The sequence below is a fragment of the Oncorhynchus masou genome, chromosome 27 (genome assembly GCF_036934945.1).
Source record: "Oncorhynchus masou masou isolate Uvic2021 chromosome 27, UVic_Omas_1.1, whole genome shotgun sequence".
NCBI lineage: Eukaryota > Metazoa > Chordata > Actinopteri > Salmoniformes > Salmonidae > Oncorhynchus > Oncorhynchus masou.
The window spans coordinates 20288387-20360475 of record NC_088238.1 but is presented as its reverse complement, the minus strand read 5'-3'; the positions used below and the strand labels follow the sequence as shown (position 1 = coordinate 20360475).

Below are 72089 nucleotides of genomic sequence, written 5' to 3'. Positions count from 1 at the left end.
TTCTCAACAGGAAAAGTTCCAAAAAAGCTGGAATGCGTCTTCAATGGAGACGTTTGGCACTAGACCCATTTCATGCAATATTGTCTATTTCACAGGAGGTGTTTCCAGTCCACTATGGCCCTCTGTATGACACAGCGCTGCAGACACTGGTGTGGGAGTTCCTCTCCAGACTGGAGGAGCTGCTGCCTGTACCAGACCTCACGCAGGTACTGAGGAAAACATCTCAGTTCTAAAAGATTGACGGAACATGGCGTAATGTGGCTCTACAGATGAATTGAATGGTGTTTTTGGTCATTTCAAAACTTGTCTAAAACCTCAAGTGGCTGGTACAACACTTTTGAACTTTTTAATGTACTGTATTCCCCCTGCCCTGCTCCTCTTAGACAACAGCATGGCTCGGTGCTGCCCCCTCTGTCCTAGAGGAATGTGGACAGACTGTCTTTGACCCTGAACAACTGAAGACAGTGTTGCAGCACCATCAGCATCATGGAAACCTGAACAATAGTAAGGCCTAGATTCAATCAGATCAACCGTTAACCTGCGATGGCAGACACCCGCATAGCGGATGTTTTGGCGGTATCGGAGGTGTAACTGTGTTAGAGCCGTCAAATCGGTGAGAAGCTGCTCTTCCGATCATGGTCATGAAGCCACACCTGCCAAGCATTCGAAGTTCTGAGCGAGAAAGTGCAGCCTAAATAGAAATAATTATGCTCAAAATGAGAAATCATTCAACTAAATAATGAGGATTTCTGTCATCCTAATCGAGGTATAGATTACATCTCACATTCCAGTGTTCAAACTTGTAAACAAGGTTGCATGGGATTTTTGTTAATGCGACTACGTGAACCCAATGGCAATGTCCGTTTTAGGTGTAATGCCGGGAGCCACTTGTGGATTTGACAGCTCTAACGCAGTTCTACCTCCGACACTGCCAAAAGGAAGCACTGTGTGGATGTTGGCTAAAGTGGATCGGATTAAATCGAGCCCTATGTCTTCATCCAGATGATGGATATGAAGTACAGAGTCATATAGAATACCACTTGTCTTTTTAACTTAGCAATATACAGTAGGTGAATTTAATTATGTTCTCTCCTACCCAGGTCATGACTCTAATTACACCACAGATACCATCCTGTCCACACTGTCCCTCCCTCCAATAATCAGAGTTGTTATTAACTACGAACCAGACAACTCTGACAATGTGAGGCCATTCTCAGATGACGATGAAGACCACAATGAAATCCTGGATGAAGACACTGATAGATGTTTGGAGGATCTAGGACTGTCAACATCACAGGAACAGGAGGGTCTGTCACCTGCAGAGACCTCAGTGTTGGTTACTCCAGTACCCTGTGATGGTAAGGAAAATAAAAAAGTTCAAACACTCATCCATTGTTAGACTAATATAGCATCTAAATTATAATTTATATACTGAACAAAAATGTTAACGCAACATGCAACAATTTCAACGATTTTACTGAGTTCCAGTTCATAGGAAATCAGTCAATTGAAATAAATTCATCAGGCACTAATCTATGGATTTCACATGACTGGGCAGGGGCGCAGCCATGAGTGGCCACCCACTTGGGAGCCAGTCCCAGCCAATCAGAATGAGTTTTTCCCCACAAATGGGATTCATTACAGACAGAAATAAACTCTTCAGTTTCATAACTTCAGTTTCATCAGCTGTCTGGGTGGCTGGTCTCAGACGATCCCACAGGTGAAGAAGCCGGATGTCAAAACATGAGACATCTTTGGCATTATGTTATGTGACAAAAATGCACATTTTAGAGTGGCATTTTATTTTCCACGGCACAAGGTGCACCTGTGTAATGATTGTAATGTTTAAGCAGCTTCTTGATATGCCACCCCTTTCAGGTCGATGGATGATCTTGGCAAAGGATGCTTTCTCACTAAAAGGGATGTAAACAAATGTGTGCACAACATTTGAGAGAAATAAGCTTTTTGTGTATATGGAACATTTCTGGGATCTTTTAATTCAGCTCATGAAACATGAGACCAACCCTTTACTATATATATATATATATATACATACATACATACATACATACATACATACATACATACATACATACATACATACATACATACATACATACATACATACATACATACATACATATATATATGGTGGTTATATATACAGTTAGGTAAAAAAGTATTTGCTCCCCTGCTGATTTTGTACATTTGCCCACTGACAAAGAAAAGATCAGTCTATAATTTTAATGGGAGGTTTATTTGAACAGTGAGAGACAGAATAACAACAAAGAAATCCAGAAAAACGCATGTCAAAAAATGTTATAAATTGATTTGCATTTTAATGAGGGAAATAAGTATTTGACCCCCTCTCAATCAGAAAGATTTCTGGTTCCCAGGTGTCTTTTATACAGGTAACGAGCTGAGATTAGTTTCTCAGTCCACAGAAGCAATCAATCAATCCGATTCCAAACTCTCCCCCATGGCCAAGACCAAAGAGCTCTCCAAGGATGTCAGGGACAAGATTGTAGACCTACACAAAGCTGGAATGGGCTACAAGACCATCGCCAAGCAGCTTGGTGAGAAGGTGACAACAGTTGGTGTGATTATTCGCAAATGGAAGAAACACAAAAGAACTGTCAATATCCCTCGGCCTTGGGCTCCATGCAAGATCTCACCTCGTGGATTTGCAATGATCATGAGAACGGTGAGGAATCAGCCCTTAACTACACGGGAGGATCTTGTCAATGATCTCAAGGCAGCTGAGACCATAGTCACCAAGAAAACAATTGGTAACACACTACGCCGTGAAGGACTGAAATCCTGCAGCGCCTGCAAGGTCCCCCTGCTCAGGAAAGCACATATACATGCCCATCTGAAGTTTGCCAATGAACATCTGAATGATTCAGAGGACAACTGAGTGAAAGTGTTGTGGTCAGATGAGACCAAAATGTAACTCTTTGGCATCAACTCAACTCGCCGTGTTTGGAGGAGGAGGAACACCATCCCCACCGTCAAACATGGAGGTGGAAACATTATGCTTTGGGGGTGTTTTTCTGCTAAGGGGACAGGACAACTTCACCGCATCAACGGGATGATGGACGGGGCCATGTACCATTAAATCTTGGGTGAGAACCTCCTTCCCTCAGCCAGGGCATTGAAAATGGGTCGTGGATGGGTATTCCAGCATGACAATGACCCAAAACACACGGCCAAGGCAACAAAGGAGTGGCTCAAGAAGAAGCACATGAAGGTCCTGGAGTGGCCGAGCCAGTCTCCAGACCTTAATCCCATAGAACATCTGTGGATGGAGCTGAAGGTTTGAGTTGCCAAACGTCAGCCTCAACCTTAATGACTTGGAGAAGATCTGCAAAGAGGGACAAAATCCCTCCTGAGATGTGAGCAAACCTGGTGGCCAACTACAAGAAACGTCTGACCTCTTTGATTGCCAACAAGGGTTTTGCCACCAAGTACTAAGTCATGTTTTGCAGAGTGGTCAAATACTTGTTTCCCTCATTAAAATGCAAATCAATTTTTATTTGACATGTTTTTTGACGTGTTTTTCTGGATTTTTTTGTTGTTATTCTGTCTCACTGTTTAGATAAACCTACCATTAAAATTATAGACTGATCATTTCTTTGTCGGTGGGTAAACGTACAAAATCAGCAGGGGATCAAACACTTTTTTCCCTCGCTGCATGTTGGTTATATAATCTGTTCTCCTGTATTTTCTCACAGAATTGAACTTGGATCATTCTCTCAACGTAATGGTGAATGCTGACGAGCCGTCCCAGGTTCTTACCTGCACTCTGCCGCCATTCTCTTACAGTGAAATGGCCAACCTCTGCAAGGACAATACCAACCAAGTAGAAAAGGACAGAAAGCAGGTTGACAAGAAAGAAGAGGTGGTCAGAAAAGGGGACAAAAAGAGGGTGATCAAACAGGTTGACAAGAAAAAAGAGGGATCCCTTGCACCCCAAAACAGGACTCATGTATGTGAGTGTGGGAAGGTTTTCAAAAAACCATCACTGCTGACGCTACATATGGGAGTTCACACGATGCCACATCATTGTGACCAGTGTCCCAAACGATATGCTACTTCTGGGGCACTGAAAAAACACCAGCTACTTCACACAGAAGAAAGACCATTCGCATGTGAACACTGTGACCGGAGGCACAGGAGTGCTTATGATCTCAAAGTGCACGTACGCATTCACTCTGGGGAGCGCCGTCACATGTGTACTATTTGTAAGAAGAGGTTTGCCCATCCAAGTACATTAGTAAGACACACGCGAATGCATGCTGGGGAGAAGAATTATTTATGTAGCATATGTGGTAAGGCATTCCTTAGCTCAGGAGAAGTGCGACTGCATACACGAACGCACACAGGAGAAAACCTCCACACCTGTATACATTGTGGAAAGGGTTTCAAAGCATCTTGCCATCTTACGGTTCATCTGCGATCTCACACAGGCGAGCGTCCTTACACCTGCACCCAATGCCCCAAATCTTTCACTACCTCAGACTCTCTTAGAACGCACATATATATTCACACTGGGGAGAAACCTCACCAATGCTCAGAGTGTGGGAAAACATTTACTCAAAGGTGTAATATGGTAAATCATATGAGAAGAATTCACCGGTTAAGATTCTCCAAAAGCAGTCCAACAGAAAGAAACCCAGTCTCGTAAAAATGCTTTGAGTTTGAAATAAACTATGTAATAGGTAATTCCAATCTAAATATTGATTGGAATTATTGAGACAAGAAATTCCATGTATAATTCTGTTTTAAATACATGGTTTTACAGGTCCTCTTTTGTATTTCAGATTATCATATCAAAATATGTTTTTCAATAAACTTGAAATCAAGGTTCTTCACATCTACACATGATATTTACACTGCAAATAATGATTTTAGAAGTGGGATGATGATGATGACATTTACCCAATTTAAACTGTTTGACCAACCAGATTCCTTAATAACACCTGTAAGATATACATATACAATGTGTCCCGACTACCTCCAGAGGTCTTCAGGAAGATTTGATCACACTGTTCACTCTGCGTCAATTGAATTGGCAACATGAGTTTAATTCCAAAATGCTATATCCACCAATTTTTCACATTGGTGTTTTTTCACCTGAAATTATTGCATGTGGGTACCTTCATGTGCCAAATACTAATGTTCTCATTTTTTTAATTCATTGATTTTAGGTGTATATTAAAAATATTATTTTCAAGCAAAACTTTATATATCCATTGTTTAGTTGAAATGGAATGTTTGAATACGGTATTTTACTGTGATATGTGGTGGTTGTCTCACCTAGCCATCTTAATAAGGGCGCTTTAACCTGTACGGGATTGGTGTCCCTCAACCCAGACAGTTGTTGCTAAAAATTCGATAATGTGACTAGAATTATGTTGTAAACAACAGCCAACTTTCCTGGACATAAACTTGTTTTATAGGGGCAGTGTCCAATTTACAGTAGCTATTACAGCAAAAAAAATACCATGCAATTGTTTGAGGATAGTGCACAACAACAAGACACTGGTTTGATATATTCACCTATGAAGGTAAATCATGTACTTACATTCAGTAATCTTGCTCTGATTTGTCATCCTGAGTGTCCCAGAGATAAAATGTAGCATAATTTTTCTTTGATAAAATCACATTTTTTATTCAAATGTAGGAACTGGGTTTTACAGTTTGACCCCACTGCTGTCTCTGGCTCCACACCCACCCCACCCTGTCATCTAGATGTGAAGGTTAGTGTATTTTCTGTAGGGAAGCTAATGATCCATAATTTATGACATTCCTGGGAGTGTGTAAACTAAAAACAATTATTACCATAGCATTTTTGGATGTTCTCTAAAGTTATGTATTTGAAAATGTATACATTGACCAATTCTTTGCCAGGTGAACTTCTTTGCCAGGTGTAAACAAGCTAGCTAGCTCACTAACATGTAGAATGTGCGTCTTGTGTACTAATTGTAAATCGCTCTGGATAAGAGCATATGCATAAATGACTAAAATGCCAAATGTAAATGTTTTTAATACACATCTCATTATGGTATTGATTCATTTTTTAAATATTGATGTCACAAATGTATCATTTGTACAGTTAAAATGTAGTTAGGCTTTGTTACATTCGACTACATAGCAGTAATCTAGGCCTACTGCTTATTTTTCTGAGATTACCGCGATTTAGTGTTTTGCAAAAATATATACTATTTGTCTCTGAAATGACACCAAGCGATAGATTTCAAACAAATATATGTCATTCAACAACCCCATGCTATGATTAGATAGCCTAGTGAAAAAACACCAATGTATTTCATAAGTTCTTTAAACAATAAAAGTTAATTTACCAACATTTCTGAAAATAGATATTGGCCTATAGAGTTTTGAAAATAAAAATGGGAATGTCAAATGTGGACACAATCTGAATGTTGCCAAAATCAGGACAGGGTTTACAGTATGTTAGCGCAAGATATAAATGGCACTTAGGAGTGGGGGAGCTTCGTGCTTTTTCAATTTCAGTCAAGGAGATATTGGTTTAGTATTTGTTTAAATCTAGTCCAGGGGATGGTCATGTAATTGACTAAATGTAGTCCAGTGTTTTAGAATTAGTTGCTTATTAGGCTATATATCGATGTGCGCGATGGAGCCCCTCATCTATGATTCTCCACTGGGCGCGCAATATCATGTGCGCCTATATGCTATTTGTGTGGTCTCAATTAAATTATTCTTAGCCTATAGTCAAAGAAGTGCAAGTTCAGAGAAGAACAGAGCAAAGTTATATTTCAAACAGTGGCTACGGGTCATTCAGGGCAGTAGTATTTTACTGGGTGACTTTCACTTTTACTTTAGTCATTTTCTATTAAGTTATCTTTTACTCAATTATGACAAATACTTTTTCCACAACCAACTCAATGATTATTATTTTTTATTTTTTTACATTGTTTGCAAACTGATATGTGACACATAGTAATGCCAAAATAACATGCAAAACAGGCACACAAAAAAAACAGGTGGGGCTCAACTTGAGTAAAATTATTTGGTGTTAAATATACTTAAGTATCAAAAGTAAGTGGAATTGGTCAAATGTACTTAAGTATAAAAAGTAAAAGTATAAATCATTTCAAATTTCTTATATTAATAACCTCTACAGGATCGGTGTTTCCCCCCTGCGGGAAGGTTGAGCTAACTTGCGCTAATGTGATTAGCAACTTGCGCTAATGTGATTAGCATGATGTTGTAAGTACAAAATTTCCCAGGACATAGACATGTCTTATATGGGCAGAAAACTTACATTCTTGTTAATCTAACTGCACTGGCCAATTTACAGTAGCTCTTACAGTGAAAAAAATATAATGCCATTGTTTGCGCCGTGATTGGCTCATTGTTCTGTCACTCATGGGGCCACCACAAAATCTATGGGTAAAATCTCGCCCCTTGGGTGCTGCTATAGACTTACATTATAATTGCCTATCCAAGAAGGCTCAAGGTCATTGGCCACAGACAAAATTACGTCAAATCATGTTATATCTACCGTAGCACTGATTGGACTGATCATGTCAACATCATACTTTTAAAATCTTAGCTAGCAAGTTAGACAAGCTGTCATCTACATGCATCAAGTCGGAAAACTACTGGCAAATTCTTTATAATCCTTGTCATATTAAAATAAATTATAGATAAAACGTGGCCGTGCTTATCAGACATTGGACATAAAAATTACACAAATCTCAAATTCAACAATGAGTGTTAAGGCACCACTGCAGCCTCGGGTTCGATTCCAGGCTGTGTCACAGCCGGGTGTGACCGGAAGACCCATGAGGCGGCGTACAATTGGCCCAGCGTCGTCCGGGTTGGGAGAAGGTTTGGCCAGCCGGGATGTCCTTGTGTCATCGTGCTCTAGCGACTCCTTGTGGCGGGCCGGGCGCCTGCAAGCTGACACCGGTCGTCAGTTCAACAGTGTTTCCTCCGACACAATGGTGCGGCTAGCTTGGGGTTAAATTAGTGCAGCTTGGCTCTCGACCGTCGCTGAGTCCGATGGGGAGTTGCAATGATGGGACTAGATCATAACTACCAATTGGATATTAAGAAAAATGGGGTAACACCATGGGCCAAAAGAGTTTGAATACATTGGCCATGCTGATAATCCAGCATGACTTCTGCCGCATTCCAAAAAACTGGAAATGGTGAACATGGAAATCTCAGACTTCAGTGAGTTCAAGACAATTGGGAACTCTGATAAAAACTAGTTCAGGATAGGAAAATACGGAAAATTCCAAGTCGGGATTTTGTGCCTCTTTCTAGAGCCCACAAGAAGGACTGCCACGCCACCTTCCTGTTCAAGTGAGCATAGCACAACAAGGTGAGTCCAAAAATGTCTTGTATGCTGCTGCATAATGTAATATGCCAGGGAGATATGTGTACTGTATCCAAGAAAGTAATAAGTATATGTTGTCCATCCATTAATGTCTTAATTGAAATTATGGAATTATGGATTGCCTCTTATCCGCACGTTGTTCCCTTATGCCATAATTTGTACATCTCAATTGTCAATAGAAGCCACATTTGTAAGCAAGTCAGTCATATCAGCTACGTTTTTAAAAAGGCAGTAAACGAGACTGAATGAACTGTTTCGTTGCCAGACAAGGCTCCGCTGACACCCAGGTGTAGCAGTGGTAAGAATTCACTATGGTGCGGTTGGGACAGCTTTATGTAGGCCCTAACAGTTTGTCACCGTGATAGTGCAATGAATGTATTGTTTAGTGTAGTGGTTTTGCTGGCATGCATATCTTTTATTTTTTTGCCCCACCAACATTTACATGCTCAAATCGCCACTGATTTCAAAGATAGCTGCTGGGATGGTGTAAGTAAAACTGGGTTGCATTATACATTGCAATGGATATTCCAAACCTGAAGCCCAGTCGGCTCTGCTGTCACTGATCAAAAACCTTTTTATTTGCTGCCTAACCCAATGTTTGTGTTGTGTATAGGCCTACAGTGGCTGTTCAGGAGGAGAGTCTTGTATATTGAACAATACTGTACGATGCCACTTGAGGATCGGCAGATTTGGTGAGTCATTGTGTATCTCAGTAACCCAATACAAGATAAGAAGACAAGGATTTGAACCCTAGACATCAAATTGAATTTATGTGCTGAATACAACTGGTGTAGACTTTACCATGAAATGCTTACTAACCAACCATGCAGAGTTTAAAAATAAAATAGTATTAAGGAATAAACAAAAATACACAAGTAGAGTACCAGTACCAGATCAATGTGTAGAAGTACGAGGTATTTAAGGTAGATATGTACATGATGCATGGTAAAGTGACTAGCATTGAAGGTCCCCAAGAATGTCTGCAGCATTGAAGGTCCCCAAGAACACAGTGGCCCCCATCATTCTTAAATGGAAGAAGTTTGGAACCACCAAGACTCTTCCTAGAGCTGGCCGCCCAGCCAAACTGAGCAATCGGGGGAGAAGGGCCTTGGTCAAGGAGGTGGTCACTCTGACAGAGCTCTAGAGTTCTTCTGTGGAAATGGGAGAACCTTCCAGAAGAACAACCATCTCTGCAGCACTCCACCAATCAGGCCTTTATGGTAGAGTGGCCAGACGGAAGCCACTCCTCAGTAAAAGGCACATGTGACAGCCTGCTTGGAGTTTGCCAAAAGGAACCTAAAGACTCTCAGACCATGAGAAACAGAATTCTCTGATCTGATGAAGCCAAGATTGAACTCTTTGGCCTGAATGGCAAGTGTCACGTCTGGAGGAGAACTTGCCCCATCCCTACGATGAAACATCATCCTGTGAGGATGTTTTTCAGCGGCAGGGACTGGGAGACTAGTCAGGATCGTAGGGAAAGATGAACGGAGCAAAGTACAGAGTGATCCCTGACGAAAACCTGCTCTAGAGCACTCAGAACCTCAGAATGGGGCAAAGGTTCACCTTCCAACAGGACAATGACCTTAAGCACACAGCCAAGACAATGCAGGAGTGGCTTCGGGACAGGTCTCTCAATGTCCTTGAGTGGCCCTGCCAGAGACTGGACTTGAATCTGATCGAACATCTCTGGAGAAACCTGAAAATAGCTGTGCAGCGACGCTCCCTATCCAACCTGACAGAGCTTGAGAGGATCTGCAGAGAAGAATGGGAGAAACTCCCCCAATACAGGTGTGCCAAGCTAGTAGCGGCATACCCAAGAAGACTCGAAGCTGTAATCGCTGCCAAAGGTGTTTCAACAAAGTATTGAGTAAAGGGTCTGAATACTAATGTAAATGTGATATTTAATTTATTTTATTTTTTATAAATTAGCAAATATTTCTACAAACCTGTTTTTGCTTTTTCATTATGGGATATTGTAGATTGTAGATTGATTGTAGATTGATGAGAGGGGAAAACAATTCAAACAATTATAGAATTAGGCTGTAACTTAACAAAATGTGGAAAAAGTCAAGGGGTCTGAATACTTTCTGAAGGCACTGTATATACAAACCCTATAGACACTCACCACTACATTGACACTCCCACACACATTCACATACACTACATAAGCACACACACAAACACACACACAGACCGACACAACACAAACACACATACATACACATTACACACACATGCACATTCACACACACTTTAAAACTCATCAATTGCTGCTGCTCTGTTATTTATTGTACCCGTGTTATCTATCCTGATGCCTCGTCACTTTACCCTGCCTTCATGTACATATCTACCTCAAATACCTTATTATTATCTATCCTGATGCCTCGTCACTTTACCCTGCCTTCATGTACATATCTACCTCAAATACCTTATTATCTATCCTGATGCCTAGTCACTTTACCCTGCCTTCATGTACATATCTACCTCAAATACCTTATTATTATCTATCCTGATGCCTAGTCACTTTACCCTGCCTTCATGTACATATCTACCTCAAATACCTTATTATTATCTATCCTGATGCCTAGTCACTTTACCCTGCCTTCATGTACATATCTACCTCAAATACCTTATTATTATCTATCCTGATGCCTAGTCACTTTACCCTGCCTTCATGTACATATCTACCTCAAATATCTTATTATTATCTATCCTGATGCCTAGTCACTTTACCCTGCCTTCATGTACATATCTACCTCAAATGCCTCGTACTTCTACACATTGATCTGGTACTGGTACTCCACTCATTTTTATTCCTCATGTTACTATTTTATTTTTATTTTTAAACTCTGTTGGTTAATAAGCATTTCATGGTAAAGTCTACACCAGTTGTATTCAGCACATAAATACAATTTGATGTCCAGGGTTCAAATCCTTGTCTTCTTATCTTGTATTGGGTTATTGAGATACACAATAACTCAACAAATCTGCCAATCCTCAAGTGGCATAGTACAGTAGGGTTGTTCAAGATACAAAATCATGTGTGGACAGACAAGATTGTAACTTAATCTAATCCTGTCAGTTCCTAATTTCTTTACATTAGGTAATATCATTTTACATTTTACATTACATTTAAGTCATTTGGCAGACGCTCTTATCCAGAGCGACTTACAAATTGGTGAATTCACCTTATGACATCCAGTGGAGCAGCCACTTTACAATAGTGCATCTAAATCATTTAAGGGGGGGTGAGAAGGATTACTTTATCCTATCCTAGGTATTCCTTAAAGAGGTGGGGTTTCAGGTGTCTCTGGAAGGTGGTGATTGACTCCGCTGTCCTGGCGTCGTGAGGGAGTTTGTTCCACCATTGGGGGCCAGAGCAGCGAACAGTTTTGACTGGGCTGAGCGGGAACTGTACTTCCTCAGTGGTAGGGAGGCGAGCAGGCCAGAGGTGGATGAACGCAGTGTCCTTGTTTGGGTGGAGGGCCTGATCAGAGCCTGGAGGTACTGCGGTGCCGTTCCCCTCACAGCTCCGTAGGCAAGCACCATGGTCTTGTAGCGGATGCGAGCTTCAACTGGAAGCCAGTGGAGAGAGCGGAGGAGCGGGGTGACGTGAGAGAACTTGGGAAGGTTGAACACCAGACGGGCTGCGGCGTTCTGGATGAGTTGTAGGGGTTTAATGGCACAGGCAGGGAGCCCAGCCAACAGCGAGTTGCAGTAATCCAGACGGGAGATGACAAGTGCCTGGATTAGGACCTGCACCGCTTCCTGTGTGAGGCAGGGTCGTACTCTGCGGATGTTGTAGAGCATGAACCTACAGGAACGGCCCACCGCCTTGATGTTAGTTGAGAACGACAGGGTGTTGTCCAGGATCACGCCAAGTTTCTTAGCGCTCTGGGAGGAGGACACAATGGAGTTGTCAACCGTGATGGCGAGATCATGGAACGGGCAGTCCTTCCCCGGGAGGAAGAGCAGCTCCGTCTTGCCGAGGTTCAGCTTGAGGTGGTGATCCGTCATCCACACTGATATGTCTGCCAGACATGCAGAGATGCGATTCGCCACCTGGTCATCAGAAGGGGGAAAGGAGAAGATTAATTGTGTGTCGTCAGCATAGCAATGATAGGAGAGACCATGTGAGGTTATGACAGAGCCAAGTGACTTGGTGTATAGTGAGAATAGGAGAGGGCCTAGAACAGAGCCCTGGGGGACACCAGTGGTGAGAGCGCGTGGTGAGGAGACAGATTCTCGCCACGCCACCTGGTAGGAGCGACCTGTCAGGTAGGACGCAATCCAAGTGTGGGCCGCGCCGGAGATGCCCAACTCGGAGAGGGTAGAGAGGAGGATCTGATGGTTCACAGTATCGAAGGCAGCCGATAGGTCTAGAAGGATGAGAGCAGAGGAGAGAGAGTTAGCTTTAGCAGTGCGGAGCGCCTCGGTGATACAGAGAAGAGCAGTCTCAGTTGAATGACTAGTCTTGAAACCTGACTGATTTGGATCAAGAAGGTCATTCTGAGAGAGATAGCGGGAGAGCTGGCCAAGGACGGCACGTTCAAGAGTTTTGGAGAGAAAAGAAAGAAGGGATACTGGTCTGTAGTTGTTGACATCGGAGGGATCGAGTGTAGGTTTTTTCAGAAGGGGTGAAATTCTCGCTCTCTTGAAGACGGAAGGGACGTAGCCAGCGGTCAGGGATGAGTTGATGAGCGAGGTGAGGTAAGGGAGAAGGTCTCCGGAAATGGTCTGGAGAAGAGAGGAGGGGATAGGGTCAAGCGGGCAGGTTGTTGGGCGGCCGGCCGTCACAAGAAGCGAGATTTCATCTGGAGAGAGAGGGTAGAAAGAGGTCAGAGCACAGGGTAGGGCAGTGTGAGCAGAACCAGCGGTGTCGTTTGACTTAGCAAACGAGGATCGGATGTCGTCGACCTTCTTTTCAAAATGGTTGACGAAGTCATCTGCAGAGAGGGAGGAGGGGGGGAGGGGGAGGAGGATTCAGGAGGGAGGAGAAGGTGGCAAAGAGCTTCCTAGGGTTAGAGGCAGATGCTTGGAATTTAGAGTGGTAGAAAGTGGCTTTAGCAGCAGAGACAGAGGAGGAAAATGTAGAGAGGAGGGAGTGAAAGGATGCCAGGTCCGCAGGGAGGCGAGTTTTCCTCCATTTCCGCTCGGCTGCCCGGAGCCCTGTTCTGTGAGCTCGCAATGAGTCGTCGAGCCACGGAGCGGGAGGGGAGGACCGAGCCGGCCTGGAGGATAGGGGACATAGAGAGTCAAAGGATGCAGAAAGGGAAGAGAGGAGGGTTGAGGAGGCAGAATCAGGAGATAGGTTGGAGAAGGTTTGAGCAGAGGGAAGAGATGATAGGATGGAAGAGGAGAGAGTAGCGGGGGAGAGAGAGCGAAGGTTGGGACGGCGCGATACCATCCGAGTAGGGGCAGTGTGGGAAGTGTTGGATGAGAGCGAGAGGGAAAAGGATACAAGGTAGTGGTCGGAGACTTGGAGGGGAGTTGCAATGAGGTTAGTGGAAGAACAGCATCTAGTAAAGATGAGGTCGAGCGTATTGCCTGCCTTGTGAGTAGGGGGGGAAGGTGAGAGGGTGAGGTCAAAAGAGGAGAGGAGTGGAAAGAATGAGGCAGAGAGGAATGAGTCAGAGGTAGACGTGGGGAGGTTAAAGTCGCCCAGGACTGTGAGAGGTGAGCCGTCTTCAGGAAAGGAGCTTATCAAGGCATCAAGCTCATTGATGAACTCTCCGAGGGAACCTGGAGGGCGATAAATGATAAGGATGTTAAGCTTGAAAGGGCTGGTAACTGTGACAGCATGGAATTCAAAGGAGGCGATAGACAGATGGGTAAGGGGAGAAAGAGAGAATGACCACTTGGGAGAGATGAGGATCCCGGTGCCACCACCCCGCTGACCAGAAGCTCTCGGGGTGTGCGAGAACACGTGGGCGGACGAAGAGAGAGCAGTAGGAGTAGCAGTGTTATCTGTGGTGATCCATGTTTCCGTCAGTGCCAAGAAGTCGAGGGACTGGAGGGAGGCATAGGCTGAGATGAACTCTGCCTTGTTGGCCGCAGATCGGCAGTTCCAGAGGCTACCGGAGACCTGGAACTCCACGTGGGTCGTGCGCGCTGGGACCACCAGATTAGGGTGGCCGCGGCCACGCGGTGTGGAGCGTTTGTATGGTCTGTGCAGAGAGGAGAGAACAGGGATAGATAGACACATAGTTGACAGGCTACAGTAGAGGCTACGCTAATGCAAAGGAGATTGGAATGACAAGTGGACTACACGTCTCGAATGTTCAGAAAGTTAAGCTTACGTAGCAAGAATCTTATTGACTAAAATGATTGAAATGATACAGTACTGCTGGAGTAGGCTAGCTGGCAGTGGCTGCGTTGTTGACTTTGTAGGCTAGCTGGCAGTGGCTGCGTTGTTGACACTACACTAATCAAGTCGTTCCGTTGAGTGTAATAGTTTCTACAGTGCTGCTATTCGGGGGCTAGCTGGCTAGCTAGCAGTGTTGATTACGTTACGTTACGTTAAAAGAACGACAATAGCTGGCTAGCTAACCTAGAAAATCGCTCTAGACTACACAATTGTCTTTGAAACAAAGACGGCTATGTAGCTAGCTAGCTACGATCAAACAAATCAAACCGTTGTACTGTAATGAAGTGAAATGAAAATGTGATACTACCTGTGGAGCGAAGCGGAATGTTGACCGGGTAGTTGAAGTTCTATTCGGTAGACGTTGGCTAGCTGTTGGCTAGCTAGCTAGCAGTATCTCCTACGTTAAGGACGACAAATAGCTGGCTAGCTAACCTCGGTAAATTAAGATAATCACTCTAAGTCTACACACTCTAAACTACACAATTATCTTGGATACGAAGACAGCAAAGACAACTATGTAGCTAGCTAACACTACACTAATCAAGTCGTTCAGTTGAGTGTAATAGTTTCTACAGTGCTGGTAGACGGTGGACGTTAGCTAGCTGCTGGGCAGATAGCAGTGTAGACTATGTTAGGACGACGAAATACGATAATTACGCAATTATCTTTGATACAAAGACGGCTATGTAGCTAGCTAAGAAGAAATTGCTAAGATTAGACAAATCAAACCGTTGTACTATAATGAAATGTAATGAAAAGTTATACTACCTGCGGACCGAAGTGTAGATGCGACCGCTCGCTCCAACCCGGAAGTTATATCATTTATTGAATGAGTCAGCTATGTCTTAATATTATTGCTGCAGGTCAACAAAATGACTTCTTGCAGTCCAAAAGTTCAAATATTGTCTTTTCATATTTTGAGATGAAATGCGCCACAATAGTAACAAACACAAGAAAGGGCAAACTTTCAACACTGGTCTAAATGTACTAATTAAGCATTTCATATAACATCAGCTTATTACAATGTTGCCATAGACGTGGCAAAGTCATTTCTCTCAGATGTTTGTGGGGAAAAGGAAGTAAATCATGTCATTCTCATCCACGACAGCTCCGACATAGAGAGCAGTAGCAATGGTGCATTTTTGTAGGCACTAACTCCGTCATGGTTCGTTGGACGAAGCTTGTGGGGAAATTAGTGGAATTTTTGCAGGGTTTTTGGATCAACTGCAAAAATGTGTTCTGCCGTAATCACAGGCTTGGGAGATCTTATACATTTTGTTCTATGAGATCATCTTCATCAGCTAAAGTCACTTTTTGTGCATTTTTAAGTATTTATGTAATTTAAAAAAGCACAGAGCACATAAAGGCTTCATAATTCCTTAAGGTCATGTTAAATGACTGATGTTATCTAATAGAACAAAACGTTCAAGATCTCCGAAGCCTGTGTTAACCTCTGACCTTATTTTTAGTGTTTATCCCAAAACCCTATTCTTTCCCCATCCATTTTCCCCATGGGAATGGCTGAACGTATGAGACTTAACAAATTTTTAGCTTTTGGTTGGCGAGCTTTGTTATCATCCCTATTAATTAATGTTGATGGTTAAGAGGCAGCTCCCAAGAAAACTGCAGATGACTTTGACCTCCACCTGACAAGGCAAGTACGCTGGACAAGCCTTTTCCACAATGATGAGAGCTCAAATTTTCGTTATTAGATGGCAGGACAGTAACTGCAATTTTGTTGACATTTGAAACAAAAAATATGAACCATTTAATAATATTTCATTCATTTTAATTACGGAAGTGGAGCTGTCTCTCAGTCAGGGTTTTGACTAGGTGGTATACAGGAATTTTTTTGTAGCAGGTTAGGAGAACTTACACAGCAGGTCAGGAGAATTAGGCTATTTTGGTGGGAAATATTATAAACCCTCAATTAAACTAAATTATATATTGCAATGACTAAATACAAAGAGAATAATATTTTGTGGTATGCATCTTTCTTTTTAAAAATTAGGACCTTTATACTGAAGGATTGTTTTTAAACATCACCCGGAAGTACAGTACTTCGTCGAGGTCAATGATTTGTTTGTTGTTCGTCAAAGCACAGATAGATGAGTAGAACATCTTTGGTAAAAGTAATGGGATCTGCAAATGTTGGCTATAGAAAATGGTTTTAGTTTGCTAGCTAACTAGTATAGTATTAGCCAACTTGCATAAAGATATCAACCTTTTTAGCTACGTTGTAAACCCTCAGTGTATATTCTAGGCTTGGTCACTCCTAACATTAGCATCAAACTCTTTAGGTAACTAACAGTAGCTTGTTTCAGTGGCTTCTTTTTCTTTGCAAACTAGCTATGGATATCATTATTGATCCAGCATCAGAACAAGGTTAGTTTGTGTTAAATGTAGAAAAGTGATTTCCATTCAAATATGTCCTATAGCCTACACATAGCTTGTAATAATAGTAACTAGCTGAGTTATGGAATGTATTTGTTTATCTGTTAATTGCTCTTCTCTTCGGCGACAGATCTCCCTCTGTTCTCCTTGCGTCTCCTGGTTCCACCTCTACGACTGATGTCAGCTTTCATGTGGCAAGTGGCTCAAGAGCGTAATGTGATGCAGTATGGGAAGCTGGAGGAGTTTGTGACTTTGGTGACAGAGATGGTTCCAGAGCTGCTGAGCTCCAGGCAGAGGACCCAACTCATCCTGGGACTGAGAGCAAGGGTGAGAGGTGTAAATATTGAGGGTTGGGATGGGAAGAATCTTATGATGGAACAAACTATGGGCAGCTACTAGCTGCAATTACTGTACGTCTGCCCTGCTCTGATTAATCAGGCTGTAATACACAATTCATTGGTACATACAGACAACAACTAATGCCTGAAAAATCGTATGAATGTTCATTACAAGCCAGAATGTTGAATAAAATTACATTTAAACTTACTCTACCGGTTGTCTGGCGGATTGTCCTTCAGCATTTGCGACATTTCCACAGGAAAGTATTGTTTACCCAACCTTTTAGAGATATGGTTCGGCACCTAGGTAAAATTAGTTTTATATTGGATATTTGTTTTTCTCTTCAATAGCTATAGAACCAATATTCTGAATCGGGGTAGGATGGAGAACAATCCACACCTTTTTTGTGTGTGAATATTTTTCAATATTTCTTTCCCCTACAATTCTACATGAAAAAAATCTCTATCCTCCTGATTCAGAAAATACAATTTTCATTGTCATAACAAGCTTGGAGAGAGAAAAAAAAATCCAATATGTAATTATACCTTCACCTTAGTAGGCCCGAGACAATACTTTCCTGTGGATATTTTATCGAGTTTCAAGCATCTAAAGGACAAACCACACAGACAACTGGTAGAGTAAGTTTACATTTAACTTTATTCAACATTCTGGCTTGTAAGGAACACTTACACAATTTTGCAGGCATTCATTGCATGCTGTATGTACCAATAAATTATGTATTACAGCCTGATTAATCAGACTACCCTGGCCCTAGTCCTGCTTTTCACATGTCCACCTCTGTTCCAGATGGTTTTAGAGTTGTGTTGCAGTGCGGGCAGAGCTGACCTCCTGACCATCCAGGCCCACCTGGACATAATCCACACGTTGACAGAAAAATCCTTACACAAAGAGGTAGTTTAAATTAGCAACACTTTATGAATGAGACACTGGGAAGATGCACTCCTGTACATTTGTCTGATGTTTTGTTTGCGCCTAATGACAGAGTCATGGTGATGAATTGGAGGCTTCAGATTCTAACTTTGTGGAGCTGGTCCAAACCCTGCTGGAAGACCCTTCTGAGAGGGAGCATTTCTTCCAGGTGAGGAACTTTCTCTCTAGAGTTCTTTATGATCTGTTTGCTTGAATATATTTCTGAAATAGGCTTCTAGTTGAACATCTACTTAGATCAACTGCTCCTCTATTGTTCCCACAAGTAAGGGAGGAGGCTGATGAATCTCATCAGACCAACTCCTTGAATGGCCTACTGCTTGTAGTTTGCACCCTTACATGTGTGTACATTACTGTACTTATACTTGGGATATTGTTTCTTAACAGGAAAAGTTCCAAAATAGCTAGAGTGCATCTTAAATGGAGACATTTGGCACTAGACACATTTCATGCGATATTGTCTATTTCACAGGAGGTGTTTCCAGTCCACTATGGCCCTCTGTATGACACAGCGCTGCAGACACTGGTGGGGGAGTTCCTCTCCAGACTGGAGGAGCTGCTGCCTGTACCAGACCTCACGCAGGTACTGAGGAAAACATCTCAGTTCTAAAAGATAGACGGAACATCACGTCATGTGGCTCCACAGATGAATTGAATGGTGTTTTTGGTCATGTCCAAACTTGTACCAGCCACTTGAGGTTTTGTATTTCAACTCTTTATTATCCTGTATTGCCCTGCTCCCCTTGCCCTGCCCCTCTTAGACAGCAGCATGGCTCAGTGCTGCCCCCTCTGCCCTGGAGGGATGTGGACAGACTGTCTTTGACCCTGAACAACTGAAGATAGTGCTGCAGCACCATCAGCGTCATGGAAACCTGAACAAGAGTAAGTCTCCAACCAGATAATGGCTATGAAGTAAATAGTCCAATTGGACACCTCTTGTATTTTTTACTTGCCAATGTAGGTGAGTTTAACTGATGTTCTCTCCTACTCAGGTCATGTCTCTAAATACACTGCAGATACCATCCTGTCCACACTGTCCATCTCTCCAAAAATGAGAGTTGTTATTAACTACGAGCCAGACAACTCTGACAATGTGAGGCCATATTCAGATGACAATGAATGCATAGATAAGGGGGTAGAGGTCAGTGAATATGAAGACCACAATGAAATCCTGGATGAAGACACTGATAGATGCTTGGAGGATCTAGGGCTGTCAACATCAGAAGAACAGGAGGGTCTGTCACCCGCAGAGACCTCAGTGTTGGTTACTCCAGTACCCTGTGACGGTAAGGAAAATAAAAAAGTTCAAACACTCATCCATTGTTTATAACTAATAAAGTATATGAATTATAATGTGCAAGTAACTGCCAAAATAATAAAAACATTTGAGTAAATGAGGCATACGAAGTCTATTCTATGTGCTTCCACACAGGTGTGGTTCTTGACCAAATTAAACAATTAAAGTCACATGCTTAGGGTCATGTATAGAAATGCTGGACAGGCTATTTTTTTGCCTACCATGGCTATGCCTCCATAGGATGGCGATGCCCCCATCCACAATGCACGAGTGGTAACTGAATGGTTTGAGCATGAAAACGATGTTAACTGTGTCATGGCCATCAGTCACAGATCTCAACCCAATTGAACAATTATGGGATATTATGGCGAGGTGCCTTCGAGAGCATTTTCCACCACCATCAACAAAGCACAAAATGATGGAATTTGTCGAATGGTGTCGCATCCCTCCAATAGAGTTCCAGACACTTGTAGAATCTATGCCAAGGTGCCCAACGCCCTTTGAAAACATTTTATATTGTTGTTTCCTTTAGTTTGGCATTTACCTGTGTAAAAATATGAATATATATATATGGTGGTTATGTAATCTTATTTCCTGTATTTTCTCTTTACAGAATTGGACTTGAATCGTTCTCTCAACGTAACGGTGAATGCTGACGAGCCATCCCAGGTTCTTACCTGCACTCTGCCTCCATTCTCTCACAGTGAAATGGCCAACCTCTGCAAGGACAATACCGACCAAGTAGAAAAGGACAGAAAGCAGGTTGACAAGAAAGAAGAGGTGGTCAGAAAAGGGGACAAAAAGAATGTGATCAAACAGGTTGACAAGAAAACAAAGGTGTTCAGAAAGGGAGACAAAAAGAGGGTGATCAAACCGGTTGACAAGAAAAAAGAGGGATCCCCTGCACCCCAAAACAGGACTCATACATGTGAATGTGGGAAGGTTTTCAAAAAACCATCACTGTTGACGCTACATATGGGAGTTCACACGATGCCATATCATTGTGACCAGTGTCCCAAACGATATGCTACTCCTGGGGCACTGAAAAAACACCAGCTACTTCACACAGAAGAAAGACCATTCGCATGTGAACACTGTGACCGGAGGTACAGGAGTGCTTATGATCTCAAAGTGCACGTACGCATTCACTCTGGGGAGCGCCGTCACATGTGTACTGTCTGTGGTAAGAGGTTTACCCAGCAGTGTGCATTAGTGAGACACACACGAATGCATGCTGGGGAGAAGAATTATTTATGTAGCATATGTGGTAAGGCATTCCTTACCTCAGGAGAACTGCGGTTGCATACACGAACGCACACAGGAGAAAATCCCCACACCTGTAAACATTGTGGAAAGGGTTTCAAAGTATCTTGCCATCTTATGGTTCATCTGCGATCTCACACAGGCGAGCGTCCTTACACCTGCACCCAATGCCCCAAATCTTTCACTACCTCAGACTCTCTTAGAACGCACATATATACACACACTGGGGAGAAACCTCACCGGTGCTCAGAGTGTGGGAAAACATTTACTCAAAGGGGTAATATGGTAAATCATATGAGAAGAGTTCATAGACCAGTTAAGATTCTCCAAAAGTACTCCCAACACAGACAAAGTCTCGTAAAAAAAAAAAATTGAGAACAAAATAAACTATGTAGGAGTTAATTCCAATGTAAATACTAGCGGTATACACGTGATTTTACAGGTCCTCTTTTGTATATCAGATTATTATACCAAAATGTTTTTCAATAAACTTCTTCCGATTTTTCATGTCTACACATGATATTCGAGACTACAAAATAACAATAATGATTTTAGAAGCGGGATTATGATTTACATTGACCCAATTTAAAATGGTTTAAACCTCCAGATTCCTTTACACTAAAAAAATATGCAGAAACAATGCATCCCCAACTACCTCCCGTGTTGTTCAGGGAGATCTGAAAACGTTCGGTTCAAGATGTCTTTTTAATTGTGTACAATTAATTGTGTAAAAAATGTGGGCACAATCAGAATGTTGAAGATCAGAATTTATGTTAGAGCAAGGTATAAACAGACTTGATTCAATCTGTATTGCAGAATGATCGCAGAAGATTTGCGTTATAGCGCGATTAAAATTGAAAGGCACTGTTCCTGCGTTTGCGGAGACTGTGTTCATGGTAAACACTGCATATGTCGACTCAATCGGAAATAACCTTTAAATTTGAACACAGATCTTCTGTGATATGGATTGAATCCAGCCATAGTCTATACTTTTCTCTCCCAGATCCGCAAAACCAGTGGTCCAGGGTTCAAATCCATCTTTTCTTATGTGTTGGATTATTGAGATACATACACACTATGACTCAACAAATCTGCCAATCCTCAAAATCATTTGTGGACAGACAAGATTGTAGCTTCTAATCCTTTGTTCCTAATTTCTTTACATTTGGTAATAACATTCATTGAATGAGTCAGCTGTGACACAATATTAGTGCTGCAGGACAACAAAACAAGTTCAAATATTGTCTTTTCATTTGAGTTGAAATCTGCTACAACACAAGGACAAACTTTCAACACTGGTCTAAATGTATTAAGCATTTCATATAATATCAGTTTATTACAATTGATGTCATGGATGTGGCAAAGTCATTTCTCTCAGATGTTTGTGGGGAAAAAGAAGTAGAACATGTAATTCTCATACATGACAGCTCCGTCCGACATGTTGGCAGAACTTCCTTCCAATCATTTACTCTTTGGGCTGGTTTCCCGGACATATCGTCAGCCTAGTCCGAGACTATAAACTGTGTTCACGGGCGATTCTCTATTGAACGTCCATCTCAATCCAAAACTAGGTTTAAGGCAGGATTTAATCCGTATCGTTGAAGAGCTGCGCCACAGAGTTTCTAAACCCAGAGACTTCCGGGAAAGCTTGCGAAACAGACCAAGCAAACCAGGCTGTGGTTTGAGAAGTCAATGAGAGAAGTGAACAATTATGAATTAGTTCTCAATTTAAAGGCACAACCTAGCTTCGAGGCAATATTTTAAGAAATTGAACATGTTATTACTCCAACCTCGTGAAAGTGACAAACTGACACGTTTTTATTTTTGCGCCTTTGATTTGAGACCCGCACATGCGCAGTACGGTGAGAAATGACCGTTAGACCCGATGAAGTGTTTCCAACGTTGCCATGACATCGCCTACAAGTGTGGGCAGGTATTTATTTTGGAGAAGCAGTTTATGCTTACGTTACTGTCTTTGGCTGCACAATAGAAATGTAAAGGTAATGTTCCCGCGTTCGTGGAGACCGCATTCATGGTAAACGCTGCATATGTCGGCTCAATAAAAAATGATATAAACATTTCAATCGCTCTAGAGCGCTACAGATTGAATCCAGCCAACAATCTGTGTCTAGAAAACCGTTGATTTCAGACATGTTTACGAAGACAGGCCCTTAAAAGACTTCTGAGAACACCATACTCAGTTGGTGCAACATTTAAGAACAGTCCTAAAAGATGCGTAGATTAGTTTTCAGTGCAGTCATTCCATGTCATTTCAGCGAGCAATGACACCCACCATCTCAGATTGTTCAGAAATAGTTTGTTAGAAACAGGTAAGATTGGTATTCCTAAAACATTATTTTATTGAAATAGAATTTAATAAAAAATAATGTTTCAGGAATGCTAATCGAATCTGTTACTCACTACAGAAAAAATGTCAGAAAAACCTGAGATGGTGGGTGTCGAAATCCTCGTGCTTTTTGAGGTGAAACGACCCTGCATCTTTGGGACTTTATTCGTAGGTTGTGTCTAATAACCACCATTAGATGGGGCACTTTTTAGGGTTTAAAAACCCTATTTTTTTTACAGTTTGCATTTCGGTGTCCTCTGACATATTTGAGTGAATGCACTGGTCTGGGACCAAGACATGCCACTGTAGAAGACAGAGCCATGCAGTCAGTAACATACACTGTGATAAACATTATACTTCCATACTTATAACTCCACTATCATCGTAAGCCTCTGGTCATTTCAACAATACAAAAACATCAATGAAACCAAGCCATCAGTGCATGCACCAAGCTGTCCACAGAGTAGCAGGATAAAACCAAAGTTAATTCATATTATGTACAACTATTGTCTTTGTCAGCATTATGCATTATTTTAAATATTGTAAAAATATTCCAATACTATGTAGTGATTATTTACAATTCAGTAAGGCATGCTAATAGTCTACGCTGTGTACGTTGTTAAGCGCCATTGTTCTTGTGTTAGGTGGTTACAGTTTGGTTATATTTTGACGACACAGCTCAACCCTTCATGATCCAAACTAGGACATCAATAATACTGAATGGAACGAGCTTTAGGTCCGTCTAATGACCTTGACGTGCGTCCACCGGCTTTGCTGTTGGTGGGGTTCCCTGGTATCAACTAGTCCACAACCAAATAACAACCTTTTATCTCGCACAGTCCTCTCCACCGGCTTTGCTGTTGGTGGGGTTCCCTGGTATCAACTAGTCCACAACCAAATAACAACCTTTTATCTCACACAGTCCTCTCCACCGGCTTTGCTGTTGGTGGGGTTCCCTGGTATCAACTAGTCCACAACCAAATAACAACCTTTTATCTCACACAGTCCTCTCTCCACGAGGCTGAAGAGCCACAGAGTGGAGTTCGATCTATTGACAGATACATTCACAGTCCAATAACTCTCTCCGTGACAAATGCATCACTTTTAAAGTGGAGGCAGATACAGTGGCCCCTGTAAAGGTATTTACAGAGCATGTTATGTTTTAACAAATTAAGTACATTCAGGTTGACCGCCACCAATCACATTGTCTAACTTGCTTTGGTTCATGTGAGACATCTTTTTAACTTCAGAAAAATTATTAGCCATGTAAGACAATAGACAAACCAACAATTATTCAAGAGGTTACATATGATAAAAGAAAACCACAACACAAACAAGACATTATCTCTAAAAACTAAGTGGTAAGTACAAATTCTACTACAGGCCCTTCCAAACTAAAAGTGCAACGGTAAACTTACAGCATACTAAAAGATACCAATGATGAAAGTGAGTAACCACATAAATTGCATAATGTAATATTTTTGCAAGTATAATCAATATCAAATGACCAATATTAAGATCCTAGCGAAATCTTTTATGAGATGTATTCTGCCACTCAGTGGCAGACCAGATTATACAGCTATTGACATCAGTCACAAAAATAAAAAAATCACAAAACTGATCAACAATTAGTCACTAGACTGCTGTGTTGACCATAAATGGTGCATCAGATCTCTGGAGCATAGCTGCCATGACTATAAGTATCTGTTATAACAGCCTTTACTGTTCTTAAAGTCTTTAAGGCAGTCAGATATGGCTCTGCTACACACCACAGCTCTCACACAAGGTGGCCTATCTGTATAAAATATGGTTTTCTGACCCATTCTGTTTCTGTAACAAATGGCCATTAGACTTTTGAGACCTCTGTCTTTGTAAATCATGGTTGTCTGAAGATATTTTAATTTCCTCTATATCGCATGATCTCCAAGGGACTTTCTTTATCTCAACCCCTACAAACAGCTGGATTTCCTCATGGTTGGCCAGGGCCAGGGGCAGCAGTGGACTCTTTAGTTAAGTCATCACATGACTGTGATTGTGCACTTTACTAGTCCATTAGCTTGCTATATGAAGGTAACAGAGTGCTAGGTGGTGTTAATACTATATTTCTCGCATCTACTCAGTCCTTGTAGGTCTTCGAGAGGAAATAGAGAAGTGCACAGAGGTGAGGCTAAAACGTTCTGTTTGAAATTGGGCCTTCTGTACCTCAAAATATGCATGACTGTTTAAAAAGCATAGCAAGAACATGGTCGAGCTCTCCAGCTTTCTACCAGTGGCAGAACAGCCAAAACAAGGCAAACATTCTAAATCCTATAGTCTTGACAAAACTGTTGGGGGTCTCTGTGTGTTCTCATAGAAGATGGAGGAAACGCAGCAGAGAGAAGGGGAAGGATGGCATTGTGGGAGGACAGGGTGGAGATCAGAGGAGGCTAGGGGATGAGCTGCCAGCGCAAGTGCTCATTGTAATGGTTGTTTCCATGTGTTTGGTACCATTCCATTTATTCCATTCCAGCCATTACGTTGAGCCATTCCTCCTATAGCTCCTTCCACCAGCCTCCTCTGGTGGAGCTCCAATAGAAATAAGAGATGGCTCCTCCAGGGGAGAAGCCGACTCAACTCCAGCATAGGGTCACTGATGGTAGGCAGCAGAAGGTAAAGGTCAGGGGTCAGACGTAGATGCCCTCATGGTTGAAGCCTGAAGACACTGGACTCTGCAGAGCTCGGAGGTTGCTGGGGAGGAGGCGGGAGGAGCCCAGACGTTTCAGCAAGCCTGATTGGAGGTCTGGAGAGAGAGGGGAGGAGGAAGTCATCAAGAAGTCTATGTTGTGTTATTTTAATTTTAAATTATATTTCTTTACTTTCAGGTTGAGCATTTAGTGTGTAGATTAGACTGTGGCGTGACAAAATGTAACATTACTATCCAAATAAAGAGCTTTACAAAAACCTCAGATGGTTTACTAACTTCCAGTAGGGGGTAGTGTTGGATAATACAATGTTTGAAATGTCTGAGCCCAGATTGGGCAGAAAATCTGACGAGGAAACTTTGTAATGCTTGTGTGTACCTGTGTTATTCTCCTGGTCAATGGGCTGGGCTGGTAGAATGCTGACCTTGGTGCCAGTCTGATGGATGAACTGCTGAAGGTTCACCTGTCTCAGCTCCCTGGTCAACTGCTCCAACTCCTGCTCCTTCTCCTGCAACAAACAACCACTCAACTAGTCATTTACTTCCCCTGCAGTTTCTACTGTCAGTTCCACTTCCCTGTATACTCGGTTTGTCAACTGATGGGGCCCACCTGGCCACTCGTGCCTAACAAGCAACTTTATAGATTCATACGATGTTTAAAATATATTTGTATCTTGTGGAATTGTATTCCTTTACATTTAAGTCTATTTGAAGGTGGAATTGTTGCATTGAGAAGAACCTTTAAAATCAGACAGTTTACGGTTACATACATATTGCAGGTGGTTAAACCCAATAAAGGAGCAGTCATTCTAGGGCCCAGCTTAGGAAGAGTTGTTTCTAGGGAAAGAGTAATGTAAGTCTGGTGGAGTAGATCTGAAGTTCTTTTCAGGCCCCAAAATCACCAGTAGTATATAACTCACCACCCGAATCTTTAAAATAACTGTTTTACCTCACGCCCACACTATTGCTGCACTATTGCTGCATTTAGACAGGCAACCCAATCAGGCAGATTATTTCCACTAATTGGTCTTTTGACCAATCACAAAAGATATGTTCACATCAGCTCTTTTTCAGAGCTGATCTTATTGGTCAAAAGACCAATTAGTGAAAATAAGATCAGTATTTGGCTGCCTGTCTAAATGTAGCCTGTGTGGTGTACTCCACCCTGTAAGTAAACGTTACATCATGAGGACTAATAAGAGGCCTCCAAAATGTTCCTACTAAAAACACAGGGCCCTTTTCAATCAAACACAGTAACTTCAAAAACATTCTTCCCAAGCAGTGAGAAACCATGCTTAAATTAATAAACAGTTATGTTGTATTGTAAACATGGTTTTGTCAAGGACATGAATCCAAACTAATATAAATTCAGCGCCAGACGAATGTAAAATATATATATGTAGTACCAGTCAAAGGTTTGGACACACCTACTCATTCCAATGTTTTTCGTTATTTTTACTGTTTTCTACATTGTAGAATAATAGTGAAGACATCAAAACTATGAAATAACACATATGGAATCATGTAGTAACCAAAAAAAAAGTGTTAAACAAATCACATTTTATATTTGAGATTCTTCATTGTAGCCACCCTTTGCCTTGATGATAGCTTTGCACACTCTTGGCATTCTCTCAACCAGCTTCATGTGGTAGTCACCTGGAATGCATTTCAATTAACAGGTGTCCCTTTTTAAAAGTTTGTTTGTGGAATTTTTTGAATTAATAATGTGTCAGTTGTGTTGTGACAGGGTAGGGGTGGTACACAGAAAATAGCCCTATTTGGTAAAAGACCAAGTCCATATTACAGCAAGAATAGCTCAAATAAGCAAAGAGAAATGACAGTCCATCATTACTTTAAGACATGAAGTTCAGTCAATCCGGAAAAGTTCAAGAACTTTGAAAGTTTCTTCAAGTGCAGTCGCAAAAACTGCCACCTTTATTTAACCAGGTAGGCCAGTTGAGAACAAGTTCTCATTTACAACTGCGACCTGGCCAAGATCGAGGAAAGCAGTGCGACACAAACAACAACACAGTTACACATGAGATAAACAAACGCACCGTCAATAATACAATAGAAAAGTCTATATACAGTGTGTGCAAATGTAGTAAGATTAGGGAGGTAAGGCAATAAATAGGCCATAGTGGCGAAATAATTACAATTTAGCAATTGAACACTGGAGTGATAGATGTGCAGAAGATGAATGTGCAAGTAGAGATACTGGGGTGCAAAGGGGAAAAATAATAAATAGCAATATGGGGATGAGGTAGTTGGGTGGGCTATTTATAGATGGGCTACGTATAGGTGCAATGATCGGTAAGCTGCTCTGACAGCTGATGCTTAAAATTAGTGAGAGAGATATGAGTCTCCAGCTTCAGTGATTTTTTTCAATTAGTTCCAGTCATTGGCAGCAGAGAAGTGGAAGGAAATGCGGCCAAAGGGGGAGTTGGCTTTGGGGGTGATCAGTGAAATATACCTGCTGGAGCACGTGCTTCGGGTGGGTGCTGCCATGGTGACCAGTGAGCTGAGATAAGGCGGGGCTTTACCTAGCAAAGACTTATAGATGACCTGGAGTCAGAGAGTTTGGCAACAAATATGAAGCGAGGGCCAGCCAATGAGAGCATACAGGTCACAGTGGTGGGTAGTATATGGGACTTTAGTGACAAAAAGGATGGCACTGTAATAGACTACATACAATTTGCTGAGTAGAGTGTTGGAGGCTATTTTGTAAATGACATCACCGATGTCAATGATCTGTCATTTTTACGAGGGTATGTTTGGAAGCATGAGTGAAGGATGCGTTGTTGCGAAATAGGAAGCCGATTCTAGATTTAATTTTGGATTGGAGATGCTTAATGTAAGGCTGGAAGGGGAGTTTACAGTCTAACCAGACACCTAGGTATTTGTAGTTGTCAACATATTCTAACACGGAACCCAAAATGGCTGCGCACGTGCGCCATCGTGCATAAATGAATTTTGTCCACCCACACCAAACGTGATCATGACACACAGGTTAAAATATCAAAACAAACTCTGAACCAATTACATTAATTTGGGGACAGGTCGAAAAGTATTAAACATTTATGGCAATTTAGCTAGCTAGCTTGCACTTGCTAGCTAATTTGTCCTATTTAGCTAGCTTGCTGTTGCTTGCTAATTTGTCCTGGGATATAAACATTGAGTTGTTATTTTACCTGAAATGCACAAGGTCCTCTACTCCGACAATTAATCCACACATAAAACGTTCAACCAAATCGTTTCTAGCCATCTCTCCTCCTTCCAGGCTTTTTCTTCTCTGGACTTTACATTGCAATTGGCAACTTTCATAAATTAGGTGCATTACCACCACTGACCTCGTTCGTCTTTCAGTCACCCACGTAGGTATAACCAATGAGGAGATGGCATGTGGGTATCTGCTTCTATAAACCAATGAGGAGATGGGAGAGGCCGGACTTGCAGCGTGATTTGCGTCACAAATAGAACTGACTTGTATTTTATCCCTTGGCAACACAGATGCTCGTTGGCGCGTGCGAGCAGTGTGGGTGCAATAATTGAATAATATAGATATCTAAATTTATGTTGTAATGCTCGAACAGAGTAGTGATGCTAGACGGGTGGGGTCCAGAGTAGTGATGCTAGACGGGCGGGCGGTCGCAGGCAGCGATCGGTTGAAGAGCATGCATTTAGTTTTGCTTGCATCTAAGAGCAGTTGGAGGCCATGGAAGGAGTGTTGTATGGCATTGAAGCTCGTCTGGAGGTTTGTTAACACAGTCTCCAAAGAAGAATCAGAGAATTACCAGCAACAAGAGTGACATCATTGATTTATACAGAGAAAAGAGTCAGCCCAATAATTTTTATTTAAACCAGGTAGGCAAGTTGAGAACAAGCCATGATAAAGTAAAGCAGTTCGACACATACAACAACACAGAGTTACACATGGAGTAAAACAAACATACAGTCAATAATACAGTAGAAAAATAAGTCTATATACAATGTGAGCAAGTGAGGTGAGATAAGGGAGGTAAAGGCAATAAAAAGGCCATGGTGGTGAAGTAAATACAATATTGCAAGTAAAACACTGGAATGGTTGATTTGCAGTGGAAGAATGTGCAAAGTAGAGATAAATTATAGATGGGATATGTACAGGTGCAGTAATCTGTGAGCTTCTCTGACAGCTGGTGCTTAAAGCTAGTGAGGGAGATAAGTGTTTCCAGTTTCAGAGATTTTTGTAGTACGTTGCGGTCATTGGCAGCAGAGAACTGGAAGGAGAGACGGCCAAAGGAAGAATTGGTTTTGGGGGTGACCAGAGAGATATACCTGCTGGAGCGCGTGCTACATGTGGGTGCTGCTATGGTGACCAGTGGGCTGAGATAAGGAGGGACTTTACCTAGCAGGGTCTTGTAGATGACCTGGAGCCAGTGGGTTTGGCGACAAGTATGAAGCGAGGACCAGCCAACGAGAGAGTACAGGTCGCAGTGGTGGGTAGTATATGGGGCTTTGGTGACAAAACGGATGGCACTGTGATAGACTGCATAACAATTTATTGAGTAGGGTATTGGAGGCTATTTTATAAATGACATCGCCGAAGTCGAGGATTGGTAGGATGGTCAGTTTTGCAAGGGTATGTTTGGCAGCATGAGTGAAGGATGCTTTGTTGTGAAATAGGAAGCCAATTCTAGAGGAGAGTTTACAGTCTAACCAGGTACCTAGGTATTTGTAGTTGTCCACATATTCTAAGTCAGAGCCGTCCAGAGTAGTGATGTTGGACAGGTGGGCAGGTAAGGCAGCGATCAGTTGAAGAGCATGCATTTAGTTTAACTTGTATTTAAGAGCAATTGGAGGCCACAGAAGGAGAGTTGTAATGGCATTGAAGCTTGCCTAGAGGGTTGTTAACACAGTGTCCAAAGAAGGGCCAGAAGTATTCAGAATGGTGTCGTCTGCGTAGAGGTGGATCAGAGACTCACCAGCAGCAAGAGCGACATCATTGATGTATACAGAGAAGAGAGTCGGTCCAATAATTGAACCCTGTGGCACCCCATTAGAAACTGCCAGAGGCCCGGACAACAGACCCTCTGATTTGACACACTGAACTAGAGGCAATCATTTGAGAAACCAAGGCTATCGAGTCTGCCGATGAGGATGTGGTGATTGACAGAGTCGAAAGCCTTGGCCAGGTCAATGAATACGGCTGAACAGTATTGTTTCTTATCGATGGAGGCTAAGATATCGTTTAGGACCTTGAGCGTGGCTGAGGTGCACCCATGACCAGCTCTGAAACCAGATTGCATAGCAGAGAAGGTATGGTGGGATTCGAAATGGTCGGTAATCTGTTTGTTGACTTGGCTTTCGAAGACCTTAGAAAGGCAGGGTAGGATAGATATAGGTCTGTAGCAGTTTGGGTCAAGAGTGTCCCCCTGCCTTTGAAGAGGGGGATGACCGCAGCTGATTTCCAATCTTTGGGAATCGCAGACGACATGAAAGAGAGGTTGAACAGGCTAGTAACAGGGGTGGCAACAATTTTGTCAGATAATTTTTAGAAAGAAAGGGTCCAGATTGTCTAGCCCGGCTGATTTGTAGGGGTCCAGATTTTGCAGTTCTTTCAGAACATCAGCTGAATGGATTTGGGAGAAGGAGAAATGGGGAAGGCTTGGGTGAGTTGCTGTGGGGGTGCAGTGCTGTTGACCGGGGTAGGGGTAGCCAGTTGGAAAGCATGGCCAGCCGTAGAAAAATGCTTTATCGGTGGATTTATCGGTGGTGACAGTGTTTCCTATCTTCAGTGCAGTGGACAGCTGGGAGGAGGTGTTCTTATTCTCCATGGACTTTACAGTGTTCCAGAACTTTTTTGAGTTTGTGTTGCAGGAAGCAAAATTCTGCTTGAAAAAGCAAGCCTTGGCTTTTCTAACTGCCTGTGTATATTGGTTTCTAGCTTCCCTGAAAAGTTGCATATCACGGGGGCTGTTCGATGCTAATGCAGAACGCCATAGAATGTTTTTGTGTTGGTTAAGGGCAGTCAGGTCTGGAGAGAACCAAGGGCTATATCTGTTCCTGGTTCTAAATTTCTTGAATGGGGCATGCTTATTTAAGATGGTGAGGAAGGCATTTAAAAAAAAATAACCAGACATCCTCTACTGACGGGGTGAGATCAATATCCTTCCAGGACACCCTGGCCAGGTCGATTTGAAAGGCCTGCTCGCTGAAGTGTTTCAGGGAGCATTTGACAGTGATGAGTGCAGGTCGTTTGACCACTGACCCATTACGGATGCAGGCAATGAGGCAGTGATCTCCGAGATCTTGGTTGAAAACAGCAGAGGTGTATTTAGAGGGCAGGTTGGTCAGGATGATATCTATGAGGGTGACCGTGTTTACGGATTTAGGGTTGTACCTGGTAGGTTCCTTGATAATTTGTGTGAGATTGGGGCCATCTAGTTTAGATTGTAGGACATCCAGGGTGTTAAGCATAACCCAGTTTAGGTCACCTAACAGTACAAACTCTGAAGATAAATGAGGGACAATTAATTCACATATGGTTTAGTTGGGGATGGAAATTTCTATATTTTTGGTGGCCTTCCTAAACCAGGATTCAGACATGGCTAGGACATCCGGGTTATGCTAAAGCAGTGAATAAAACAAACTTAGAGAGGAAGCTTCGGACGTTATCATGCATGAAACCAAGGCTTTAATGGTTACAGAAGTCAAATGATAGTGCCTGGGGAATAGGAGTGGAACTAGGGGCTACAGGGCCTGAGTTAACCTCTACATCACCAGAGGAACAGAGGAGGAGTAGTATAAGGCTAAAGGCTATATGGCTAAAGGCTATAGGAACTGGTCATCTAGTGCGTTGGGGACAGAGAATAAAAGGAGCAGATTTCTGGGCGTGGTAGAATAGATTCAAGGCATAATGTACAGATAAGGATATGGTAGGATGTGAGTACAGTGGAGGTAAACCTAGGTGTTGAATGACGATGAGAGAGGTTTTGTCTCTGGTGGGACAAGTTAAACCAGGTGAGGTCTCCGCATGTGTCGGGTGGGACGAAAGAGCTATCTAAGGCATTTTGAGTGGGACTGAAGGCTCTACAGTGAAATAAAACAGTGAAAAATGATAAGTTCATTAAAGTTACAGTGCCTTGCGAAAGTATTCGGCCCCCTTGAACTCTGCGACCTTTTGCCACATTTCAGGCTTCAAACATAAAGATATAAAACTGTATTTTTTGTGAAGAATCAACAACACGTGGGACACAATCATGAAGTGGAACAACATTTATTGGATATTTCAAACTTTTTTAACAAATCAAAAACTGAAAAATTGGGCGTGCAAAATTATTCAGCCCCTTTACTTCCATTGCAGCAAACTCTCTCCAGAAGTTCAGTGAGGATCTCTGAATGATCCAATGTTGACCTAAATGACTAATGATGATAAATACAATCCACCTGTGTGTAATCAAGTCTCCGTATAAATGCACCTGCACTGTGATAGTCTCAGAGGTCCGTTAAAAGCGCAGAGAGAATCATGAAGAACAAGGAACACACCAGGCAGGTCCGAGATACTGTTGTGAAGAAGTTTAAAGACGGATTTGGATACAAAAAAAATTCCCAAGCTTTAAACATCCCAAGGAGCACTGTGCAAGCGATAATATTGAAATGGAAGGAGTATCAGACCACTGCAAATCTACCAAGACCTGGCCGTCCCTCTAAACTTTCAGCTCATACAAGGAGAAGACTGATCAGAGATGCAGCCAAGAGGCCCATGATCACTCTGGATGAACTGCAGAGATCTACAGCTGAGGTGGGAGACTCTGTCCATAGGACAACAATCAGTCGTATATTGCACAAATCTGGCCTTTATGGAAGAGTGGCAAGAAGAAAGCCATTTCTTAAAGATATCCATAAAAAGTGTCGTTTAAAGTTTGCCACAAGCCACCTGGGAGACACACCAAACATGTGGAAGAAGGTGCTCTGGTCAGATGAAACCAAAATTGAACTTTTTGGCAACAATGCAAAACGTTATGTTTGGCGTAAAAGCAACACAGCTCATCACCCTGAACACACCATACCCACTGTCAAACATGGTGGTGGCAGCATCATGGTTTGGGCCTGCTTTTCTTCAGCAGGGACAGGGAAGATGGTTAAAATTGATGGGAAGATGGATGGAGCCAAATACAGAACCATTCTGGAAGAAAACCTGATGGAGTCTGCAAAAGACCTGAGACTGGGACGGAGATTTGTCTTCCAACAAGGCAATGATCCAAAACATAAAGCAAAATCTACAATGGAATGGGTCAAAAATAAACATATCCAGGTGTTAGAATGGCCAAGTCAAAGTCCAGACCTGAATCCAATCGAGAATCTGTGGAAAGAACTGAAAACTGCTGTTCACAAATGCTCTCCATCCAACCTCACTGAGCTGTTTTGCAAGGAGGGATGGGGAAAAAAATTCAGTCTCTCGATGTGCAAAACTGATAGAGACATACCCCAAGCGACTTACAGCTGTAATCGCAGCAAAAGGTGGCGCTACAAAGTATTAACTTAAGGGGGCTGAATAATTTTGCACGCCCAATTTTTCAGTTTTTGATTTGTTAAAAAAGTTCGAAATATCCAATAAATGTCGTTCCACTTCATGATTGTGTCCCACTTGTTGTTGATTCTTCACAAAAAAATACAGTTTTATATCTTTATGTTTGAAGCCTGAAATGTGGCAAAAGGTCGCAAAGTTCAAGGGGGCCGAATACTTTCGCAAGGCACTGTATGTGCACCTCAGATTGCAGCCCAAATAAATGCTTCACAGAGTTTAACTAACAGACATCTCAACATAAACTGTTCAGATGAGACTGCATGAATCAGGCCTTCATGGTCAAATTTCTTTAAAGAAACCACTTCTAAAGGACACCAATAAGAGCAAGAGACTTGCTTGGGCCAAGAAACATTAGCAATGGACATTAGACCGATGGACATCTGTCCTTTGGTCTGATGAGTCCAAATTTGAGATTTTTGGTGGATTGATTGATCTCCGCATGTGTGGTTCCCACTGTGAAGCATGGAGGAGGTGTGATGATGTGGGGGTACTTTGCTGGTGACACGGTCTGTGATTTTATTTAGAATTCAAGGCACACTTAACCAGCATGGCTACCACAGCATTCTGCAGTGATACGCCATCCCATCTGGTATGCACTTAGTGAGACTATCATTAGTTCTTCAACAGAACAATGACCCAACACACCTCCAGGCTGTGTAAGGGCTATTTGACCAAGAAGGAGAGTGATGATGGTGCTGCATCAGATTACCTGGCCTCCACAATCACCCAACCTCAACCCAATTGAAATGGTTTGGGATGAGTTGGACCGCAGAGTGAAGGAAAAGCAGCCAACAAGTGCTCAGCATATGTGGGAACTCCTTCAAGACTGTTGGAAAAGCATTCCAGGTGAAGCTGGTTGAGAGGATGCCAAGAGTGTGCAAAGCTGTCATCAACATTTTTGGTTACTACATGATTCCATGTGTTATTTCATAGTTTTGATGTCTTCATCATTATTCTACAATGTAAAAATAAAGAAAAACCGTTGCATGAGTAGCTGTGTCCAAACGTTTGACTGGCACAATATATGTTCCAGATAATATGCAGCCCTGTAAAATGGGCTTACGTGTCTTACTTCATTATAATGTTTTCTGCAAAAGGTATCATCACAGTATAATCACCATCATCCATTTTACATAAGGTGTTTGTGTGTCTTCCAATCAATGATAAATGTTGTATTCAACCCTATTTTACAAAAGGTGTTTGTTTATGTACATCATGTGTTGTTTTCAAAACCATTAGGAATCTATGGAAAATTTTAGTGTGGCACTTCTCTCTCTACTGCTTCTGAACATGTTTCATCCCTTAGGTCTTCATCAGTCAAAGCACATAGGAGCATAGATTGCAGTGTTCAGAGTCTCCTGCACCTCCCTAAAACGCTGAATTTGTGTATGTACAATCACTGTTTTCCTATACATTTTTCCTTCTACCAAAGCTGACCTGTAGTTTCTTGCTGGACTGTCCCAGTGAGCGGTCCACTGCCCTGCAGCTGCTCTCCAGCTGCACTCTGTGTTGAACCTGCTGCTCCAGCTCCGCCCTGACCTTCCCCAGCTGGGCCCAGGCCTCCTCCTCGTCCACCTGCCTGCACTGCTCAGTCTCCTGCTCCAGGCCAGCCTCCATGCCCTGGATACGGGTCAGGTACTCCCCCAGTCGGGCTTTACACTCCCGCACCCGTCCAATCAGCTCCTGGAGCTGCTCCCTCAGCTGCCGCTCGCTCTCCTGCTCGATCTGCAGCTCGTTCTGCCAGAACTCCTCCTCGGACATCTCCACCTCATTCCTCCGCAGCTGCTGCTCCAGACGCACCAGCTCCTCCTCCAGCACGCCAATGCCCTCCTGACCCTCGATGCACATGCCAACATCACCGCTCTCACAGCCGTGTAGCTCTGCCTCGGGGCCCTGCAGCCGGTTCTCCAGTAACTGGAGCTTGTCCTTCTGCAGCTGGACCAGGCGCACCAGCTCCCGGGCTGGACTGAGGGGCACAGACACCACCCCCCTGCCCTGGTTCAGTGCTCTCTGCTGCTGCTTGGCATCAGCATCTCTGCCCTTCCCAAAAATATCCCTCAAGCCCTTGGCCGTGAAGGTGAGGGACTTACGCTTGGGCTCCCGACGCTGGAGCGAGCGGTCATTGGCCGATGGGCGCAGCTTGGCCAGAGGAGGCAGGCTCTGGCGGTAGAGGCCGCGCTCGGGCACACGGGATACGCCGTCGGAGTTGGGACATTCGCTGAGGGAGGGGCCGGTGCGCTGGAGAACCAGCTGCACGTCGCTGGCATACTGGCCCCACATGTTGAGGGACACCACAGGGTTTTCATGCGGGGCCAAGTGACGTTCCGTCTCCCGCCATCTCTCGATCAACGTGTACCTGCCAGTACGCCCTGCAAAAAGAGTGAGATAATGATTTGATCAGATTCATTAATTGGAGCTTTACTAAGTAATTGGGCTTAGATGACCAATGTACAGTAGTCACACGGCAACTTTGTTTGCTATTTCTTGCCACATACCAGCCGGTGACCAGTTACATACAGACCAGTAGCTAGACTACACTCTGCAGTAGCAGCAGATTAGAGATCATCTACCATTGACTTTGTCATTGTTATCCCCTCCTGCATTCAGAAACACAGCCACAACCCTAATCTGAACTCTTTACCTCTGCTAAGAACAGGGAAACTCCATGGAAGAACCATTCACAATTACCCCACTTGCTTTCAGACACAGTTTATTGGGTGGGCACTGTGCAGAGTTTTCAGAGTAATGGGTTGTTTTTTCTAGGAAGAACCCAACCGGGATTTCTCTATTCAAATATAGGAGCAGTTGTTCAGTTCCCATTCATGCTAGGGTTGGAGTAAGGTTCAATAAAATTCCTCCAGACCCAAATCAGTGTGTGTGTGTGTGTTCTGCGGCAGTTAAGAGCACAAGCCACAGTCTTTCCCCTCTCAACAGCAGAACCCCTATGAAGGGAGCACAGTTGTCACTACAGCTGAATCTGGCTGAAGACCTTTCACATCAAAGTACCCTGGGCCAGACAAAAGATTGAAAACATACAAGAGAGGCCCTGGACCATAACTCCTGTACTGTTGATGAAAAGACACAGCATTTAGCTGTTAGTCCTACAATCATGTATCTGTGCATGGATCACAATGGAATAGCATGTACAAATCCAATGGATTCATTTAACCCTTACATGCTACCTCTAGGACCTCCAAGTATTTCTCTATAATAAAAATGGCCTATGTAAACCATGACATCTCCACAGAATGTTGGTTCTAAGCAGTGCAAAGTGCAAGTGCAAAACTGTGCCAGTATGAAATGAAAACAGTATGAAATGATAGCAGTATGAAATGACAGCAGTATGAAATGAAAACAGTGTGAGCAGGGTATTGTCGGGCTGAGCCATACTCACACAGTTCAGTACAGGTCTGTACAGTACTCTGTATCTCCATTATGCAAAAAATTGAAAAGTGGCTCCATGCTCCATACCATAAAAGTGGATCCATGCTTGTTCTACAGCTATTTGGGGTAATAGCTTCATATACATAAATGCGGTATTATTATGGGAATACAATCCAGTCATCATGTAGTTCTCTCTTCTCCTCTGCGAGCATCTCAATGACATCTATGAATCATCCCAACACAGCTCATCTTGATTCTCACAATCTCTGTTCACTCCCAGTCAACGCTCATCTTGATTCTCACAATCTCTGTTTACTCCCAGGATAACGCTCATCTTGATTCTCTGTTCACTCCCAGTCAACTCTAATCTTGGTGCACTCCATCGTCTTTAGCATCTCTCAGAAACGGACTGTCAAATATGCTGCATGCACTGTGGATGTGTGTCCTGCAAAAGGATCCATTCTCACACATGGTAAGGCTTAAAGGTGTACAGTAGTTCACTTTAGTTTAATCTTATTTTCAATTTATCCCTTGAACTATCACTTTAATTTAAAAAAAATGGGGGGCGGGGGGGTTGGACAATATTGCAAGATGGATTGACTCACCAATGGCCTGGGCCAGGGCGATGACCACCTCCTGGCACGTGGTGAGCTCTGTGACACCACATACGATCCGCTGCACTCCATCCACCCACACTTTCAGCTCCATGGCTCTCATCGAAGAGGCATCGTCATTCCTCCTCCACACAAGGGGGCGCTACACATAATCTCTCCAGCATTCTATAGAACAGAGAGACTCAAATGCTGGGTTTACTAGCTCTGTGAGTTTACTGTGTTCCAAAATGCACACACACAAACACTGAAATACAGAGACTCACAAACAATGCTAAATTATCCATCTTGCTCAGTAGGCCTAGCTTAAAAATGTACACATCAGAGGTTCTGGGAAATTGCAACTTTCTTGGTGACTACAAGTGAGATGAGATAGCAAAGAAGATGCCAGTTCATTGATGTGAATTTAACCTGTTGATGCTCTGGGGGCGCTATTTCATTTTTGGATGAAAAACGTTCCCATTTTAAACAAGATATTTTGTCACAAAAAGATGCTCGACTATGCATATAATTGATAGCTTTCGAAAGAAAACACTCTGACGTGTCCAGAACTACCAAGATATTTTCTGTGCGTGCCCTAGAACGTGAGCTTCAGGCAAAACCAAGATGAGACGGCATCCAGGAAATGAGCAGGATTTTTGAGGCTCTGTTTTCCATTGTCTCCTTATATGGCTGTGAATGCGAGAGGAATGAGCCTGCCCTTTCTGTCGTTTCCCCAAGGTGTCTGCAGCATTGTGACGTATTTGTAGGCAGATCATTGGAAGATTGACCATAAGAGACCACATTTACCAGGTGTCCGCCCGGTATCCTGCGCCGAAATTGGTGCGCAAAAGGCAGCTGCCAGTATTTTTCCATGGGATACAGAGAGGAAAGCAAGCTTCCACGAACTGCATATCAATGAAGAGATATGTGAAAAAACACCTTGAGGATTGATTCCAAACAACGTTTGCCATGTTTCGGTCGATATTATGTAGTTAATTCGGAAAAAGTTTTACGTTGTAGGTGACTGAATTTTCGGTTCGTTTCGGTAGCCAGACGCAATGTAGAAAACGGAACGATTTCTCCTACACACAGACGCTTTCAGGAAAAACTGCGCATTTGGTATGTAACTGAGAGTCTCCTCATTGAAAACATCAGAAGCTCTTCAAAGGTAAATGATTTTATTTATTTGGTTATCTGGTTTTTGTGAAAATGTTGCGTGCTAAATGCTACTCAAAATGCTATGCTAGCTTTGCATACTCTTACACAAATTAGTCAATTTCTATGGTTCAAAAGCATATTTTGAAAATCTGAGATGACAGTGTTGTTAAGAAAAGGCTAAGCTTGAGAGCAGACGCATTATTTTCATTTTATTTGCGATTTTCAGAAATCGTTAACGTTGCGTTATGCTAATGAGCCTGAGGCTTTAGTCACGATCCCGGATCCGGGATGGGGAGTTCCAAGAGGTTTTAACCACTCAATATCTCCCCGTATCTCTATCAAAACGGGGGGCAGGACTAAGTTTGAGAAACCTTGCTCTCGTGTCTTACTGCTTTGTCATATTCCTCTCCCATTACTGCTACAGTCAATATTGGCAGCCGTAGAGTCCCATAGAATCAGAGCATTGCATTTCCAAACTGATGCGGGTTACATGGATAGAAAAAGGCTTATAAATCAAAAATTAGGAATCTGTTGCTGCACTACATGCACTTTAAAGCTACTTTAGGAGTCCCTCTGTAGCTACTACCAAGGTGGAAGGAGAAACTTCAGCAGAAGTTCAGTTACTGTTTCTGGTTTCGAGGTACACATTTAATCATTGGAATAATGGGTTTAATGCAGTGTCTGACAGTCTGTCTCGAAGGCCCTATCTGACGATGGTGGTTCTATTTGGTAATGCCTACGGGAAAGCTTTCTCTGGTCGCTTGCATGAGGAACCCTTTAAACTGCTGACACAATCACCTGAGCTGAAAGGCAATCATTACAGACCTGGCAAGGCATCAGGCAGATGCAACAGTGCAGCTCTGAACCACCAGCCTCCCGGGCTAGGGAAACACAGATGCCCGGAGTTTAAGCATCATTTTTTATCCTTCTCTCGGAACGGCCATCCATTTTCCCGTTTCGTCCCATTATCTACTTTCTGATCCTTAACTCCCTAATGACACGTGAGGCGGCAACAGCTCCCTTGCCTCTTTAAGCATCTTCATCACACCTGCTGCCAGCTTCACAACAATTCCCTGTCACGTTCCCTCTGGTTCGACACCATCCTGCCGCGGGTATCCCTCCGAGACGCCTCTGGTTACTAAGGCCTTCCCTGACTGAGCTATCTGTTCAGGGGCACCACGCTACGTATACAGGCCTTTGGAATCCCGAAGGCAGTGTTGTGTTGCACTGGGAACTGGCAGAGTGATTTGTAACTGTTGACAGTTACTGCAGAATCTCCAGGCCAGAGCCTCCTGTTAACTGGCTGTAAATAGGGCCATTCCCATGCTGCACACAGCTCAGGGGTAAGAGAGAAAGGTGCAGGCTGCCAGGTGTTAAGTGTTCACATGGAAATTGTATTTTGGGTGGCAGAGGAGGAGGCAAGGATATGGGATTATATGATACAATGTAGAAGTATGGTGTTTTTCCAATCTAATAAATTCCATTCCTCAAGCATTTGATAAGATCATAAAAATACCCTTTGTGGAATACAGAGAAATATGGATTGGGTTATGTAATCTTTAACCACAGGACCTCTGAAGGCAGGGGCTGGGTGTCAGACTGAGGAGCTCCCTGTGCGATTCTCTCTCCATCCTCTATTCAACATCTGTCACGGGTTAAGTATAACTGAAACCACCCTTCTTCGAAGGAGAGCCTCGAGGGAAAAAGAAGCTTGACTACTAAGGATGAAGGATGTCATTACTTCACAAGGGCGAAATTGTGGTGTACATATTGGGCGGGGGAAGTAGACGGGGGGTCCGGGGCATCCTCCCAAAAACGCAAAACAAAGAGCAAATGTATCCAACAAATGTGTAGAGTCACAAGCTTGATGCAGTCATTGTGTGCTATGAATATGGGAACAAATACTTAACTTGCTACGACTTTAATACACATAAGTGAATTTGTCGCAATAGTTTTGCTCCCCTAAAATGGGACTATGTACAAAAAGTGCTGTAATTTCTAAACGGTTCACCCGATATGGATTAAAATACTCTCAAATGGAAGCTGACAGTCTGCACATATGGAATTCCATAAGTGTTATTTCATAGTTTTGATGTCTTCACTATTATTCTACAATGTAAAAAATAGTACAAATAAACCCTTAAATGAGTATGTGTCCAAACTTTTGACTGATGCTGTATATATATCTATATTTTTATGCTCTGATTCTATGGGATTGGCTGGCTGCCAATATTGACTGTAGCAGTAATGGGAGAGGAATATGACAAAGAAATTAGATACAGAGTTTCTCAAACTCGGTCCTGTGGCCCTCTCTGGTTGCAAATGTTGGTCTCCTTTGGCAATTTTGCCTATGTTATCTCATCCTGTAAGGCTCACACTCACATCTGACATCATCAGCACCCGTACACACAGGCACTAGAAAATGTATGAATTAGCACTTAGATCAAAGTTATTTCTTCAATGTCAAAGTATTTGTTTGGAGTGAATATCAATAGTCATGGTTCTTTGGTGGATCATGTATAAATGTCATTCGACTCAGAAAATCAAATCAAATCAAAAGGTAGATACTGTAGATACTGTAGCCCCTCAGCTGTCAGGGAAAGCAGGCTTCAGCCATGTGCTCTGACCCTGAGCAGGGAACCACAAAAGACCAAGGACCAAGGAGACCTGCCATATTTAATCAAAGACAGTCCTACTGTTACTGTCTTAATGCCAATTGACACTCAATCATAGTTCTGACCCGAGTTGAACTAACAAAGACCACATACACACAATATTGTGTGTTCCTAATTACCAAGAGGACATGGTATGGACACATCTATGAGAATATTTGTGCTGAAGTGCTGCACCTCCATCGTAAGACTTTCACTTAGTACTGGGTATTAGGCAACCAGATGCAAGCACAGCCTCAGAATTGGCAGTGGAGAAACTTGAGCCCTTGAGCGTCATTTAGCCTACTTACAGTGTTTGAATGCTACACAGACAAATTAGTATAGCTGCATGCATAAAACATTTGATAGCGTGTTTACCTTAATTAATACCTCAATTCTGGTGGTACCAAATTCACTTTCAGTCAGGAGTGGGAAATCTGGGCTTTTCTTCAGTACAGACCTACCTTGACTATAACTAAATCATGGCGCCAGTCTAAAGGGCAAGAGATTGTGAAGCACGATGACCTAAATATGGCAGGTCTCCTTGGTCTTTTGTGGTTCCCTGCTCAGGGTCAGAGCACATGGCTGAAGCCTGCTTTCCCTGACAGCTGAGGGGCTACAGTATCTACAGTTTACCCAGGAAGGGTGGCCGTCTGGCCTGGCCTCCACTGAAAACCTGGAGCTAAACTTAGGGTTCCCTTTAGCCTGGCCCTCCATTCAACCTACATTCTCTCCATGCCTTGAAGATGGGGGGAGGGGAAGGACTCTACTACACAGTAAGATCCCAGAAGAGTGAAAGGTCGGCAGTTTTGCACAGCTTCACAGGAGAGAAAATGTGAGAATAGAAGTGGCTGTGGTTGAGCCACAATAAATTGTTCTTTGATATCATAATGTTGCCTGTTATTAAGTTGAGTTATTTCTTTAGTAAATAGGATATCCAAATACTATACTAATCCATTAAAAGTACAGTTGACAAAATAAACAGATATTATTCCAGATTTTACACTGGTAAAACCAAAGATGAACCTGAGTGATAGACCAATGCACAATGGAGAGAACTTTAAAGGGTCCAAGGATGTGTTCACAGACGAGGGGGGTTGTTCTAACAAGTGGTACACAAACAAAGAAGCATGCTGACGAGGGGACCGCCCACATTGGCAGCGCTGGCATGACTGGATGCAAACAATATCTTGCCATGGCAACTAGCCCCTGGATTTGTAAGGCCCCAACAACGCTGACCGGATTGGTTGGCTCAGCCCTGGGAAAGAACAAACATTCACTGGCAATTAGGAAATAATCCATGTTTTTCTGTCACTTCACATATTTTCTACAATATGGTCAGAGTGGAGTAGACTAGACTGTGGATAAGCATAAACTCTCTTTATCAAAGCTAGATGTAAGAGAGTTCCTTTGTGCAGGTTTTGTTTATTTTTTAACAATACAAGGAGAGGAAAAGTGGTGCAGCGGATGACATTGAACATAATGACATCATTCAGCATTTTTACTCCATGTCAGCAATTGATGACCGTCACAGTTACACACACACACACACACACACACACTTGAAGAATCATAGACAAAAACACAGCCCCAGCAACGGACAATAAAAACAGAAGCCACATTTTCTGGGCTGGCTTGGTGGGGTCTTGGTGTGAGTCTTATCCCCCAGTGGATATTTTTTGTAAGGGGCCGAACAGAGCCCTCTTAAAGCTAGAATCCGCAGTTGAAACAATTAAGTTTCACACCGCCTCGGTTTTGGTAAAAAGCTGAGGGATGGGCCTGGACAAATGTAACCACTCTCAAATTCGTAGGGTTATGGATGCAAGGACTGACCAACCATTATATAAACATTATAGTTTTAATAACCATGTTGAGGCTATACAGTGTTCGTTTACATTTACATTGGAGCAAAAAAGTGTATATCTTTGGTTATGATGGGGCAGGACAATTGAACTAAGGTCATGAGGCACTTCTAAGTTAGATTCTTCAGGGATCAATGGGTGCCTTCAGAAAGTATTCATTCCCCTTGACTTATTCCACATTTTGTTCTTACAGCCTGAATTGAAAATGGTTTAAATAGATTTTTTCTCTCACCCATCTAAAACACAGTATCCTATAATGACAAAGTAAAAACATGTTTTCAGAAATATTTGCAAATGTATTGAATATGAAATAAAGAAATATAAAATTTACACAAGTATCAATACATGTTAGAATCACCGTTAGAAGTGATTACAGCAGTGAATCTTTTTGAGTAAGTCTATAAGAGCATTGCACACCTGGATTGTACAACATTTGCAATTTTTTTATCCTGAAAAACTCCCTTGTCCTTAACGATTACAAGCAACCCATAACATGATGCAGCCACCACTATGCTTGAAAATATGGAGAGTGGTACTCAGTAATGTGTTGTATTGGATTTACCCCAAACATAACACTTTGTATTCAGGACATAAAGTTAATTGCAGTGTTCATTTACTGCCTTTTCTCCAAACAGGATGCATGTGTTGGAATATTTCCTTCTTTTCAATGTCAATTAAGTTAGTATTGTGGACAGTGGCATGTATTCATGGATGCCAAGGGAAGCCAGGATTCCCCCAAAAATGAACCTATTAAAAAACATAAAATAATATATATTTTGTCTCTCTGTGTTTCATACATTCAGCCTCTTGTGAATTGTAGAAAAAGTATCTCACCAGAGAAAGGATCTGAGCGAGTGAAACAGCGCCCCTCTGCCTGTGTATGTGTAGGCCATCTGTCTGATGCGGTGTGGTCAAAAATAGTATGACATTGTTGCCGCCCATAGCATTGAATGCAAGGGAAGCCAGCAAGCATTTGGCCTCCCTTGATAGAAAAAATATATAAAATAATAGTCAATCAGCGTTGAGCTAAACTGAGTGAGCTCAAATATGAATGGTCCTGGTGCACCAAAAAAAAAGTGTGAAGGGAAGCCAGTTTGGATTTGATTTCACGCCTACACTCTTAGGGGAAAAAAGGTGCTATCTAGAACCAAAAAGCATTCTTCGGCTGTCCCCATAGGAGAACCGTTTGAAGAACCCCTTTTTTACATTTATTTATATGTATTTTTTATTTCACCTTTACTTAACCAGATAGGCAAGTTGAGAACAAGTTCTCATTTACAATTGTGACCTGGCCAAGATAAAGCAAAGCAGTTCGACACATACAACGACACAGAGTTACACATGGAGTAAAACAAACATACAGTCAATAATACAGTAGAAAAATAAGTCTGCATACAATGTGATAATAATAATAATAATAATAATATGCACTTTGCCACACAGAGAGCTGTCAGTTTTGTTAGAATCAGGGAAGGTTATTATTAGTAGTAGATTGGTAACCTTACACTCAGTTAAGAGAAGTTAATTTAAAGTCACCCAGTGAGATTAATGAAGCAATAATTACTGTGCCGTTGTGGTGACTCACTGGGCACAGCGAGAGTCTATTTCCTGATCTCATTCAGCTGGAAATGACTGAGCAAATGCTGCTCCAAGAACAATTCTATCACTTGGCTGTTCATCTATCGTTGGAAAATATTAACTTTCAAATAAATTCTGTTATATAGGCTTCAAGAGTTTCCAAAAATAAAATGACCTTCCCTAGTAGGCCTTTTCTTGAAAGACCAGGGGATGCTTGAATGAGCTCACTCAAGTGTTGCGTAGTTGGACTAACAGGGTGGTACTGTTATGTCTTGCTTGGCCAGATTAACTAGTTGACTTTACCTGAGAATGGAAGATTTGCCTTTTGTTTTGAAAGGGTTCAGTACATGCTTAGAACATTGTACTTTGGAAGGGTGGTGTATAAAGAAGAGACACATGGTAGAGCTCCACATGACTGTCACACCCTGGGTAGGCATTCTAGTTTCTTTATTTCTATGTTTTCTGTTTGCATGCTTTGGCCGGGTATGGTTCTCAATCAGGGACAGTGGTCTATTGGGGGGGGGGGGTACAGGAGTAATTGATGGGAAAGACTACAGCTTCTATTGAATCACAATTTCAGCAGACCAGGGGTAGTTATACAACAGTCTGGTGTTCTACTGTAGTCGGCAGACATGATCAAAACCATATCTTCCACTACTGATGGCAAAACCAGCGTAAAAACAAAATAGATTTTTGAATCCACATGCTTGGTTCATAACGTTTTTTTTTAAAATAAATGCACAGCCGCCTTTTCCAGTTCTAAGGCCAACCTTAACGAATAGTGAACTAAGACACATGGCTAAATCAGCTCACTCTGTTGGTCACATGCATAAAATCCCATCACTCAGGATGACGCACCTAATCATCTTCCACTGCATCGCTCCTAGTGAAAAAATGTGGAGCCTCAAAAGGTTGAACGTAAGCAGCTTGGGGAGAGCAATAAGCTGTTAACCCTGTAAGAAGAGGAGCTTATGTTGAAAACAGGGGACGGAGAAAGCCAAGTAGTAGTAAACAAGACACAGCGTGCAATCTGTCATGTGTTTTCACAAGTTCATCTGGGTTCCCAATTGTCCTTTCAGTAACTGGTGTAACAAGGCGCTCAATATTTAACGGAGTGTACGAAACATTAGGAACATCTGCTCTTTCCACTACATAGACTGACCAGGTGAATCCAGGTGAAAGCTATGATCCCTTATAGATGTCACTTGTTAAATGTATTTATATTTTATTTCACCTTTATTTAACCAGGTAGGCTGGTTGAGAACAAGTTCTCATTTACATCTGCTACCTGGCCAAGATAAAGCAAAGCAGTGCGACATAAACAACAACACAGAGTTACACATGGAATAAACAAGCGTACAGTCAATAACACAATATAAAAAAAGAAAGTCTATATACAGTGTGTGCAAATAGTGTGAGGTGGTAAGGCCATAGTAGCGAAGTAATTACAATTGAGCAAATTAACACTGGACTGATAGATGTGCAGATGATGATGTGCAAGTAGAAATGCTGGTGTGCAAAAGAGCAGAAACGTAAATAAAAACAATATGGGGATGAGGTAGGTAGATTGGATGGACTATTTACAGATGGACTATGTACAGCTGCAGGGATCAGTTAGCTTCTCAGATAGCTGATGTTTAAAGTTAGTGAGGGAAATAGAAGTCTCCAGCTTCAGCAATTTTTGCAATTCATTCCAGTCATTGGCAGCTGAGAACTGGAAGGAAAGGTGGCCAAATGAGGTGTTGGCTTTGGGGATGACCAGTGAGATTTTCCACTTCAATCCATGTAGATGAAGGAGGAGAAAGGTTAACGAAGGATTTTTAAGCTTTGAGGCAATTGAGACATGGATTGTGTATGTGTGCCATTCAGAGGCTGAATGGGTAAGGCGCACCGGTTTGAGTGTGTCAAGAACTGCAACGCAGCTGGGGTTTTCATTTTCACACGCAACAGTTTCCTGTGTGTATCTAGAATAGTCCACCACCCATTGGACTTCCAGCCAACTTGACACAACGGTGGGAAGCATTGGAGTCAACACAGGCCACCATCCCTGTGGCACGCATTCAACATTTTTGCGAGCCATCGGAAAACCTCCCTGGTCGTTGTGGTTGAATCTGTGTTTGAAATTCACTGCATGACTGAGGGACCTTACAGATACTTGTGAATCTAGGCTAACAATTTGAATCAGCTATGTAGTGCTAGGTCAAAAAACAAAACGTGCACCTGTAACAGTATAACTTTAGACTGTCCCCTCGCCCATACCCGGGTGCGAACCAGGGACCCTCTGCACACATCAACAACAGTCACCCACAAAGCATCGTTACCTATCGCTCCACAAAAGCCACGGCCCTTGCAGAGCAAGGGGAATTACTACTTCAAGGTCTCAGAGCAAGTGATGTCACCGATTGAAACGCTATTTAGCGCGCACCGCTAACTAAGCTAGCCCAGGGGGCTCCACCCAGGGGGCTCCAGGACCAAGTTTGGGAAACACTGTCCTCGGCCACTATTGTGAGCTTACTGTATGAGGAGGATTTAATGAGGGAGTTCAAGTAGGCTAGCAATTTGTGCTACTCTATAACAGCATCTAGATCAGAGATTCCATACATGGGTGAGAGGCAGGGGTACACAACTCCTGTCCGGCTAGAGGACCACAGTATATACCGGGTTTTCCACCTTGGCCTTTCACAGACTAATTAAGATTTGGTGTGTAGACCCTCAAGACACACTAGTTGAAATAATAACTAGCTCAGCTAATAATTAGTTGCTATATGGAGTGTGTACCATTTGTTTTACATTAAAAAAAAAAAGTTTCATCCAAAAACAATGAGCCCTAAACATGTGCAACCTTCCAACACTCCCCCAGGTATGCTCGACAGATGGGAGTTTTAGCCCATGTGCAATTTTCACTTTAAAATGTATGCCAAACAAAAAGAAATGACTGCAAAGTTAAACAAAACACACACTTCTATGCACAAGGACTACTTTTAACAATTTCCACTGAAAATTTTACAAAAACACATTTACTTGAAGAACAGTGCAGATGCCATGTTTGGTAACAGAATGACAGCACAGACAGTCATTCTGTTACCAAACTTTGCATCTGCACTGTACTTCAAGTAAATGTGTTTTTGTCACATTTTCCATGTATGTTGTTAAAAAGTAGTCCTCATTTCTTTGGTTTATTTTAAGGATGAACTGTAATTCCAAATGTGGGTCCTGGTACCTGTAATTACAGCCCAGTGTATATACTCTAGCAATGAAATAAGATCCACGACTCTGGAGAAACATGCTCAGTCTCCCCACAGGGGGAAGAGGAGGCCTACAGTGCGGGGGAGTAATAGTCCAATCCTGGGGGTCTCTCTTGATGTCTGAAGCTGACTGAAAACAACTGTTTCTGCCCCACCCACTGTACAACCCTGGTAACCCCTCAAAGATGTTGGACCCTCTGACTATTTAAATGTGTTTGATTTAAAACACACACTATAAAAAGTACTTAATCCCCAAAACTGGTCTGCTCTTTTAGGTTTAGCAAAGGACAGTTTTCTAGTGTTGTTTAATTCCAGTTATACTGTATGCCTCTGTTCACCTCTTCCCAGCATTTTATTGGCAAGCAAATCCACCCGTATAACTCCAACAATGCCTCATTTCCTGTGATGACACTCATCAGGTATGTCACCATTAACAGGGATTCCATAAAACCTGTGTTTATGTTGTTTGCCGGCTGTGCTACAAGCATGACTACAGTCTCACAGTCCTTTACCTCACAGATTAGTATCAACCCTGAAAGAGCTTTGAACCATTATACAATGTAAATTCACGTCTAACACAGCCCCATACATGGACCGTTGTACTGATGTGAGGAGATCGGTGCAGAAAAGTGCATGGAAGTTTGTCAGTGACACGACAAACACGTGTTGGCACTTACAGTAGTCTGCTTGACTTCAGTGGGTTGTCTGTGTTTGATTGCACATTGTCATACCATGTAAATCATCCAGTAGCTGGTTGTTCACTCGTGAAGGGCAAAATAACAAAACCAAAATATATTGGACTGTTTTAAATCATAAGAGCACACAGCCACAATCTGAAAATATGTGAGTGTTTGCTTTTTCTGAAACTGTTGTCCCTTTTACAACTTGTAGTTCCACTTTCAGTGGTTCTTTACTTTACGATAAGCCTATTATTTCCATTGCTTTAATAGGAAATTACCGGTGTGTATATTCAAATGAATCCCAAAGAAATAAACAATGAATTGGTTATTGCATTGTGTGATTACCATTGTACCCTGTAACTTTTCAGTAAATACCTGGTAACTTATGTACCATGAAATAAAGTGCTACTCTAAATGTCCTTGGCAAGAAGCTCAATAGCGACTCAGACTCCAACTTGTTAGACAAACAGTCAGCAGAAAACAGAACTGCCATATCAAACAAAGAAATGAGACAGAAGGTTCAATACAAACAAGCAGAATTTATGCTTTGGCCTGAAAAAAATATGATAAATCACCACTGTCACATAAAATAGGTAAATGGTGAAATATTGCAGGTAAAATGCCTTCAGAATTATTCATACCCTTTGAACTATTCCACAATTTTAAGTGATACAGCCTGAATTCAAAATGGACATACAATACTCCATGATGACAAAGTGAAAACATGTTTTTAGAAATGTTTGCAAATTCATTGACAATGAAATACAGGAATATCTCGTTTACAGAAGTATTCACACCCCTGAGTCAATACACGTTAGAATCACCTTTGACAGCAATTACAGCTATGAGTCTTTCTGAGTAAGTCTCTAAGGGCACGATTGCAACTTAGGAAATGATGCCTTTCTTACGCACACCTTTCATATGCACTTCTTAGTAGTTGGTATTCAGACTTACCTTATGAAGGTGCATAACGGGCTTTGCTGGCGTGGTTCCCTTGCACGCTCTAAATAAATGTAATTGAACCGCTGAAAATCCTCCCACTTGCTAGCACACAGATTTTCTCGTGGATTTTTCATTCAATAGGTTTTATCTTAACCCATCCATTTAAATACGGTGTAACTTTTAGTGAGAATTTTTTTCGACAGACTCAATAGAATATCTATAAAATAGGTTCAGAATATTAGGGGTCAATGAAAGAAAGGCATCTACAGGGGCTTCAGAAAATATTCATACCCCTTGACTTATTCCACATTTTGTTGTGTTACCGAGCTAAGAATGTATTAAATTGTTGTTGTTTTTCTCACCCATCTACACACAATTCCCCATTATGACAAAGTGAAAACATGTTTTTAGACATTTTTGCAAATGTGTTGAAAATGAAATACAGAACATTTACATAAGTATTCACACCAGATTCAAGACTTTTTTTTAAATCACCTTTGGCAGCAATTACAGTTGAGTCTTTCTCTAAGATCTTTGCACACCTCGATTGTACAATATTCTTCAAGTTCTGTCAAGTTGGTTGTTGATCATTGCTAGACAGCAATTTTCAAGTCTTGCCATAGATTTTTAAGCACATTTATGTCAAATCTGTAACTAGGCCACTCAGGAACATTCAATGTCATCTTAGTAAACAACCAGTGTATATTTGGCCTTGTTTTTTAGGTTGTTGTCTTGCTGATAGGTGAATGTGTCTCCCAGTGTCTGTTGAAAAGCAGATGGAACCAGGTTTTCCCTCTAGAATTTTGCCTGAGCTTAGCTCTATTCCGTTATTTATTTTTGTATCCTAAAATACTCCCTAATCCTTGCCGATGACAAGCATACCCATAACATGATGCAGCCAACACCATGCTTGACAATATGAAGAGTGGTACTCCCTGATGTGTTGTTTTGCCCCAAACATAACAATTTCTATTCAGGACATAAAGTTAATTTCTTTGCCACATTTTTCAAAGTTTTACTTTAGTGCCTTATTGCAAACAGTATGCATGTTTTGGAATATTTGTATTCTGTACAGTCGTGGACAAATTTTTGAGAATGACAAAAATATGAATTTTCAAAGTCTGCTGCCTCAGTGTCATTAGATATTTTTGTCAGATGTTAGTTACTATGGAATACTGAAGTATAATGATAAGCATTTCATAAGTGTCAAAGGCTTTTATTGATAATTACATGAAGTTGATGCAAAGAGTCAATATTTGCAGTGTTGACCCTTCTTTTTCAAGACTTCTGCAATTCACCCTGGCATGTTGTCAATTAACTTCTGGGCCACATGGCAGCCTGATGGCAGCCCATTCTTGCATAATCAATGCTTGGAGTTTGTCAGAATTTGTCGGGGGTTTTGTCCACCCGTCTCTTGAGGATTGACCACAAGTTATGCCCCAAACAATCGGAAAGGGGATTCATCAGAGAAAATGACTTTACCCCAGTCCTCAGCAGTCCAATCCCTGTACCTTTTGCAGAACATCAGTCTGTCCCTGATGTTTTTCCTGGAGAGAACTGGCTTCTTTGCTGCCCTTCTTGACACCAGGCCATCCTCCAAAAGTCTTTTCCTCACTGTGCGTGCAGATGCACTCACACCTGCCTGCTGCCATTCCTGAGCAAGCTCTGTACTGGTGGTGCCCCGATCCCGCAGCTGAATCAACTTTAGGAGACGGTCCTGGCGCTTGCTGGACTTTCTTGGGCGCCCTGAAGCCTTCTTCACAACAATTGAACTGCTCTCCTTGAAGTTCTTGATGATCCGGTAAATGGTTGATTTAGGTGCAATCTTACTGGCAGCAATATCCTTGCCTGTGAAGCCCTTTTTGTGCAAAGCAATGATGACGGCACGTGTTTCCTTGCAGGTAACCATGTTTGACAGAGGAATAACAATGATTCCAAGCACCACCCTCCTTTTGAAGCTTCCAGTCTGTTATTCAAACTCAATCAGCATGACAGAGTGATCTCCAGCCTTGTCCTCGTCAACACTCACACATGATGTCAGCTGGTCCTTTTGTGGCAGGGCTGACACGCAGTGGAAATGTTTTTTGCGGATTCAGTTCATTTGCATGGCAAAGAGGGACTTTGCAATTAATTGCAATTTCATCTGATCACTCTTCATAACATTCTGGAGTATGTGCAAATTGCCATCATACAAACTGAGGCAGCAGACTTTGTGAAAAATAATATTTGTGTAATTTTCAAAACTTTTGGCCACGACTGTACAGGCTTCCTTTTTTCCACTCTGTCATTTAGGTTAATATTGTGGAGTAACTACAATGTTGTTGAAACATCCTAAGATTTCTATTACAGCCCTTAAACTCGGTAACTGTTTTAAAGTCACTTTTGGCCTCATGGATTCCTTCCTCCCCAGAAACTGAGTTAGGAAGGACCCCTGCATCTTTGTAGTGACTGGGTGCATTGATTCACCATCCAAAGTTTAATGAATAACTTCACCATGATCAAAGGGATATTTACTGTCTGCTTTTTAATTATTACCCCTCTACCATTAGGTGCTCTTTGTGAGGCATTGGGAAAACCTCCCTGGTCTTTGTGGTTGAATCTGTGTTTGAAATTCACTGCTCGACTGAGGGTCCTTACAGATAATTGTATGTCTGGGGTACAGAGGTGAGGTAATCATTCAAAAATCATGACAACCACTATTAAATCGCACACAGAGTGAGTCTATGCAACTTACTATGTGACTTGTTAAGCACATTTTTACTGCTGACATTTCAGCTTTTCATTAATTTGTAAAAAATGTCTAAAAACATAATTCCCCTGACATTATGGGGTATTGCGCATAGGCCAGTGACACACAATCTCAATTTAAGCCATTTTAAATTCAGGCTGTAACAACAAAATGTGGACAAGTCAAGGGGTGTGAATACTTTGTGAAGGCTCTGTAGATTCTTTCCAACATAGATGGTTCCAGATTTTGGAGAGAGCATGAATGTTATGGCACAGTACTGTATCTTAAACAAAGCCTAGTACATGAACATGATGACAGGTTTGATCGAATCCAACCCCTTGTGTCACACAGAACTTTCACATGGGCTGGAGCATTACACAAGATTGCTAGTTGCTGGATACATGTATAAAAAATGTAATTGCTCACCAATGTTTAATATATATATATATATATATAAATATAAAATAAATAAATAAAATAAATATATATTTGAAATAATTTTCAGGTCCTGTTGACCTGTTGAAGCGAGTTACAGTAGTGACCGCACATACAAATTCCATTGACATTCAAAGTGGCAAGGTATTCTGCAACCAGTCCAGATAGTCCAGAGATTTGTTTAGGTCACATCACCTACTACATCCATAGGCTATTCAATTAGGGAAAATTCCCCTAATCCCATCTGGCAATATTTTTCATGTGATCAGACTTTTTTAGAACCCTAACTTAATATTTGAGGCCACCCAAACTATATATGGGTGTATATTTATCTTGGTAGAGATAACATAGATGAATTAACTTAGAGAGAATGAAAATGCATTGGCTATACCACAGGCAATTTTACATTTGCAGCTATAGGCACCATCCTACTTGAGATACGGTGGGCTCTTTTTTCGTTCTTAACGCTGTACTGCGAAGTGGCCTTCGCATTGACTGCGCCTATTGCAAAAATCCATTTACCTCTTTCCAGCCGCAGTCCTCCGGCTAAAAGTGTATGAGAAACTCCCCTCTTTCTCTGGTCCCACTCTGAATTCGCTCAGGCATTCAATCGGGTGATAGATAATTGTTCTCTGCGGGATATTTTATCGCATAATTCAAAGGTTTATATATTGTGCAAATAGGCTACCTAATTAAAGTTCGCACTCTGCATATCCACGCGGGTTTACTGTGCAATCTGGTGTAGGACATCTGATTCCAGATCATTTTTGTGTAATGTTGGCAACTGTAAGTGGACCGCAGAGTATCACTTCTGGGTAAATTCCTTCAGCCTTCACAATAAAAGGTCCCTCATATAATATTTAAAAAACGCTATCTTCTCACCAGTCACCTCATCATAGTTAAGCTTAAGTGGAGGAAATAAAGGTAGACTACACTTGCTGATACAGCTATCTGCTTTAGATAGGGCTTCTGGGTAGATCCCTACTTTCATGGACGCACAATTCATTTGTTGCACAGTTCAATATGTTATTGCAATACAACAACATACAAATTACATTTTAATATGATAATGTAGCAATTAAATTGAGATTAAACTGCGGCCTGGACTCAAACTCGGGTCCCAGTCTAGTTCTAAGGGTAGGTAGCCTACAGTGGTGGCTGGTGGCACTTAAAATGGGGAGGATGGCTCTTTGTAATAGCTGGAACAGAATAAATGGAATGGTCTCAAACACATCAAACACCTGGTTTCTGTATTATATGTGTCCGTTCACTCCATTCCAGTCATTATTATAAGCCGTCCTCCCCTCATCAGCCTCCTCTGGTAGCCTACCCTTAGAACTAGAGGGACCTGAGATTGAGTCCAGGGCGCAAGCTAGGATCGTTACACTACCCCACTCCTTTGGGACGTGCACAGACTGTATCAAAGTGAGTATTTATTAAAAACATGGATTTCCAATAATTTACTAAGCAGTTTCACTGGGGACTTTTATTTTGATGGCAGTTATCAGAATAAGAAGTTACATTATTGCCAGTTGTTGGTTATTGTTGCCAGGATTACAGATCTCTCATTGCACAAGCTTGTAAATAACATTGTAATGTAGATGGGAAACTGCAAGGCATTGTGGACAGGTTTAAAGCCACACATACCAGTTGGATCCGCAGATCCACTTTTCCTCAGGTTCTGAGCACTTAACAGTCAGCAATATGCAGGAATGTGCTGTGTTTATCAGTAAACTCATTAACTGTCTCATCTGCATCACCCTAAAATTGTTTTCTAACACAAAATAAACGTGTGTGGTGAACTTAGGTTGATGATGTCAAATGATCTACAACCCTACCAATGTTCTGCTTTTGAGGACACCAGCTAATAGGCCTTTGTGATTCTCTGCAACCATTTTTGTTAAATAAAAAGCTAACAGGAGGTGTGTGTGTAGGGTCGGGTGGGGGGGGGTTGTTCAAAGCCTAAGATGAAACGAATGATGTACATAAGACAATTTGGAGGTACCTAGAAGGCACAACCATATATGCCTTTTTTTAGGAACAACATTCGTCTCTCTCTTTCTGTAAACAGACCAGCCTCCAATCTGCCATCACTGCTCAGGATGGAAGCACTATAATTGCTCCAGTAAGCAACAACTCATTGTAGGAGATTCCCTTAACATTAACTCTCTCTCTCTCTCTCTCCCTCTCGCTCTCTCTGTCTCTCTCTCTAGTGTGTTGCATGAGTTGGTCCATTTTACTTACCCCCAGTGTGCAGAGAGACCCAGAACCCGTCTTGTGCTTCATCCAGTACCACTGCAATATGGAGATAAATTTAAAGACAAACAAAACAAAGACAAAACACATATTTCATTATAAGTGCGTATGCATGAAGAATTATAATACATGGATGCGCTATTAGCTTGTATTGTATTGTGCATTATATTTAATTTTGCATATGCATGAGCTTATAATGCATTATAAAAGAGAGCACTGATAGGAGATGCTACCATACATACAGTATAAGTAAATGTGGCTAAATGGTTTTGAATTTGTTGCAGAGGATAACACTACTCATATATAAAGTCCATTAAACCACATAGCACTACATTATACCTTATAGTGGCTGAGTAGTTTCATCCATACGAGTGACGAAAGGAAGATTCTGCTAAGTTTGTATCTTGTGGTGTATTCTCCCTCCTTACAGACATCATAGAGAAAGTTAAAGATTCACATAAAGCCCAGCTGAAGGAGAAGACTGAATTTGCGTTTGAAGGTATGTCAGTGGATTAAATGAGATTTACACAGAGCAATACATCACAACGGGAGAGAGTGAAGGGGTTAATAAAGAACATGGAATTCTGCAAATTGAGGATACATAGAGAAGAAAAACATCATCAGACACTTCACTCAACTGCAAAGACATCTTCAAACTCAAACCTGCTCAAAGACAAGAGAATAAGAAACCCGCCAGAGCTTTAATGACGAAGGGCATTGCTGGCATCAGAAAAAAAGAGTATATATTCAGAAGTTCATCCTTGACTGCGTAAAAGGTCAAGCCAATCAGGAAGTTGATTTCATCTTTGTGCTCACTTTCAGAGAGCTGAATTTGATTAAAGATGACCAGTAGTCTTCAAGAGCTAAACAACGCACAGAAATTCCAACACTATAACATAATGTTCATCTTTGATGGTCTGGATAAAAGCAGACTTCCTTTACATTTTCATCAGAACAAGAAGTTGAGTGATTTAACTGAGAAATCTTCAGTGGATGTGTTGCTAACAAACCTCCTCAAGGGGAATCCGCTTCCCAAAACTCTCATCTGGATAACCTTACGGCCAGCAGCAACCAATCAGATCCCCCGTCAGTACATCGACAACGTGACGGAAGTATGTGAGTTCACTGACAAACAGAAAGAAGAATACTTCAGGAAAATAACCTCCACATCATGTGTCACATGCCAGTCATATTTATGCCATGGTTCTAGAGCAAATTTTTGGACATGAGAGTGGAGAGATTATAACTCTGAATGAGATGTACAATCACCTCCTGCTCATTCAGACAAACCTGAAAAGCAAGAAGTAAATTATCTAGACATAATCATAGAACCAAACAAATAAATAACTGTTAAACTGGCCCAGCTGGCATTTGAACAGCTGGTCAAGGGCAATATCCTGTTCTATAAGAAAGACCTGGAAGAATGTGGCATGATGTCAGTGATGCTTCAGTGTCTTCTGGGTTTTGCACAGAGTAGTATTTAAAGAATCATTTTTGTTTCATCAGAGGAAGGTGTATTGCTATGTTCATCTAAGCTTTCAGGAGCGCATTGCATCTCTGTATGTGTCCCCCTGCTGTGGGAGCAAGAACACTAAGGTGCTTGAGTTTTTCCTGGAAAATGTGTCCATAGAGCTCCGTTTGTTCATGAGTTGCTGAAGATGATAGTGGATATAACCTTGAAAAGTGAGAATGGATATCTGGACCTGTTCCTCCACTTCTTTCTTGGCATCTCACTGGAATCCAACCACAAACGGTTGCAGTGGCGTGTATTATTGGATTCCAGGGGAAGCCAGGCTACCCCAAAACATTTACCAAGAAAAAAATATGTATCTTTATATCTTTAACTCTTTCAGCTCTGTGTTTTATAATTTTCCAACAATTCACAAGAGGCTGAATGTATATTACGGGAGAAAGCACCAGAGCGAGCGACATAGCACCCCTTTGTCTCTGTATGTGTAGGCATTCTATCTGATGTGGTCTGGTCAGAAAGAGTATGACATTGTTTCCGCCCGTAGCATTTTCCGCCAGCGAGCACTTGGCCTCCCTTGATGAAAAATTAATTCATAAAATATTAGCCAATCATTGTTGAGCTAAACTGTTAATGGTCCTGGAGCACCAAAAAAAGTGTCAAGGGAAGCCAGTTTGGATTTGGCTTCACTACTATCACATCACATTAAGAGAAATACATAATTGACAGAAACAACTTGAAATGTAGCATTTCATTGTGTTGTTGTCCTCCCGTGGCTAGCTAGCTAAATTTGGCCCTTTCTAAATTAGCAATGGATGGTGATAGGGATTTGGAGTTGTGGTTTTACTGGCCAATTATTGTAACTGTGATTCTGATCCAACCATTAATTCATATATTGTGCCCCTGGACTTAGAGTATGGAAGACCAATATGTAGCTAGATGTAGAAGGCTAAAAGTTAACTAGCTAACGTTGCCCATGAAAGGAAGTTAGGCTAGTGAGCAAGCATTTTAGCCAGGTAGCCTAAGACAACAAAAAAATCACAAACAAGAAAAGAGCGGTCAGATACACACTGCTCAGCACTGCCCAATGCTGTGGCGATGTCAAAGGACATGCTGGATGAGTTTGACATGAGAAAATATAACATATCTGGTTGTGGGAGTGAGAGACTGATTCCTGCAGTGAGGAAATGTAGAAAGTAAGTACAATAATAACAAAATGGCAAACTCACACATACCACATAACTATAAATAATTATACAATTTTAGACCTTAGGGGCTTGGTGTGTTATTTTTTTAATTCACTTTGACACTTCAATACAGTGCAAGACACAAAAGCATTGGGGACAAACATATGACACTGTATGAATTATATTTTCTTTGCTTCTATAGATTGTTTAGACATAGTCTTTCAGTTGAGAGCTGTGAATCACTGGCCTTCATACTTCAAATCAGCAGACTCACTGATAAAAGAGCTGGACCTGAGGAGAGATATGGTGAGGGCAAACTGTGTTTTATTAGCGGGACTGAAGCAATCACACTGTAAACTAGGGACATTGAGGTCAGTACTTTTGGAATTTGGAGTGGTCTCGCAATTATGACTCAGTGGCCTTGTGGTTAGAGCATCCTCCCTCAGATTGGAAGGTTGTGAGTTTGATGCCTGGCTGAGTCATACCAAAGACTGTAAAAATGGGACCTGATGTGTCTCTGCTTGGTATTAAGGAGATAGATTCATGGTAATGTCCTGCGATAGACTAGTGTCCTGTCCAGGGGGTGTGCTTCTACATAAAGCGGCCTCATGATATAGAAACAGGAGATAGGCTCCTGCCGTATGAGCTGGTCTGGCTCGCATAAGGCTACTTACTTCACATTATGATAGCCTTTAGATCTCTTAATTGCTGGACAGTTTGTTGGGGTCAAAATGTCTCCTGTTTTGTTCTAATCATTATTTTAATTGGTACTCACACACCTACAGTCACATGCATACAATGAGTGTATAAAACATTAGGAACACTTGCTCTTTCCATGACATAGACTGACCAGGTGAATCCAGGAAATCTATGATCCCTTATTTATGTTGCTTGTTAAATCCACTTCAATCAGTGTAGATGGAGGGGAGGAGACAGGTTAAAGAAGGTTAAAGAAGGATTTTTAACCCTCTATTGTTGCCTATTCTTATGGACGTCAAGCTGCCCCATGGCAACGACAAACAAGTCCTAGACAAAGACACTCCTGCAGCATGGAAACACAGAGAGACAGGTCCCGAAAGCAAGGCGCACATTGACGTCACATTACAAAGTGCCTGGAAATATGTCACACAATGCTGGTGAGTTTGACCTTTTCAATTGCCTTACAGAAACATGACTCCTTTTGTCGAGCCTTCCTAAGAGAGAGAAAGGTTAGGTTATTGTTCCGTCACACTGTTCATATCAAGGGAGATGGACATGTAAGCACAAAAACTTTAAACAGTTTTGAATATTTAATCTTCTGAAATTATATTATACCGAAATTATGTTCTTTATATAGACTTCAATGTTTACATGGGGTGTATAATGTTGGTCTATTTTCAGTATTAATTTCAGTTTGATTAGGAGCAATCTGTAACATGACCAGTGAAATGTGGTGTATCAGGGGAGGAGGAAAATATCCATCCATCTTGTCCTCCACTCCAGAGTGGTCATTAGAGTCTTGGTCAGAGCAGGAGGGCTCTTCTACTCATTACAGTATACAGTACATTGACTCTTAAGGTAGGGCCAGGGTGATACCAGAACATGACTTTATGCTGTGTACTGTAGTATTGTGTTTAGTGTTCTGTTTAGAGGCTAAGTTAGCCTGATCCACCTGCCTGACCACTGCGCTGAACTTTCCTTTCACTTTGTGTAAGTTTGCGAGGTCAGGATGGCTGCGCGAGGCTAACCCTACTACTGTAAGTAGCCACTAAACATGGTTGTGACACTGTCATAAGAATGACTATATACCTGACAGTACATGAAATGACAAGTAATAACACTGAAGTGATTACCTCTGAAGCATCATGGCAGTTTCTTAAGAGTGTTCGTAAGGAACACTAGGAACCCGCTGAATTGCATCCGCAAAGAGGGACCTTTTGACTTGCACCTTAGGAATCCATTAGTCCAGCAACCACAGTTGTAGCTATAGAAATGTGCCCTTAACTGACCCTTTAGAGTGGTTGTTTTATTACTGGGAAATATATTTAATCCTGGCTATATCACTGATCCTAAAGCATGATAAAAAGGTGATCAACACAACATGACAGTGTTAGATTTGAAGGAGTGTATTTCCACTGTAAACTCTGAGACTGGTAGCTAGATTGAGGGACGTAGAAAGCAATTCTCATTCTAGAGCAGTATGAGCATTAATCATGAGCACTGTGTGTGGTGCTGATCAGGCAGAATCCCTAATCACTTCTCTCGCTACCCTCATTTCCGCTCATCCAGCCCACTCCCTATACATGCGTAAGCAGAGAAAGAGAGGGTGTGGGAGTATGCTGTGGTGATTAAGAGCACTTGGAGGAAATCAATATATTACACAGGACAATACATATATAAACAATTTAAAAAACTGTAATATTTACCTTTTTTTTAAATGTTTTACTTTTTGAAACGAACAACAACTTATAGACACACACAAACATTGACTACATCTCATCTGCCCACACCCCTATCCCTAGTGCTTGCATTATTGTTTGCCACTTGGCCTTAGATTGTACCAACCTGTTTTTCTCAGTCGTTACATATTGTATCAAGCAAGATGTTTATTAAGGTTGTTCAAGTATTCGCAATGGCCTGTGTTTAGTTCCAATAGGTTAGGAGGGATTTGTTTTGACCTCACTCTCTGAACCTACAGGAATTAAAATGCTCCACGTTCTGACCTTCATGCCGAACCAGATGAAGCCTCTAGGATCTTTGACAGATGTTTGTCTGCAGCTTTCAGGATTTAGTCAATGTTACAAAATAACGGACTACTCGAGACTTAAATACCACTTATCAATTACCTGGTTATTTTAAATTACACCAGTCTTTCAATCAAATAAAATTGTATTTGTCACATACTTCGTAAAAAACAGTTGTAGACTAACAGTGAAATGCTTACTTGAATTTTCTTCCCAACAATGCAGAGAGAAAGAAAACAGCTAGGTAATAGAAATGCAATAACACATAATAGTAAAAGTAATAATAAATACACAATGAGTAGATAACTTGTCTATGTACACAAGGTACCATTACGGAGTCAATCTGCAGGGGTAAGTGCATTGGCTATGATGTCATTATGGTACAAAGTCCATGATCAGCTCTTTCATTTGGAAACTGGGCTCGGATTTGGATTACGATATTGGATGATGTTTTATCCTGTTTGCCATTATAGAAGATCCCAATGGCAATATGCAATACCATCTGTTTGCTATTACAGTATTGTTGCACATTAATACTGTGGGTGGATTTAGTATTTCATTTGATTTATTTTGTGGATTTAGTATCTACTGTTGGTTGACATAAGGACAGATGTGGTATACAACAGTTCACTAAAGCCAGATACAGACAGAGTAACTATAAAGAAAAACCATAGTGCCAGAAATCCATACATATGTTAAAATATTTTTTGCTATGTATATACATGGTACACCACAAATGATAAACAAATACAAAATAAGATATTAAAGTTGTGGCTTGTGAGACTCCCTGAGAATTTTGTATGGTACATGAAGTTACTTTAAGCTTGTCCTTTAACTTGATTTTTGACTGAAATGTCCTGCCTTTGTGACTCCCATTTTGGAGGAGAGACAGATGAGAGACGGAAGAGTCACTGACCTGGTCTATTCACACAAACAAGATAGCGTGTGTAAGTTACTGACCTACTCTATTCACACAAACAAGATAGCGTGTGTAAGTTACTGACCTACTCTATTCACACAAACAAGATAGCGTGTGTAAGTTACTGACCTACTCTATTCACACAAACAAGATAGCGTGTGTAAGTTACTGACCTACTCTATTCACACAAACAAGATAGCGTGTGTAAGTTACTGACCTACTCTATTCACACAAACAAGATAGCGTGTGTAAGTTACTGACCTACTCTATTCACACAAACAAGATAGCGTGTGTAAGTCAAACATTATTTTATCAACAATTCTGTATAGGATAGCTTGCTTTGTACGATAGTTTCAAGATCGTTCTCTCTCTCTCTCTGTGTGTGTGTGTGTGTGTGTGTGTGTGTGTGTGTGTGTGTGTGTGTGTGTGTGTGTGTGTGTGTGTGTGTGTGTGTGTGTGTGTGTGTGTGTGTGTGTGTGTGTGTGTGTGTGTGTGTGTGTGTGTGTGTAAAAATCACTGTGCTCGGGAAAGAGCTGGACTGAAAAGGAGGGATGTGGGGAGGACACACTGATTCACAGTATAATCGATAAGAACTCCTCTCTCTCTCTCAAACCCCCGCTGCAATTTTCTCCCAAAAAGTTTCAATCTGTGGTCAAGCCCGTCGGGAAGAAACGGTGACCTCAACAAGATGATATGGTGTTTAAAAACACTTTCAAACCCCCTCTCAAAATGGTTCTCGACAAAGAACAAAAACATTTGCAGGCTTAGCGGTTGCCATGGCACGGCCTCACAGTGTTTGTTACATCATAGAGGGTGTTACTACATTCCATACATTCTCAAGAGATCAGAGGGATATTTTGGCGTGTAATATGGGCTCCAACTCATGAAGCTGATATATGGAACCACTCTCCACAATGCTGGGGTGAGTGCTGCATAGTACAGGTCTCAATGGCTTCATTATCTTCCAGAGTCCTTCTCTGCGTGAACATACTTCAGTGGATGATAATCCCTCTATTGCAGAACACCACTAACAATGAGATGCAGTGTGGGGGATTAGGAAAAGAGACAAGACACTGCAAATTGACTCTGCGTGCCTTGGCTTTAAATCGCTGGTTGCCTTTCAAAAGATCCCAAAAATACAATTTCTATTATGTCTGAGAGTTGAATAACAACTACAAAGCAGGGGTGGGAAAAGTACTGTCAAACTGTCATACTTCAGTAAAAGTAAACATAACTTAATAGAAAATGACCCAGTAAAATACTACTTGAGTAAGTCAGTAAAATACTACTTGAGTAAGTAGTGTGTTGCAGCGTGTTGGTTACTCATGTTCTTTAATGGAACAAATGACGATACACGAAATAACTTATAAATACAAAAAACAACTAAACGGAACGTGAAACCTATTACAGCCTATCTGGTGAACACTACACAGAGACAGGAACAATCACCCACGAAATACAAAGTGAAACCCTGGCTACCTAAATACGGTTCCCAATCAGAGACAACGAGAATCACCTGACTCTGATTGAGAACCGCCTCAGGCAGCCAAGCCTATACAACACCCGCAATCCCAAATACTACAAAAACCCCACTATGAAATACAACAACATAAACCCATGTCACACCCTGGCCTGACCAACTAATTAACGAAAACACAAAATACTAAGACCAAGGCGTGACAGAACCCCCCTAAGGTGCGGACTCCCGGGCGCACCTCAAAACCATAGGGAGGGTCCGGGTGGGCGTCTGTCCATGGTGGCGGTTCCGGCTCGGGACGTGGACCCCACTCCATAAATGTCATAGTTCCTCCCCTTCGCGTCCTGGGATGATCCACCCTCGCCGCCGACCATGGCCGAATAGTCCTCACCCAGAACCCCACTGAACTGAGGAGCAGCTCGTGATTGAGGGGCAGCTCGGGACTGAGGGGAAGCTCGGGACTGAGGGGCAGCTCGGGACTGAGGGGCAGTTCGGGACTGAGGGGCAGCTCGGGACTGAGGGGCAGCTCGGGACTGAGGGGCAGCTCGGGACTGAGGGGCAGCTCGGGACAGAGAGGAAGCCCAGTACTGAGAGAAAGCCCAGTACTGAGAGGAAGCCCAGTACTGAGATGAAGCCCAGCCAGACAGTTGAATCCGGCAGATCCTGGCTGACTGGCGGATCTGGAAGAGTCTGGTTGACTAGCAGATCTGGAAGAGTCTGGCTGACTGGCAGATCTGGAAGAGTCTGGCTGACTGGCAGATCTGGAAGAATCTGGCTGACTGGCAGATCTGGAAGAATCTGGCTGACTGGCAGATCTGGAAGAGTCTGGCTGACTGGCAGATCTGGAAGAGTCTGGCTGACTGTCAGATCTGGAAGAGTCTGGCTGACTGGCAGATCTGGAAGAGTCTGGCTGACTGGCAGATCTGGAAGAGTCTGGCTGACTGGCAGATCTGGAAGAGTCTGGCTGACTGGCAGATCTGGAAGAGTCTGGCTGACTGGCAGATCTGGAAGGGTCTGGCTGACTGGCAGATCTGGAAGGGTCTGGCTGACTGGCAGATCTGGAAGAGTCTGGCTGACTGGCAGATCTGGAAGAGTCTGGCTGACTGGCAGATCTGGAAGAGTCTGGCTGACTGGCAGATCTGGAAGAGTCTGGCTGTCTGGCAGATCTGGAAGAGTCTGGCTGTCTGGCAGATCTGGAAGAGTCTGGCTGACTGGCAGATCTGGAAGAGTCTGGCTGACTGGCAGATCTGGAAGAGTCTGGCTGACTGGCAGATCTGGAAGAGTCTGGCTGACTGGCAGATCTGGAAGAGTCTGGCAGACTGGCAGATCTGGAAGAGTCTGGCAGACTGGCAGATCTGGAAGAGTCTGGCAGACTGGCAGATCTGGAAGAGTCTGGCAGACTGGCGGCTCTGGCTGCTTCATGCTGACTGGACGGCTCTGGCTGCTCCATGCTGACTGGCGGCTCTGGCTGCTCCATGCTGACTGGCGGCTCTGGCTGCTCCATGCAGATTGACAGCTCTGGCGGCTTCTTGCAGACTGACAGCTCTGACTGTTCCATGCAGACTAACAGCTTTGGCAGCTCCTTGCCGACTGGCAGCTCCTTGCCGACTGGCAACTCCATGCAGACTGGCAACTCCATGCAGACTGGCAACTCCATGCAGACTGGCAACTCTGGCTGCCCCATGCAGACTGGCAGCTCTAGCTGCTCCATGCAGACTGGCTGCTCTAGCTGCTCCATGCAGACTGGCAGCTCAGGCTGCTCCGAACAGGCAGGAGGCTCCGGCAGCGCTGTAGAGGAGGAAGGCTCTAGAAACGCTGAACAGGCGGGAGACTCCGACAGCGCAGGAGAGGGAGAAAGCGCTGGCTGCGCTGAACAGGCGAGCCGCACTGAAGGCCTGGTGCGTGGTACTGGAACTGGTGGTACTGGATCAAGGACACGCACAGGAAGCCTGGTGCGTGGTACTGGAACTGGTGGTACTGGATCGAGGACACGCACAGGAAGCCTGGTGCGGGGAGCTACCATCGGAGGACTGGTGTGTGAAGGTGGCACAGGATGGACTGGACCGTGAAGGTGTACTGGAGAGCCTGAGAGCAGGACTGGCACAGGACGTGCAAGGCTAGGTAGGTACACAGGAGGCCTAGTGCGTGAGGCTGGCACATTTTTCACCAGCCGACTAACACGCACCTCAGGACTAGTATGGAGCGCTGACCCAGGTGCCATTAAATCCCCGACACGTTCCGTCGGACGAATCTTATACCTAAAGCACCAAACTAGCAACTCCCTCATTACTCTCTCCTCCAATTTCCCCATTAACTCCTTCACAGTCTCTGCTTCGCTCACCTCCAACACCGGTTCTGGTCTCCTCCTTGGCTCCTCACGATAAACAGGGAGAGTTGGCTCAGGTCTGTCTCCTGACTCAGCCACTCTCCCTCTGAGCCCCCCCAAGACATTTTTGGGGCTGATTTTCTGGTTTCGCTCTGTGCCGCCGTGTCACTCTTTTCGACTCCATTATCCTATAGCCCTCTTCGCACTGCTCCAGCGAATCCCAGGCGGGCTCCGGCACTCTCTCTGGGTCGGCCGCCCACCTGTCTATTTCTTGCCACGTCGTATACTCCAATCCTCTGCTGTCCATAACGTCCTCCCTTCGCTGCTCCAGCTGCCTGTTAACACGCTGCTCGGTCCGTGTGTGGTGGGTGATTCTGTAACGGCGTTCTTCGTTTGTCGAAAGAAAGTCGGACCGAAATGCAGCGTGTTGGTTACTCATGTTCTTTAATGGAACAAATGACGATACACGAAATAACTTATAAATACAAAAAACAACAAAACAGAACGTGAAACCTATTACAGCCTATCTGGTGAACACTACACAGAGACAGGAACAATCACCCACGAAATACAAAGTGAAACCCTGGCAACCTAAATAAATTCCCAATCAGAGACAACGAGAATCACCTGACTCTGATTGAGAACCGCCTCAGGCAGCCAAGCCTATACAACACCCCTACTCAGCCGCAATCCCAAATACTACAAAAAAAAACACTATGAAATACAACAACATAAACCCATGTCACACCCTGGCCTGACCAACTAATTAACGAAAACACAAAATACTAAGACCAAGGCGTGACACACTGCTACAAAGACAGTGCTCCACCCAAGCAAACTAGATACTTGATTGAAAACATCTGGCGCTTATTTAAATGTAGACATCTTGAGGAAGTGTCAGATATGACCGGTGGTTGACCTTAGAGATGTGAAGTAATGCCTCAACATAATGGTTGTGTTTACATCACTTCTCCCATAGTCAAGTCAAGCACACGTTCATGGAATGCTTTCAGTCATGTAATGGATATAGACACAGTAGGCTACTGCACAACATTTGCTAGTCAAACATAAGCTCCAAAAACTGTAAACGAAGACTGCTCTTCACGTTCCAAAAGTTCTTAGAACATCCAAATGGGAGCATCAAATGAACACATTCATTGTGGTATCAGTAACAAAACAAAAGGCTTAACATACAAATGAGAGTTGACTTTAAAGTATAACTTGAGCATGATATCAAAGGTTTGGTGTTATAGGTATGTAGCTACTAGGAAAGAGCCTACAAGAGCATTTCATTTTATTTATTTTTACCTTATTAGGCAAGTCCTTTAAGAACACATTCTTATTTTCAATGACGACTTAGGAACAGTGGGTTCACTGCCTTGTTCAGGGGCAGAATGACATATTTTTACCTTGTCAGCTCGGGGATTCGATCTTGCAATCTTTCGGTTACTAGTCCAACACTTTAACCACTAGGCTATGTGACTGAATAAACTTAAAGGTCCTGAGTGTGCTCATGCAGTTGGTGAGGTAACGTTGTCAGCTAATTGTATTAGATTACATCAGTCAATACAGATCAATCCATTTAGAGCTATGTGGAATGATTACAGGGGTTAGACATTAACCTCAAGGAAAATATGTCTGTAGCCTAAATAATGTATCACTTTCTGAGAAATGAGAAAACAAGATAACACCTTATTTGATTGGAAGAATGATAGGTGGTGATAAAGTATATAGCCCTCCCTAAAGTTTACCAAAATGAGTTGGGTTGTTTTGCTTTGTGAAACAGTTCAAGGTACAGATGCTGATGTTAAGTGGCAGTGTTTATTATTGTTGCAACATTGCCCTCTGCAGGAAATATTTAGGAATGCCTGATATTTAGGAATGCCTGACTAGAAAAATATCATCGTGTCAGTTCGGCATGTTACATTTCTCTGTCCAGATTTCCAAACTAAAAGGAAGTTTCATAATATTTTTAAAGGAATACTGTATTAGCTGTATGATTGTTTCTGTTGATGCTCCAGCTTGGTCTTTTGAAGTGACATTTTAACAAATAAATAAAGCGAAGCCAGTTCAGAAAGGAACCCCGAGTGTGGTGGTACCAAATGTCACATGCGCCGAATATAAGAAGTGTAGACCTTACCGTGAAATGCTTACTTACAAGCCCTTATCCAACAGTGTAGACCTTACCGTGAAATGCTTACTTACAAGCCCTTAACCAACAGTGTAGACCTTACCGTGAAATGCTTACTTACAAGCCCTTAACCAACAGTGTAGACCTTACCGTGAAATGCTTACTTACAAGCCCTTAACCAACAGTGTAGACCTTACTGTGAAATGCTTACTTACAAGCCCTTAACCAACAGTGTAGACCTTACTGTGAAATGCTTACTTACAAGCCCTTAACCAACAGTGTAGACCTTACCGTGTAATGCTTACTTACAAGCCCTTAACCAACAGTGTAGACCTTACCGTGTAATGCTTACTTACAAGCCCTTAACCAACAGTGTAGACCTTACCGTGAAATGCTTACTTACAAGCCCTTAACCAACAGTGTAGACCTTACTGTGAAATGCTTACTTACAAGCCCTTAACCAACAGTGTAGACCTTACTGTGAAATGCTTACTTACAAGCCCTTAACCAACAGTGTAGACCTTACTGTGAAATGCTTACTTACAAGCCCTTAACCAACAGTGTAGACCTTACTGTGTAATGCTTACTTACAAGCCCTTAACCAACAGTGTAGACCTTACTGTGAAATGCTTACTTACAAGCCCTTAACCAACAGTGTAGACCTTACTGTGAAATGCTTACTTACAAGCCCTTAACCAACAGTGTAGACCTTACTGTGAAATGCTTACTTACAAGCCCTTAACCAACAGTGCAGTTCAAGAAGAGTTAAGAAAATATTTACCAAATAAACTAAATTAAAAAAGAACAAGATATTAACACAATAATATAACAATAACGAGGCTATATACAGGGGGTACCGGTACTGAGTCAGTGTGCGGGGGTACAGGTTAGTTGAGGTAATTGGTACATAGGGGTGAAGTGATTATGCATAGATAATAAACAGTGAGTAGCAGCAGTGTAGAAAACAAATGGAGGCCATTTGATTAATTGCTCAGCAGTCTTATGGCTTGCGGATAGAAGCTGTTAAGGAGCCTTTTGGTCCTAGACTTGGCGCTCCGGTACCGCTTGCCATGCGGTAGCTGAGAAAACAGTCTATGACTTGGGTGACTGGAGTCTCTGACAATTTAATGGGCTTTCCTTAGGTTGGTGTCATTAAAACTCGTTTTTCAACCACTCCACAAATTTCTTGTTGGCAAGTCAGTTAGGACATCTACTTTGAGCATGACGCAAGTCATTTTTCCAACAATTGTTTACAGACAGATAATTTAACTTATAATTCACTGTATCACAACTCCAGTGCGTCAGAAGTTTACATACACTAAGTTGATTGTGCCTTTAAACAGCTTGGAAAATTCCAGAAAACAATGTCATGGATTTAGAAGCTTCTGATAGGCTAATTGATATAATTTGGATGTACTTCAAGGCCTACCTTCAAACTCATTGCCTCTTTGCTTGACATCATGGGAAAATCAAAAGAAATCAGCCAAGACCTCAGAAAAAAACACTGTAGACCTCCACAAGTCTGGTTCATCCTTGGGAGCAATTTCCAAATGCCTGAAGGCACCACGTTCATCTGTACAAACAATAGTACGCAAGTATCAACACCATGGGACCAGTCATCATACCGCTCAGGAAGGAGACGTATTCTGTCTACTAGAGATGAACGTACTTTCGTGCGAAAAGTGCAAATCAATCCCAGAACAACAGCAAAGGACCTTGTGAAGATGCTGGAGGAAACAGGTACAACAGTATCTATATCCACAGTAAAACGAGTCCTATATCGGCATAACCTGAAAGGCCGCTCAGCAAGGAAGAAGCCACTGCTCCAAAACCGCAATAAAAAAGCCAGACCACGGTTTGCAACTGCACATGGGGACAAAGATCGTACATTTTGGAGAAATGTCCTCTGGTCTGATGAAACAAATAGAACTGTTTGGCCATAATGACCAATGTTATGTTTGGAGAAAAAAGGGGGAGGCTTGCAAACTGAAGAACACCATCCCAACCGTGAAGCACGGGGTGGCAGCATTATGTTGTGGGGGTGCTTTGCTGCACTCTGGCAGTGAGCTACCCGGAAGGAGCAGAGCCCAATGCATTGTACTTTTTACAAATATATAATTAAATGGTTAAACAGACACATGGTGTTTCCTTTCTGAATTCGGCCTATAGATGGAATATAATCTCTTCCACACAGGCAATGTGGAAGGTGCCCTGGGATACCCATGGGACTTCAGCATTGGCCCCCAGGTAGGAAAGACTGGCCCCATAACATATAAAGATGTATGTGTATTTGTATGCCTGTACAAAGTTTCAAGTTTTCCACCTGGTCCATCCCCAAAGACAGGCCCATGCGAAGAGACCTGCTGCAGACATCTACTCCAGAAAACCACATCAGGGAGCAGATAGCAGTATGTATTTTCACATTTGAATATAGGTATAGAGAAGTAGACTAAAACATTCAGGCAACAAGTCAAGCACTGTCATATTATAACAAACAAATGGTTTAGTTTCTATACATTATTCTTCTGTTTTCAATACCTAAACCGAGTGTGTGTGAAAGACTTGAAAACTAGCGTAAACTGGGATGGTGTCTGTATACCTACTGGAGACAGCTGATCACCAGTAACAGCTCGATCACACCAACAGTGTATTTGCGCAAAATGGCACGCAGCATCATCTGGATATGTGTGCAACAAAAGTTCAACATTCGCCTTCTGCTGCCATTTATGCCAAGCCTTCTACACATACAGTTTGACACATATGCTTGATAAATCCAACTATGCACCACACAGAACGCACTGCAACTGCCTCTGCAACGCAATGCTGCAAGGCAAACACAGCGTTCCATTGGAAATTAATGTACTTCTGGTGTACTAAAATGCATTTCACTGTCGGTGTGATCGAGGCGTAATCTTAGTTCGGGGTGTGTCCAATCTGCACTCTGTTAGATGGACAACCCATGCCGATTTGGGGATGTTCAATTGTGGAAAAAGAGTGAGGGTCTACAAAAATGAAACAAAAAAATCCAAACTCTCCTCTTCACCAGGTGAAAGCCAGCTTAATAATGAGTTTCCACCATATTATTTTTTACCCATTAAGTATTTTCCAATGAACTTCAAATGCCTTTGCAGGTAGGGACAAAATGGCTGCTCGTGCCAGGCGTTCTGTGTCGACTGAGGCCAGTCGAGCCTGACATCTGGCACTCCCTGACTAAGGACGTGGTGGAGGAGAGCACTCCCTGACTAAGGACGTGGTGGAGGAGAGCATTCCCTGCAGGACACAGGAAAGGATGAGGCCGTCCACAGCCAGGCAACACAGGCATGAATACTCCAGATATGACCCTTGAACACAATCAGTTTGGGAGTAGGAAAGTGCCAAGTCATGTCAAGGTGACTGTGGTGCTGGCTTACTGTGATGATGATTAAGATGGTGATGGAGATGATGGTAATGATGGAGATGATGATGATGATGGAAACGATAGTGATGATGACTGCGGTGCTGTGCCATAGTGCCTCAGGCAGTGTGGGGATCACAGATGTCCAGCTGCAGGGTCTGTTAGTGAGGCTGGGAAACTCCTCCCAGAGAGAGCAGGACATCGGGGGGGTTCCGTCTCCAGCAGAACGTAGCAGGACGTCCCATCGCAGAGTTCCTCTTCCCTCCCAGAACACTCCTCCAGCCAGCTAGCTCTGTTACAGTAGGCCTGTGATGAAAACACAGACATTAATCCTTTGGTGAACATTGGTATATGTT

The 72089-nt window shown here is 42.4% G+C and overlaps 3 protein-coding genes across 4 annotated transcripts in view; 2 read left to right on the top strand and 1 right to left on the bottom strand.

Annotated features, from left to right (window-relative positions):
- The window catches only part of LOC135515406 (uncharacterized), a 10438-nt gene extending 8428 nt beyond the window's left edge, over positions 1–2010 (top strand). The window contains exons 2-5 of the mRNA XM_064939083.1: positions 96–206; positions 384–504; positions 1101–1358; positions 1879–2010. Of these exons, the coding sequence (XP_064795155.1) occupies positions 96–206; positions 384–504; positions 1101–1358; positions 1879–1928 (540 nt within the window). The 3' untranslated portion in view covers positions 1929–2010. The remainder of the gene's footprint in view (positions 1–95; positions 207–383; positions 505–1100; positions 1359–1878) is intronic.
- Positions 2011–16820: 14810 nt separating this feature from the next.
- LOC135515750 (zinc finger protein 239-like) lies at positions 16821–21516 on the top strand. 2 transcript variants are annotated; one of them, XM_064939459.1, is made up of 8 exons: positions 16821–17062; positions 17287–17483; positions 18303–18407; positions 18499–18594; positions 18916–19026; positions 19205–19325; positions 19436–19729; positions 20354–21516. In XM_064939459.1, the coding sequence occupies exons 2-8, from the start codon at positions 17334–17336 to the stop codon at positions 21376–21378; spliced, it is 1902 nt and encodes a 633-aa protein (XP_064795531.1). In that variant the 5' UTR covers positions 16821–17062; positions 17287–17333; the 3' UTR covers positions 21379–21516. The 2 variants fall into 2 exon arrangements, with proteins under 2 accessions (XP_064795531.1, XP_064795530.1); XM_064939458.1 differs by having other exon boundaries at positions 16821–17147.
- A 792-nt stretch (positions 21517–22308) lies between these two features.
- On the bottom strand, positions 22309–54605 carry LOC135515751 (ras association domain-containing protein 8-like). The gene is made up of 5 exons (XM_064939460.1): positions 54375–54605; positions 38586–38759; positions 36034–36965; positions 26410–26539; positions 22309–26129 (listed from the first exon to the last, which is right to left on the bottom strand). Exons 2-5 carry the CDS (start codon positions 38695–38697, stop codon positions 26014–26016), a joined length of 1290 nt encoding a protein of 429 aa, XP_064795532.1. The 5' UTR covers positions 38698–38759; positions 54375–54605; the 3' UTR covers positions 22309–26013.
- Positions 54606–72089: the final 17484 nt, after the last annotated feature.

Bases quoted from the DNA above. Each gene is read 5' to 3' on its own strand.
- LOC135515750 (XM_064939458.1), top strand. From the start codon at position 17,114: ATGGATATCATTATTGATCCAGCATCAGAACAAG. The intron at 18,408-18,498 runs GTAGTTTAAATT...GCCTAATGACAG, and splicing joins AAAAATCCTTACACAAAGAG to AGTCATGGTGATGAATTGGA. The intron at 19,027-19,204 runs GTACTGAGGAAA...TGCCCCTCTTAG, and splicing joins CTGTACCAGACCTCACGCAG to ACAGCAGCATGGCTCAGTGC.
- LOC135515751 (XM_064939460.1), bottom strand. From the start codon at position 38,697: ATGAGAGCCATGGAGCTGAAAGTGTGGGTGGATGGAGTGCAGCGGATC. The intron at 36,966-38,585 runs GTGAGTCAATCC...CTCTTTTTGCAG, and splicing joins CGCCCTGGCCCAGGCCATTG to GGCGTACTGGCAGGTACACG. The intron at 26,540-36,033 runs GTCAGCTTTGGT...TGTTTGTTGCAG, and splicing joins AGTCCAGCAAGAAACTACAG to GAGAAGGAGCAGGAGTTGGA.